This window comes from Eleutherodactylus coqui, chromosome 6 (assembly GCF_035609145.1).
Source record: "Eleutherodactylus coqui strain aEleCoq1 chromosome 6, aEleCoq1.hap1, whole genome shotgun sequence".
Lineage (NCBI taxonomy): Eukaryota > Metazoa > Chordata > Amphibia > Anura > Eleutherodactylidae > Eleutherodactylus > Eleutherodactylus coqui.
Genome location: NC_089842.1, coordinates 244,534,739 through 244,606,827, shown reverse-complemented (window position 1 = coordinate 244,606,827; position 72,089 = coordinate 244,534,739). Strand labels below are relative to the sequence as shown.

The window sequence follows — 72,089 nt, the reverse complement described above, 5'->3', positions numbered from 1 at the left end:
ACATTTACAGAAATATCTCTTTGTATGAGATTCAAGACGGAAAAAGATGCCTTTTTTTCACTGTTTTCTTTGGCCACGAATAAACATCATAATTCATTTTTTATAGCAGTAAAAAAAAAATTGTTTTACCTATGGATATATACAAAACTACGTATTCCCCTGGTAAAGCTGTTTGACAGAGACTGGATAGGCCTGTGCGTCAGCTGGACCTCTAACACTGGAGATGTAAAGCTGTGGATCCATGGGGACCTTTATAAAGAGGAAAATTTCCAGAAAGGAAATAAAATTTCTGGTGTGCCTTTTATTATTATAGGAGAGGAGCAAGATTCCTACGGGGGAGGTTTTAATAAATCGCAGTCCTTCATTGGTGACATTGCCGATGTTAACCTGTGGGACAAGGCTCTGACCGAAGAGGAAGTCATGGAGTTTATTTATCATGATAACATAAGGGGCAACGTGATTACATGGAGGAGCCTGAGGTTTAACATAACAGGAAAGGTCACCAGGAATACTGCCCCCTGTCTGTCTATTGGTTAAAGGGAAACTCCCAGAATTCATAAACATGCTATATTAAGCCTTAAACCCCGTGCTTATAGCGGCTTCTACCCCTTATTTCTCAATTCTGCATGTTCCACTCCGTTACCATGGCGGGACACATTACACATATAGTCTGCGTTATTTCATAGGGATGACAAATTACACCATATCGGGCACAGTGTGATGTCATCAGAGGTGGAATACCAGCCCCCCTCATGCCCTACTTCAGCCATAGATGCACATGGCCTTCTCCACTTACAGAACTTCTTAGAGACATTTACTTTGATGGTTTATCTTCAAGTAAATGGGACGAGGTGCAGTATCAAGTACACACAGCCGTATAGATTAACCAGTGCATCTGTGTATATATAGTGTGTGGGGGGGGGGGGGGGATTACGACTCCCTTTATTTCCCCCATGGTATAAGGATTGTACATTATGTTCTGTTTGCAATATTTTATTTTTAAGAGCGTGTTCCTTTAAGAGGGACCTGGCCTGATGATAACATGCTGCTGAGGATCAGAATGGGACCTAAGGTCCTAGTGTGTTCGCAGTAGTCTGGCGGTAGTAGCGTGGTGAGGAGCGTCCTAGCAAAAGCCGAATTCGCAGGTACATGTGCGACTAAGGAAAAGGAACAGACCCTCTCATCCAAGACTGTGTTTCCTATGGGAGTCCTGAGGTTACTGTGACATAAATCTTTCCTATGAGCAGTAAGTGACTGTGGGAGGAGAAAGGAGTCGAATTCTGTGACATCGGAACTGAGCCAGTTGGGCACTCCACCAGGTCACGTGTATCTTGTTATTCCTTTTAATGTTATCAAATAAAGACAAGTCATTGTATAGCATCCGTGTGGTCATCACATTCATTGACTAGAATGCTGTATAACTTGAGAGTACATTGTACCCCAGGCCGGACAGCTTGTGGTTCTACACATATCTACTGCTTGGATCCCAGCCTAGAGCCAATCCTCCTGGGCCCTCCAAGCAAGCCTGGCCTGAGCATCAGTATGCCTGACATGGTCAGTCAAGTAGATGCTGTGGGTGAATGCTTCGGAGGACCTATTCAATGCACCTGTGGAGAAAATTATATATACAAGGTTGGACCCCGAGGTGTCAACATTGGTGGTCTATTCTAAAGATAGGTGATTGAAGTTAAAGAGACTCTGTCACCTATTTTTAGTCCTATAAGCTTGTTATGAGCTGAGAGTAGGTGACCTGCTAAGTCCAGGGATATAAGTGCTACCCCCCCCCCCCCTCCATCACTTCCAAGTATGGACACTGGAAGCAACTGCTGCAGTGTATTGAGTGGTGCTAGTAATTAATCCGCTCATTATACAATTAGAATGGGTGGACTACTTAGAAGCACAGCTCAATGCACCAATGCACCCTCAACTACAGCTTTCAGCGGTAAAAGAGGGTGGAACTACAGGGAAGATAAATGTTAGGTCTGCTACCTGTGTCTGCCCTTCCTTGCTATTCCGGGCAGATGCAGGCATCACTCTGCCTCTTCTGTTTAAATGTACTTTTTGTTCTATTTTCTACCAATAATGAGGGAGTTAACCCCTTTCAGTGCTCACTGCCCAGCTGCAGCTTAAATAGCAATTACCTACCTATTTAAGTGAGCTGGGACCATTCCTCATTGCCTCAGAATTGATGTGTGTTTGCTTTAGATACCCAGCACATCTAGGTCGCCTGTGTCACGATTGTTCTGTCTTTTCAGTTGATATCTGTTTATTCTGTATGCTCTTTGCCTTATGCTTTAGCCAGTTTGCGTCTGTCCATTTCTGTCCAGTCTGTGCATCATTTCTGTTTTTCTGGTAGTCAGTCCTGTTCTGTGCTTTGTGTACACTGTCCCTGCTTCCTGTCAAGGATAGTCGGCCCCACGGTTCCAGTGTGGGACCGTTCTTATCAAGACGCCTACAATGCTTATAGGCAGGGATCTTCCCATCTTCAGGCTTAGCTAAGGGCAAGTTACCCATCTGTGATTTCCCTGCTTCAGTACCTCTAACCACTGGGGTCAGCTGCCAAGCATAGGAGGTCTGGTCTAAAAGCCAGGTTTGGTTGGTTAATACAGTAGGTCCACGCCCTGAGCCCTAATAATAAGTATAAGGGCTCTTACCCACTGGCGATAGGTTTTCTAGAGTCAGTGAAAATGCATGATTACGAAACCAATGATTTTCAATGGTTTCATTCTCATCTGCGATGTGTTCAATCAAGCCTCGCTGGGATATGAAAAAGCTGTCATATCACTCATTGTATTCAATCGGGCTGGAGCCCCAGTGATATCAATGGGAGAAGATTGCGCCACAGCCTTGGAATCCCCCCATAACAAGGAGAGAGAGGGGGTGGAGCTACAGGGGATCTCTTACATATCTCCCCATATTTGGAAAGATAGGGGGTGTGGCTAAAGGGCTTTCCCGGGTTTCCTAGAGAGCAGGGACAAAGGGGTGGGGGTAGAGAGGGGCGGGGCTATATGGATTCTCATAGTGATTCAATCTCTTGGCCAAGAGAGGGGGCGGGGCTAGCAGGATCCACATGCTAGCCCCACCCCCTCTTATTGCTAGCGATTAATACTATATTAAAATGCAACTTCAAATCTCAGCTTCATAAAAGAATTTGGGAGTACAAGTTTATAACCGTCTTTGACACCTTTAAGATAGGCCTAAATTTTTCAAGAGAGACTCAGGAGGGCAAACATGTGCAACCCCTAAACATGCAGGTAGCAAAGTGACACGGCGTGTGAGCTCATGTATTTTGGCCAAAATCCAACTAATACCTTGCATTTATTATGTATTATTCACATGCAGCGTGGCTTTTAAATGCCGGGGGAGTCCAGGGTGGCAGTACCAATGTGGTTCACTTATTGAGGTGCAGGGCAACCCGCCAAACTATTATGGTATCATTAATAGGTTGCTAGTCTGCATGGTGCACTACATGAATCAGGATGGTCTGATACTTTGTATCTACTCTCTGTGGGAGTATACACCAAGCAGCCCTCCCCCTCTATGTTAGGAGATTGTGTGAGTGGCTGTGTCATCGGTGTCCCTCACAGGTGTAATTGGCAGTTTGCTACCTGCATGTTGAGGTGGGGCACATGTTTGCCCTCCTGAGCCAGTAAGTATATGACCATTTGCAGTGATTGTTTGTTTTTATATTTCCCCTTCTGTAACGTATATATTTCTTAAGAGGGTTAATGCGTGAGTGTCGATTATGAGAAGTCTATAGCAGAGATACCACACAGGCCTGGTGATCCCCTAACACTAACTCAGAGACCGTAAAACCTTCACATCCTCTGCTCATCCTGTTCTGGTATTGTTTTAAGCACAAATTAATCTCGCCACATCTGTGCCTTGTCATATGTGTGTGTATATACATGCATGTGTCTTCTGATCTAATCCATTATGCCTGAGGAAGAACCCTGAAAGGTTGGAAAGCTCGATAAAGCATCATATTTATTTGTTAGCCATTAACCCTTTCCAATCCACTGCCTCTCCAGCATGTCCCATACCGCAGTACTGGCTCTAGCCAGCAGATGGCACCATTGTATAATGGCAGAAAGAGAAAGCCCCCTGGGAAGCTCTGAATCCAAAAATTGATTGCAAAGGGTTAAAAGTTATCATATCTACAAGATTACTTGGTTTCTCTTGCTGAAAACAATCATGTTTTGCTATTGTTGTACATTAACACAATTACAAAAAAAATTCTCTTGTGGAGCTGCATTCCAAAAGCCAGAGCTTTATTATTTTTCCTTCGGCTGAACTCTATGGAGGCTTGTTACTTGCAGGATGAACTATATATTATAATATTATAATATTATAATATTTTGATTGCTTTTTATTCCATTTTTTACTAGAGGCAAGATTAACAAAATCAACAATTCTGGCATGCTTTTACCGTGAAGTATAGATAATATGTTACATTAATTATGCCGGTCCGTATGATTGGATCAATACCAAAGTTATATCAGGTTTTGTTTGCAACTTTTTCACACTTTAAAAAATATATATTTTTTAACACTGCATTCAAAAAACCCTGACATTTTTGTCAACAGTGCTTTGTATAGGTTTTTTTTTGTGGAATGAATTTTACATAGAGATGAGCGAGCACACTGGTCTGAGCTTGATGCTCATTCGAGTATTAGGGTACTTGAGACGCTCGTTACTCGAGACGAACACCACGCGGTACTCGAGTCAAATGCATTTCCTTACCCTCATGTTTAGCCCCATTTTCTAGCCAATGAACATGCGGGGAAGGCATTACCACTTCCTGCTGTGACGTGCCAGCCCTATCCCACCCCCCTGCAGTGAGTGGCTGGTGAGATCAGGTGACCACAGAGTACTTAAACTGGTCCCGCCCGTGGCTCGCCTCAGACGCATGCTGGCAGAGGTTAGGGATAGTGCTGCTGCTAATATAGGGAAAGTGTTAGCATAGGATCCTGTCGTCAAGAACCCCAACGGTCCTTCTTAGGGCTACTCTTCATAGTGTGCATTACTGTTATGGCTGGCTGGGAGCAGTAGTGCACCAATTTTTTTTTTATTTTTTAAGCATCTAGGGCTGTGCAGGCCATTTCAGCTATACTGCTCTGTGTGTAGTGCATAAGGCAGAGTGTAGGGATACAGCTACTTACCGACCCGAGTATAAGCCGAGACAATAAGTTTAACCACAAAAAACTGGGGAAACTTATTGACTCAAGTATAAGCCGAGCTTTAGTCGAGTATATGCTAAGTAAAAAAAAAAAACCTCCATACTCACCTCCCAGCCGGTGTCTGTGTCTGTGCGACAAGCTGCTTGAATCCTCCCCGCTGTCATCCCCTGCCGTCCTCTCTGCTTGGCTCTGTCAGTGCTGTGTAAGTAAGCGCTGTGATTGGATTGAGTGCCAGCCAATCACAGCTGGCGCTCGATCCAATCACAGAGCTCACTTCCACAGCACTGATGGCGGGGGATTTGAAAGCCGAGCAGGGAGATGACAGCCAGGAGAATTCTAAAGCAGCTTGATTGGCTGTAAATGATCGAGCGCTGGCTGTGATTGGCTGACGCTCGATCCAATCACAGCTCTTACTTACACAGAGCTGACAGAGGGGAATGAGAAAGCCGAGCAAAGAGAACGACGGGGTATAACAGCAGGGAGAGAATTCAAGCAGCCTGCCGCACCGCCGCCGGAGACACAGAGGCCGACTGGGAGGTGAGAATGGAGGTTTATTTTTAAGCCTTCCCTGACTAGAGTATAAGCCGAGGGGGGCTTTTTCAGCACAAAAAAATGTGCTAAGAAACTAGGCTTATACTCGAATATATACAGTATATAAATAGGAAAGTTATACAGTCCTGCTCCTCCATACAAGAACCCCAACGGCCCTTCTTTGGGCTACATCTGACCGTATGCTTTACAGTTGTGGCTGGCTGGGAGTTGTAGTGCATCAATTTTTGTATTACGCATCTAGACCTGTTCCCAGCCTGTCAGTAATACCGTTCTCAGGCTGCAGTGCCGTACAACCAGCTCTCACCGTGAAACTGCTCTCTAATATTTTCTAGCCTACAGCAAACTACTTCAGTTATACCGTTCTGTGTCTGCAGTGCATTAGACAGCGGTCTCACCGCTAAACAGTACTTTAATATTTTCTGGGCCACTGCAAAGTATTTCAGCTCTGCCGCTGTGCAGAGCATCTCACAATGCCTTTCCTTGGTGGCGTTGACAGCCGACGAACAGTGGTGTGCAACCTGTGTCGCACCAAGATCAGCCGGGGAGCCACCACTACCAGCCTCACCACCACCAGCATGCACAGGCATATGATGGCCAAGCACCCCACAAGGTGGGACGAAGGCCGTTCAACGCCTCCGGGTCACACCACTGCCTCTTCCCTTGTGCCCTAACCTGCCACTCAGATCCAACCCCCCTCACAGGACACAGGCACGAGCGCCTCCCGGCCTCCACTCCATCCAGCAATGTCTGTCAGCTCAGCGTTCAGCTGTCGCTAACACAAGCGTTGCAGCGAAAGCGTAAATACGCCACCACCCACCCGCATGCACAAGCTTTAACGTGCACATTGCCAAATTAATCAGCCTGGAGATGCTGCCGTACAGGCTTGTGGAAACGGAGGCTTTCAAAAACATGATGGCGACGGCGGTCCTGCGCTACTCGGTCCCCAGTCGCCACTATTTTTCCCAGGGTGCCGTCCCCGCCCTACACCACCATGTTTCCCTCAACATAAATCGTGCCCTCACCAACGCGGTTACTTGGAAGGTCCACTTAACCACAGACACGTGGACAAATACATTGGGTAAACTTGGTGGAGGCTGGGACCGAGTCAGAGCCTGGGACCGCTCACGTCCTACCCACACCCAGAATAGCGGGTCCTACCTCGGTGCTGGTATCTGCGGCATTTTATGCCACCTCCTCCAAACCCTCCCCCTCCTCCTCTTTTGCCACCTCTACCTCTCAATTAAGAAGTGTGACCACGTCGCCAGCAGTCGGTATCGCGCGGCACAGCAGCACAGCGGTGGGCAAGCGTCAGTAAGCCGTGCTGAAACTAATCAGCTTAGGTGACAAGAGGCACACAGCCCCCGAGCTACTGCAGGGTCTGACAGAGACCGTCCTCTGGCTTTTGCCGCTGAGCCTCCAACCAAGCATGGTCGTGTGTGACAACGACCGTAACCTGGTGGTGGCTCTGCAGCTCAGCAGCCTCACACAAGTGCCATGCCTGCCCCACGTTTTCAATCTGGTGGTTCAGCGGTTTTTGAAAAACTACCCGCACTTGTCTGACCTGCTCGGCAAGGTGTGCCGTGTCTGCGCACATTTCCACAAGTCCACCACGGACGCTGCCACCCTGAGGACCCTGCAACGTCGCTTTCAGCTGCCAGAGCACCGACTGATGTGCAACGTGCCCACACGCTGGAATTCTATGCTGCACATGTTGGCCAGGCTGTACGAGCAGCGTAGAGCAATAGTGGAATACCAGCTGCAACATGGGCGGCGTAGTGGTAGTAAGCCTCCGCAATTCTTTACCGAGGAGTGGGCATGGATGGCAGATATCTGCCAGGTCCTCGGAAACTTTGAGGAGTCTACCCAGATGGTGAGCGGTGATGCGGCAATCATTAGCGTTACCATCCCGCTGCTTTGCCTGCTGAGAAGTTCACTGCAAAGCATAAAGGCCAACACTTTGCGGTTGGAACAGGAGATGGGGGATGACAGTATGTCACTTAATAGCCTGACCACCCTCATGTCTATATCTCAGCGCGTTTTGGAGGAGGAGGAGTGGAGGAGCAGAAGGAGGAGGGAGAAAAGACAGCTGGGCACACTGCAGAGGGTACCCATGCTTCTTGCCTCCCATCTGTTCAGCGTGTATGGGCTGTGGAGGAGGACGAGGAGGAGGATCCTGAAAGTCATCTTCCTAGTGAGGACAGTGATGTGTTGCATACTGGAACCCTGGCACACATGGCTGACTTCATGTTAGGCTGCCTTTCCCGTGACCCTCACGTTAGATGCATTCTAGCCAACATGGATTACTGGGTGTACACCCTTCTCGACCCATGGTATAAGGAGAACCTTTCCACTCTTATTCCCGAAGAGGAAAGGGGTATGAGAGTGATGCTATACCACAGGGACTTGGTGGACAAACTGATGGTAAACTTCCCATCTGACTGCGCTAGTGGCAGAAGACACAGTTCCAAGGGCCAAGTAGCAGGGGAGGCGTGGAGATCAGGCAGCATGTTCAGCGCAGTCAGGGGAACACTCTCCAAGGCCTTTGCCAGCTTTATGGCTCCCCAGCAAGACTGTTTCACCACTCCCCAGTCAAGGCTGAGTCGGCGGGAGCACTGTAAAAAGATGCTGAGGGAGTACGTAGCCGATCGTACCACCGTCCTCCGTGATGCCTCTGCTCCATACAACTATTGGGTGTCAAAGATGGACACATGGCACAAACTTGCGCTGTACGCCCTTGAGGTTCTGGCCTGCCCTGTCACTAGCGTCTTGTCAGAGAGGGTGTTTAGTGCAGCTGGGGGAATCATCACGGATAAGCGTACCCGCCTGTCAACTGCCAGTGCCGACAGGCTTACACTCATAAAGATGAACAAAGGCTGGATTTCCCCAGACTTCTCTTCTCTACTGGCGGAAAGTAGCGGAATCTAAAGATTCTTTTCGCTGCAACAGGAGAAAAAAGCATTCTCTATCACCAGAAAAATTCACCAGAGGGAATTAGCTTTGTCATCGCTCTCGGATATTATTACTCCTCCTCCTCCTAAAACAGCATGTCATCACGCTGAACTGCCAATTTTTCTGCGGCCCAGAAGGCTCTGTTTAAAAGTTTAAAAGTATTGATACTTTAACTGAAACCAATTTTTTTCACAGTTCTGCCTCCAGGCTCTGTTACAAATTAGGCAACAGCGAGCTGTATCTTTAAAAAATGTTTATGCGTTTCACCTGCCCTCGTGGTTGAGCAATTTTTCAGGGGTGCACTTGTAATCTTGGTACACCAATTTTTCTGGCCCTCGCCTATACTGTTATCTAACTAATTTTTCCGGCCTTCGCCTACACTCATGGTACACCAATGTTTCAGGGGTTCGCCTATACTATTGCTACAGAAATGTTACAGGGGTCCGCCTATACTCTTGCTACAGAAATGTTACTGGGGTCCGCCTATACTTTTGCTACAGAAATGTTACTGGGGTCTGCCTATACCTTTACTACAGAAATGTTACAGGGGTCTGCCTATGCTGTGGGTGCAAAGACTTTCCATATCGGTGTTTTACCTGTCTGGCACAAATACACTGACTGACTGGTGTAAAAATGTGGGCCGAGGTCCTTTGCGGGGTGAAACTCTGCCATAGGCGAGCACAAGGAACTCAAAGACTTCCCATTGCGGTGTTGAGCTATCTGACACCTACACAGAATGAATTGTGTGGGGACACATGGATTTCCCATTGCTATGTAACTAACGACACCTTGGGTCACACAAGATGGAGACTGGGACTGAGCCTGACCCTGGGCCCGCTCACGTGCTTCCCACACATTGCTGCATTGTGGAGATGTGTAGAAGTACTGGCACCTGAGTCCCCTTCATGCCCACGTTAAAGGCGCCTGACAATTTTGTGACGGAGGTGGCACGGGATTGGACTGATGATCGTACGTCAATCTCTCATCAATTCTCAACAGCATTGTGGGCTATCGCCCACACTTTCAAAGGGGGTCGCTGCCTGGCCCTGCCAACCCCCTGCAGTTTGTGCCTCCGGTTCCTCCTCATCCAGTACGCACTTATACATAGACATGAGGGTGGTGTGGATATGAAGCGAGCGTGTGGCATGAGGGCAGCTGAACGCTGCACAGGGGAACTTTTGTGTGCGGCACCTCGGCCCAGTGCAGTGTCAGCAGCCACATTACTGGGACTATCTGTGTGTGCATGAGCTTGTGCATCCCGCAGCAAAGCTGATATCCCAATTGCCGGGGTTAAGCATGAAAACTGGGGTTCTCCAGGTATTGCCATCTCAGCTGGTCTACAGCCAAACCGGTGTGTGGCAAGGTGGATACACATCCATCTGCCGGACACTTTGCTCTGCCAGAAGGGATTATGGCTGCTATCAGTTATAGTTCTTCATACTTGGCGCAGTGTACTTCTAGTGCGGCCTGCTTGGTGATTGCTGGAGTCTGAAGCAACTTTGGTTGATCCTCTGTGGCTAAGCAATAGCCGAAGTCTGATTGTTTCTAGCTAGTGTTATAGATAGGGATGGTTGCATAGTTCAGGCACTAATGGAAGGTTAGGTGACCGGCAGCCCACAGGGAGATTAGTGGTCACACGGATAGGATAGATAGAACTAGGGACCAGTATAGTGTAGTCAGGCTTGTTCCTGGATTCAACTCCTGTGTGGAATCATTGGACCAGAAGAGCTGCTGCACTACTTATCATCATTCCTATCTGGACCTCCATCAGAGCGCTGTTCACACCCAGCAGATTCCTGTATCTATACAGAGGGGCTCCCTGCAACGTGACTCTTCTTTGTCTCTGACTTCTGAGGTATTGTGCATGGGATGCCATGTACATTTACATATACATATACCCTGGTATATAGTGGCTGCGGTTAGATACTATTGGGACTGTTATAATAACTAAAGTATTTGTATAGGTTATCTGTATAGGTTATTCCCAAGAAGAGACCCTTGTTCTATTAATGGATCTATCCTGGGTGGAGGCACTGATCAAAGAAACTCAGTATAATGCCCAGTCTTCCATTAAGTGAAGCGCTAGATACTGTGGTGTAGGGTCATTACTCATACCCTTCCCCAAACAGAGTTACATTTGGAGGCACTGTTGAGATAATCACTGGGTGCTGCAATATTCAGAGAGGCGCAGAGGGGCATCTTCCTCTAGCCCATATGAGGGATTATCCATTCCCTGCTCTATCTCGAGTTTCTGTGATAGAGCAACTGCAGTCGGCTGATTACGCATATAGTGCAGCCGCTGATGGAAGCGCGACTAACGAGAGCGCAATGTGTACTTTAACCAAGTTGACTGAAATGTCAGGTCAGGGTTTGCAAGCCACATATTACAAGAAACTAGAAGTATTCTCTGGTCCTGTACCAGTACCACAAGGAGAGGACAGCTTTGAGATACGGAAAGAACACACTTCTGTGCTTGAGAGAGTGGTCCAGCACTGAAGAGGGTAAGAGACAGCGTATTAGTTAGAGATTGTGGTTTCCTGCTGAATTAATTCACTTGTACAGGGACACTCACGGAGGAGTAAGTGCAAAAGACTATATACAAGTAATGTCTGACCATTTTGAACCGTATTGTCATCCTTGGAACAGATAGTTGCTGATTTTAGGATGACTCGTCAAAAAGAAGGGGAGAAGGTCTCTGTTTTCATTAATCGATGAGAGCTTCTTCTATCACGTCTCGTGTATCATTCAGCTATACCCACTTCAGCTGTGGATGCTATGAGAACTAATCAGTTAGTGAGAGGAATACTACCTCTTCATCCTCTGGCTCCAGTTTTCAAAGTTTTGTTGTCTGACAAAGTTTTACCATTGCATGAGTTAATGAGGTTAATGAGGTTAGTGAAGAAACACGAGGCTTATATTCAGTTTTGTACGGCCAAACCAATGAAAATATTTCACAAGGAAGAGTCTCCACCTAGTTCAAATAAAAGTGAACAAAATGGGCCTTCAGAACCAAAACAGCCTACAGCTCCCCCTCCTGTCTCACGGTGGAAGAAAGATTCCTGAGCGTGTTATAGATGTGGAGAAACGGGCCACTCGGCCAAACACTGTCAGGAGGATGGAGAAGACGCAATGCATAGTAGTCTGTACGGAACTGGAGATTTAAGAAAAGAACAGTTCAGCCAAAGCCCAGGGACAATGTGGTTGGCTCTAGGTCTCTTGTTAAAGTCACCGTAAATTGACACCTTACCCCCGCTCTGTTTGGTACAGTGTCACAAGTTCCCATCATTTATCATTCTTTCTACCAGAAGTATCTAGGGAGCATTCCTCTTCAGCCCACTAGGCAAATGAAATTGTGGAGTTTGAACTCAGAGTCATACCCTGTGGATGGAAGCTTACCAGTGATCATAACCATACCAGATCTGGAGGATCAGAATGCATGTCCTATGAAAATTACCCAGTTTAGACAAATCTAAAATAATAATTTTTATTAGTTATGTTTTAAAACTATTTAGGCGAACTCAGGGCACAACACATAAGCCACTAAGTTGATGGAGATATAGGAGTCTCTTCAGAGACCTAGGTGCCACTTCCTATTACTACTTTCCTCTAAATAACCATCATAACGGGGGGGAAAGGCATATTGTGGGAAGTTGGCAACATACAGTGGCTTTAATCGACGAACAATTAAAAAGAACTCGGACCAAATTCTGTACTGATATCCCTCTCTTGTGCTCTTAGTTCACTATCAAAGTAGTGAACAACTCAGCTACCATTAATAGATAAGCCCAGCAGTGAAGCTGGAATAAGTGACGAGCATAGTATAGTTTTGAACAGAGGGAAGGTAGATTTCTAGAGAGTTATGTTTTGACAAAAGGTGAATGAAATGTATCATGCAATAGTGCAGGTATTCACACTATTGTTCATAAACCTATATGCCTCTCTAGAGACCCTCTTATGCTTAGAATCATACGAGCAAAAGAGAAGAAATGTATATAAGGAAAGAGAAGAAGTTGTGAGCCCAGTATAGATGTCAGTGAGCACGCTTCTTCTCCTTCCAGGGCCTGTATAGCAGTCCTGGATTAATTAGTTCATTAAGATTATTGATGTCGGCATTAATGCACTTGTAGTTAACTCTCTCAGTACTGTATAATCTCTTTCAATTTATTCTCAACGCGTTTCTCCGCTAATAATGGCGGGTCATCAGGAGATCATTGAGTTTAGTACTAAAGGATCAGCTTTGTATGTTTATTAGTACAAATAGTACGAAACATTAGTGCTTGTTCATAATCTATTTCCGAGTTCACTCACAACCAGTATCGGGCATATACTGCCAAATAGCGGTGGTATCTCGTATTCAGATAGAGGGAGACTCTTTAAGGCATTGATATGAGAGTGGCATTAAATTTCAAATGTGGGTGATTAGTGGGTCTTAGAGGACCCTTTTTCCAGAAAATGCCCACTGGCCAGACCAGGATTGTTGTCCAAGATAATCTATGTAACAGCTGGGTCTGATTCAGTATCTCAATGTGCACAGTAGCAATTCTTTAGCTATGCTTGAGAATGGGCAATATAGAACAAATAATGCCTGTAGCGGCAGTTATACTAGAGGAAACCTCTTTTTGAATTTGAGAATAAGCCTTCTTATGCCAACAAATGAGTAAAAGTGACCCCTATCAGATGGTGCAGGGCCCAGGTTTGCCAATAAAAATGGTATAGGCAAAACTTGAGTCTGATCTAATAACTAGATCTGCACAATGGGGTCACTGTAGCAGAGTCTCCATTTCCCTAAATAGGTCTGTATCTGAGATATAGTGATATATAGTATAGGAAGAGTAGAGCAGCGCCTCTGGCCTTGATGGTAGGTCAGGGCGATCTGCTACAGTGACCCCATTGTGCAGATCTAGTTATTAGATCAGACTCAAGTTTTGCCTATACCATTTTTATTGGCAAACCTGGGCCCTGCACCATCTGATAGGGGTCACTTTTACTCATTTGTTGGCATAAGAAGGCTTATTCTCAAATTCAAAAAGAGGTTTCCTCTAGTATAACTGCCGCTACAGGCATTATTTGTTCTATATTGCCCATTCTCAAGCATAGCTAAAGAATTGCTACTGTGCACATTGAGATACTGAATCAGACCCAGCTGTTACATAGATTATCTTGGACAACAATCCTGGTCTGGCCAGTGGGCATTTTCTGGAAAAAGGGTCCTCTAAGACCCACTAATCACCCACATTTGAAATATAATGCCACTCTCATATCAATGCCTTAAAGAGTCTCCCTCTATCTGAATACGAGATACCACCGCTATTTGGCAGTATATGCCCGATACTGGTTGTGAGTGAACTCGGAAATAGATTATGAACAAGCACTAATGTTTCGTACTATTTGTACTAATAAACATACAAAGCTGATCCTTTAGTACTAAACTCAATGATCTCCTGATGACCCGCCATTATTAGCGGAGAAACGCGTTGAGAATAAATTGAAAGAGATTATACAGTACTGAGAGAGTTAACTACAAGTGCATTAATGCCGACATCAATAATCTTAATGAACTAATTAATCCAGGACTGCTATACAGGCCCTGGAAGGAGAAGAAGCGTGCTCACTGACATCTATACTGGGCTCACAACTTCTTCTCTTTCCTTATATACATTTCTTCTCTTTTGCTCGTATGATTCTAAGCATAAGAGGGTCTCTAGAGAGGCATATAGGTTTATGAACAATAGTGTGAATACCTGCACTATTGCATGATACATTTCATTCACCTTTTGTCAAAACATAACTCTCTAGAAATCTACCTTCCCTCTGTTCAAAACTATACTATGCTCGTCACTTATTCCAGCTTCACTGCTGGGCTTATCTATTAATGGTAGCTGAGTTGTTCACTACTTTGATAGTGAACTAAGAGCACAAGAGAGGGATATCAGTACAGAATTTGGTCCGAGTTCTTTTTAATTGTTCGTCGATTAAAGCCACTGTATGTTGCCAACTTCCCACAATATGCCTTTCCCCCCCGTTATGATGGTTATTTAGAGGAAAGTAGTAATAGGAAGTGGCACCTAGGTCTCTGAAGAGACTCCTATATCTCCATCAACTTAGTGGCTTATGTGTTGTGCCCTGAGTTCGCCTAAATAGTTTTAAAACATAACTAATAAAAATTATTATTTTAGATTTGTCTAAACTGTGAAAGGGCTTGATTATTGTTTATTTAGACGCTATTCTGCTTCTGTTACAGCATCCTATGAAAATTACAGCTCTGATCTAGCCTGACACAGCGGACTCTACTGCTACGCCGGTGGTATTCAATACTAATTGTTCTGCAGTCCACTGTGCTTTCCAGAAGTTTGTCCACTAGTTACTGGCATGGAATAGCATACCTTGTAGGTGAGAGACCTGTAGAAGTTCCACCAGGAGGAGAATGAGTTTTATCAAACCTGATCTATTACAAGATGGGAGTTACGTTCTCATGGAAACACCAGGAGATGATCAACAAGAACACAAAATATTACAGAGCTGCGCTCATTCTTGGGACTTTGTGGATATTACTGTCGTTTCATAGAGGGGTACTCAAGAATCGCTTGAGTCCTACTTGATCTTCTGAAGAAAAATGAAAGTGAGCATGGGCAGGAGACAGGGTCATCCAGGAGCCTCTTTGCAGATTAGTGGACTTCTGACTGTGAAGATGCCTTCAAGCTATTGAAGAAGAGATTAACAGAGGCCACTGTACTAGCTTATGCCAATGCACAGGAACTGTAAGTGCTCCATGCGGATGCATGCCTTGAAGGATTAGGTGGCATGTTGCATCAGAAAACCCAGCTGGGTTACGACCCATAACTTTCATCAGTTGAAGCCTTGCTTCCAGTAAGAGAAACTATCTCGTTCATAAGTTAGATTTCCTGGCCCTTAAATGGGCTATCGTTGACAAGTTGCATGACTACTTGTATGGAGCGACGTTTGAAGTGAGAACAGATAACAATCCCTTGACATACATTTTGACTTCAGCTAAACTCAATGCTACGTTGGTTGGCAGCCTTATCCAAATATCAGTTCACATTTCAATATAAGCCAGGACGAAGAATATGGGGGCAGACGCTCTCTCCAGATGACCAGGATAACGAGTAGCACGTTCTCTTTCAGAACTCTCTTACTGTAGAAGTGATAATAATCCAGTTTATCAGCTGTTAGTACGACACGACCACAAAGGGTCAACAAACCATTGCAGATCATTACTCAAAGCAAATTCTACTTCTGCAATTGCACATTTCCAGCTAACGAGGACTCATCGGCTCTTCTGACATATCTCTTTTGGCAAATACTTTCTGTCCCCATAGTATTTCTGGTCGATCTTTTTATAGAGATCTCCTTAGCACTGTTCCTCTTTTGGTGGACAGGAGTGGCGCTGTTGTTAGAAGAAAGCAACAAGGTTTTTCCAATTGTGTACAAACCCTTTAAGTTACCAATTACATGTGACCATAGACAGTGTCTGACCAGGCTCTTCCTCCTCTGTGGATGGCTCCCTCCTCCTGTACCCAGAGCTGGGCTACAAGATAGGCAGGCACCAGCCAGTGGGATGAAGTGTGGCTCAATCAGAAGTTCCTTTGGCACACATGCGCAGTGCAGAAAATTGAAAATAACCGAACTGATCTACTAGGATTTTTCCCATTAGAGCCATCGCCTAATCGACCCTTGATCCAAACTGTGTCTGATATTGCAGCCAAGTCCCCTTCAAGTGAAAGTTTGCCTGGCTGGGTATTATAGGAAAAGTTCCCATTGAAGTGAATGTCTTGTAATACCAAGCCTGGCCACTGCAGAGGAAGGGGAGCTGTCTATTTCATGCAGAAATCAGCTCAGAGCAGGAGCACATCAGTGCAGTGAACAGCTAATTAGTGGGGATTCCAGAAGAGAGCCCCCCACCGATGTACTACTGATGACCTGACTCGCCACTAATTCTCTAACTTCCCAGTGTTGTACAAACTTGACATTTGGCGCAACCATTCTTTAAGTACTAAATAAGAAAAGTAAAATGGTCACAACTTATTTATTCAATGCTAAATGTGAAAGTAAATGACCCCCTATGATATGTACCTAATGTAATTTTCTAACTTCCTGGTGTCGTACAAACTTGACATTTGGCACGACCATTCTTTAGGTTCTAAATAGGAAAAGTAAAGGGGTGGCAACTTGATTATTCAATTCTAATCACAAAGGTAAGTGACCCCCTATGTTGTGTACTCAATCTAATTCTCTAACTTCCCAATGTTGTACAAACATGAAATTTGGCACGACTATTCTATAGGTGCTAAATAGGAAAAGGAAAGGAGTCGCAACTTAATTACGGAATTCTAAACACAAAAGTAACTGACCTTCTTACTAATGACACTCATCTGTACCTCACCGAAGGGACAAAAGGTTTCAATAATAACTTATGAAAAACCATATAAACCCTCCATGTAGCTAGCAAATCAAGTTCATAAGCAAGCAGATTTACTACCCGCGTGATGACAAAGGGACACACATAACACGGTGCCAGTTTCAAAGACGGAACCTTTAATTTGAGATTTCAAGAAGACAAATATACCTTCTGTCCCATCCTGTAAGGTCCAGATACTAACAGACTCCTCCCACTACGCAACTGCATGCGAACCCCTGGTGCTTCCAGGCTCTTCTGTACTTCTTTCCATACCCCCTGCAGCACGCCTGTGGTGACATCAGCTGCATGACAGGCCAACGGAGTAGAAATAGCTGTAAGGAAATGAAGATGCTGACCATATACGCAAAGTAATGGAGACACCCCAGTGGAAGAACAAGTACGGTTGTATAGTGCAAACTCTGCCAACGGCAGGAACTCTGCCCACTGACGAGCCTTCTCGCTAGCAAACAACCGTAAATATTGCACTAATTCCTGGTTCTTCCACTCAGTCTGACCATTAGTTTACGGTTGGAATGCTTATGAGAAGGAAAGCGACGCTCCCAGGTTTCTACAGAAGGCACGCCAAAATTGCCAACAAACTGAACCCCGCGATCAGATACAATGTTCTCGGGAACCCCATGTAGACGAGTGATTTCTTTTACAAAAATCTTGGAAAATTCTATCGCAGTAGGTAGCTTCTTTAACACCACGAAATGTGCCATCTTTGAGAAACAGTCTACAACAACTAGGATAGTGGTGAACTTCTGAGATTCAGGCAGGTCGGTGATAAAATCTACCGATAAATGCGACCACAGATGAAAAGGCACCAGTAACGGTCTCAGAGGCCCCTCCGGACGCCGACTTTTGCCGCGTGCACAGACAGAGCATCCCTTAACAAAGTCCCAGATCTCCTGAGACATGCCTGGCCACCAGTAGTGTCTAGTACAAAGATACAGAGTCCCCTGAGCCCCCGGATAGCCTGCGAGAACAGATGAGTGAGACTCTTCAATGACTATAAGAAGCAAGTTCTCTGGCACAAACCATCTGCTCTCCGGCATCCCCAAGGGAGCGTCCTGTTGACAATTTTGTAGATGAGGAACGAGATTAGAATCTACAGCTGCCACCACCACCACCCAAGGTGCCAAGATATTCTCGGGAGCCACTGTCTAACTTTCCAACGAACCGAAACTCCGTGAGAAGGCATCTGCCTTCACGTTCTTCTCCCCTGGAATATATGTGACAAGGTTAAACTTGGCGAAAAACAATGCCCACCTGGCCTGACGAGCCGTGAGTCTCTTAGCATTGGCAAGATATACCAAGCTTTTATGATCAGCATACACGGTAAAGGAATGCCTTACCCCCTCAAGATGGTGACGCCACTCTTCTAGAGACCACTTAATCACCAATAACTCACGATTACCCACGTTGTAGTTACGTTCCGCCGAACTGAACTTCGGTGAGAAAAATGCACATGGACTATACCCAGGTCTCCCGCTGACTTACTGACAATACAGCCCCCATCCCCACCTCAGACGCATCGACCTCAATGAAGAACGGTCGCCCCGTGTCAGGCTGTACTAGCACCGGGGCAGCAGTAAATGCCCTCTTGAGACGACTAAAAGCCTCTAGTGCCTCTGGCGACCATCTTACCAAGTCGGCCCCCTTCTTGCTCAGATCGGTCAGGGGTTGAGCAATAACAGAATAATTCTTAATGAATCTACGGTAGAAATTTGCGAAGCCTAAAAACTGCTGGAGAGCTTTCAGGTTATCTGGTCTGACCCATTGGGAGATTGCTGCCACTTTATCAGACTCCATCTGAATCTTCGTGGGTGAAATCACATAACCAAGGAAAGACAGTTGTTTAGTACCAAAAATGCATTTCTCCAACTTGATAAAAAGTTGGTACTCACACAAACGGGTCAGAACCAGCCTCAGGTGCCGCACATGTGAGTCCCAGTCTGGGGAATACACCCGAATGTCATCGAGATATATGACCAAAAATACACCCAGGAAGTTGTGGAAGACCAGGTTCATAAATCCCTGGAACACAGCAGGGGCGTTACAAAGTCCGAAGGGCATGACCAGACATTCAAAATGTCGGAACGAGGTGTTGAACGTGGTCTTCCACTCATCTCCCTTTCGGATGCAAATTAAATTGTAAGCCCCCCTTAAGTACAATTTGGAAAACCAGTGGGCCCCTACCAGCTGATTCAATAAGTCAGGAATCAGGGGCAAGGAGCACTGGTTCTTCACTGTAATTTTATTTATATTATATATTTATAATCCACACAAGGCCTCAATGTCCTATCCTTCTTCTCTACAAAGAAGAGACCTGCCCCGGCAGGGGAACTGGATGGCCTGATATATCGTTTGGCTAGAGACTCTGAGATATAAGACTTAAGGGCTTCATGCTCACGCCCAGACAAATTTAAAATGACTCCCTTATGGATGGGACTGTCGGGGATCAAATCAATATCACAGTCCCACTCACTTTGGGGAAAATATATCATGAAAATTGGACAAATACTCAGGAATAAGTATGGTATCTGCTGAACACATGGATATAGTAGCTAAGTGACTATGACAGGACAACCCCCAATGTGTCAATTCCTGAGTGGACCAATCGAATCGGGGGTTGTGCAGTGCCAACCAGAGCATACTAAGCACTACATCAACAGACATCCTTTCCATTACCAAGAATGACAGATTCTCAGAATGGAGAACACCCATAGTGAACTGTAACATGGGAGTCCTCCACTGGACAACACCTGCAGACAGAGGGGTAGAAGCAATACTAGTGAAGTGTATGGGAATTTTTAACGTCGAGAATTCAGTCATCAAAGGTCTGACAAAACTTAAACTAATCAAATTGGCGGCCGCCCCCGAATCAATAAAAGCTTGACCGGACCGAGTGAAATTCCGGAAGCCAATCTGACAAGGCACCAACAACTTAGGGAGTACCTGTGATCCTAGGCGATCCTCCCAAAGATCGCCTAGGATCTGAAGTTTTCCGCCGGTTCAGACTGATGTTTTAGACGCTTCTGAGGACAGGTCTCAACATGATGTCTGGCTTTCCCACAATAGAGGCAGAGGCGATGAGTCATTCGGAACCGTAGCCATTCCTCAGGACTTAGCTGATCCACTTTCATAGCCTAGGCACCAGAAGTTGGCATGGGAGAAGGGGGAGCGGGTCTGCCGGATTCCCTAGCCTTACAGGCCTGACGTTCCTCTTTTCTAGATCTCAGCCTGCTCTCAGCTTTGACCGCCAATTCCATCGCACCATTAAGTGTCACGGGAGTGGGATGAGAAATGAGTAGATCCTTGACAGCATCAGAAAGACCCAACAAGAATACATCTTTAAGGGCGCTATCGTTCCAAGAGGTTTCACCTTCATACAGTCTAAATTTAGAGCAATAGTCCTCTACCCACTGCTGCCCCTGACGTAGAGACATGAAATGAGATACCGCCAACCCTGCACGGTCCGGCTCATCAAAAATACCTCCAAGTTCCCGAAAAACAAATCAACGGACTGCAGGCAAGCCAAACTCTCGGGCAAGGCATAGGCCCATGTCTGGGGGGGGGGGGGGGGGGGACCACAAAGTAAGGACATAATTAATTCAACTTACTGGGATTCTAAGCTGGAGGAGAGGGGCTGCATATGAAAATGCAATCTACATGCCTGCTGAAAAACAAAAAACTTGCTCCTCTCCCCTGAAAATACCTCAGGAAGAGGACACTTTGGCTTGGGAATAGAAGGGGCTGTAGAAACATGAACTAACTCCCGCTGCTCCTGGGCCACCATACGAACGGACAGGTCTTGGATCACAACCACTAAATCCTGCAATTGACTTGTGAGGGTACTCATGGCCTCCATTGGAGAGCAATTTTAAGGGCCAGTTATTATGTTACAGTATACTACTCTTGATACGCCAGGCCGGGGCCCTAGATTTCATCCGCAACCCCTGTTCCTGCCTGCTTGCCTCCACTCCTTGCTAACCCTAGGCGGGCAACTGGGTGGCAGTCCCTACTCTCACTAGGAACTGAAAAGGGACGCTGGCATACCTTGATGGAAAGGGAAGAACACCGACAGGAAAGACAGATGTAAATAACAAGCACAACTAAGCAAAACTGAGGCAGATGGAAAAACCTGGTGGACAATAGCAGACACGATGACTGAGGCAGGAGACCAACAGAGGCACACTAGCTAGCACACTGAGAGAAACCAATAATTGGCAGTGATTGCAAGTCTCTGCCCAACCTTTAAACAAAAGCCTCCGTCCAGGGGCAGAGAGAGGGAGACAGCCAACTCCCAACAGAACATAATAAAAGGGAGCTCGTGCACGGCAGCTGCATTCACAGGTGCACGGGCGCACTGCGTCGCGCGTCACCAGCACCACGCCTGCCGGGCACCCGTGCCCCCGGCAGCCATACAACAAGCCGGGGGAACGCGCTGCGGGACCCCGCACACCCCCACCCCGGGAGGACCAGCAACGGCCGCATGGTAACACAAGGAGGATTAGCCTTAAAGGGTAAAAAGTGAGGAGTGACACATTCAGCAGATGGACATCGGTACATGCAGTCTGAGGAGAATCTAATGCTCCACTATGAATATATATATTTTATTCCTCGGTTCCTCTGAAGTAACCACAACTTTATAAAATGTTCAGTGCGAACAACAGGGAAACACCTGTAACAAATTTATGCAAATAAGGAAGATGGAATAATGCCTCTGCAGCACCATCTATTCCTTCAAATCAAAGTTAGACCCTTTATACAGGTCTAACTAAAATGTGTTGAGACACCTAAGGGGTGTGCGGGTCAGGGGATGGCATTGTATTTTCCCAAGGTGAGCACCCAGAAGAGGTGTGAAAAGACACCTAAAAAGTGAGTAAGGAGATGGCGATGCACGCTCCTCTGGGTAATTTATGCAAATAAGGAAGATGCAATAATACCTCTGCAGTGCCACCTATTGGATGGCAGCATTCCTGCAAATCAATGTCTGACCTTTTATACAGGTCTTTATAACAATTATTGGGAATAGGAAACCAAAGCCTGAATCCATGCACAGGCAGCTGTTTCAGGGTTTTTGCCCCTCATCAGTGTGCAGTAGGTTTCTGGCTTAGCTGGTGAGAGGCCTGTAACATGGGTCAAGAGGAGTGTTGTCTCTGCTACATGCATATGTCACACTCCTCTGCTCCTCCATCTCACACACGCACAGCTCTGCTCCTCCGTCTCTCACATGCACGGCTCTGCTCCTCTATCTCTCACATGCACAGCTCTGCTCCTCTGTCTCCCACAGGCACGGCTCTGCTCCTACATCTCTCACACACACAGCTTTGCTCCTCTGTCTCTCACATGCATGGCTCTGCTACTCCGTCTCTCACACACACAGCTCTGCTCCTCTGTTTCTCACATCCACGGCTCTGCTCTTCTGTCTCACACACACATGGCTCTGCTCCTCTGCCTCACACACACGGTGCTGCTCCTCTGTCTCATACGCATGGCTCTGCTCCTCTGTTTCTCACATGCACGGTTCTGCTCTTCCATCTCCGACACACTTGGCTTTGCTCTATACAGTCTCTAAATACATCCTGATTGGATGCATAAACTGCAGGTTACAGAGAAGAGTCCTGCATACACTGAAGGGAGAGACCTGGTCATGCGACCCCAGACTCCTTCCATACAGGTTACTGATCACAGGATGGCGACATCATCACAAGTCCCGTAAGCACATGGCTGCTGTCTGGCTCTGCAGCTTTTAAATAAAGTTAAGGACCCGTGATGACGTTATGTGATCGGGGCGGAGGTCAGAGCTAAGGTGACTGATCACATAACGTGACATCATCACAGGTCCTGTGAGCACATGGGTGCTGTTAGGCTCTGCATGTTTTATGCTTTAGGACCTGTGATGACGTCACCTTAATGTAATCGGGGCAGAGTATGTAACGCACTCACACACGGACTCACAGACATGGGGTCATCAGTACTTTGATTACTACATCTGTACCCGGGACTCCTAGTGTATCACCGTGTCCAGTGTTGGACTGGTCTGGTACGTCCATCCCAGGACTCACAGAATATTGTAGATCTGGTCACCCATCCAACAACACCTGATTTGATCTGACACTGCAGAATAGTTAGGGGGTTTTGGATGGTCCTGCGCTCTCGACCTGTCACACTCAGTCTAATCACACAGTTTTAACCACTTAATGACTAAGAGCGGTAAGTTTATGGCGCTTGGTCCTATGGTTTAATCCCAGCCGACCAGGTTATCACATGACCACCAAGTGTCCTATGTCACAGAAAAGCTGCAGGGTCCTAACAGACCCTCATCAGCTCTATTAGTGACTACTGTCACTACAGGGGGATGTTGTCCTGTGTAACTGGAGCTCCTATGGATGCCCATCTACAATGGAAAAGCATGAGAAACCCATCCCCGTACTTTATTTCCATGTAAATATACTAATTTAAAAATTGACAAATGACAAAAAATTTAAAGAAAATCATTTTTTAAGCCAACAAAACTAAAAATTTGTGAAAAAAGATATAAAAAATAGTCCTATATTCATGGGAAGAAAAACGCAGCAAAAATAATTTCGATAGTTGAAAAAAAATGGGGCAATAAAACCACCACATTGGTAAAATCCCTTAAAAGGGCTTGGTCTAGTGATGAGCGAATGTACTCGCTAAGGGCAAATACTCGAGAAAGTATTGCTTTATGCGAGTACCTGCCCGCTCGTCTTAAAAGATTCGGGTGACAGTGGGCACGGCGGGGGAAAGTGGGGAGGAATGGGGGGAAGATCTCTCTCCTCCCCACTCTCCCCCTGCTCACTCCCACAACTCACCGCTCTCCCCCGCCGGTACCCGACTCTTTTGAGACGAGCGGGCAGGTACTCGCAAAAAGCAATACTCGCTCGAGTATTTGCCCTTAGCGAGAACGCTCACTCGTCTTTAGTCTGGTCATTTAGGACCAAAGCACCCTGGTTTTTAAGGGGTTAATAATTATAATGAAGGTATCAGATCTGCACAAAATCAGCCACCTTAACACGGGCGAGAAAATTGGGCGAGATTTGAATGGGGTCATACACATGAGCGATGTTTTCCTGCATGGCAGCGCGATGCAATGCAGGAAGCAAATCGTGGCATGTCCTATCTTTCTGTGTGCTCTTGCATCACAGCGCCTGGCGGCAGCAACGCACCATGTGATAGGTGCACGCAATGCGATGTCTCCCATTGTTCTCAAGTCCAAGATCCTCCGCTGCGGCTGTCAGCTTCCTCCCCGAAATGATGCAAATGCCTCGCTTCTGCATGTTGGCGAGGGATATATTGGGCCATGCTTCATGAGCCAACATAGCCCCCGCCCGTGGGAAGTTAGCCTTAATGGAAAATAAAAACAGGAACCACATGAGATAACCCCCAGATATAATCTACAGTATATATATTTATATATATGATACATGACCGGTCCGCTCCTCACTAATCAGAGAGCTTGCTGCCGCTTCATCAGACGGGAGGTAAGTCATGCTATCTGATATAATAAGGCTTACATTCTGTGATAATTCATGGGCAGCACACAGATGCATTATATCCTAGGGGGCTATATACACTGCCGATGGTCTGTGGGAAAAAACGTATTCCATGTCCTATTGTCCGCATCATGGACTAGAATCAGGACAAGTACATACATGTCAATGTGCGGAGCATCATGCTATTTGAATTGAATTTACATGATTCCTGAATTTTCCATTTTCGTTTTTTCCTACCCATTTTTAAAAAAAATCATAACTCTTATTTATCCATCTGAGGGCTTGTTTTTTGCGGGACGAGTTGTATTTTTCAATGTTACTATGTAATGTACCATATAATGCACTGGAAAACCTTTAAAAAATCCCAAGTGGAGTGAAATGGAAAAAAAAAACCTAAATTCCGTCATTTTCAAGTGCGACTTTCTATGGCGCACAAACTGCAACAAAAGTGACCTGATTACTTTATTCTACGGGTCGGTACGATTGCTATGATACCAAACTTATATAGGTTTTTTTTACTGTACTACTACTTTTTTTTTTCAAAGATTTTTAATTTTTTTTCATTATTTTCGCAATATGACCGCAATAACCTTTTTTTTTTAGTTTTTATAGTTGTGCGAGGGCTCGTTTTGTGCGGGACGTTCAGTAGTTTCCATTGGAATACATACAACTTTTTGATAACTTTTTATTACACTTTTTTCTTGGACACGGGGTGATCAAAAAAGCACAGTTCTGGCATTCTTTTTTTTTTCTGACGATGTTCACCTTGTGGGGTAAATAATATGTTACTTTGATGGATCGGACCTTTACAGACGCAGCGATACCAAATATGTATTTTTCTTTTATTATTTAGATTTTTTATTATAAATATGGCAAAAGGTTTTTTTTTTTAAACTTTTATAACTTTTTATTTTTTTAAATGATTAGAATAACTTTTTTAAAGTTGTTTTTACTTCTTAGTTTAGTCTCCAGAGGGGACAGGAACTTGTGATGGTTTGATCGCTCCTGCAGTATGATATGATACCATACTATTACATTATACCATGATCTGACAATCTATCAAGCCACACCACAGGCATTATGCTATAACAGCCCTGGGGCCTTGGCTGCCATGACACCCACAATCTTATCGAGTGTGGAAGTGCGGGACCCCCGAACATCGGTCGGGGGATTTTAATGCCCCTGATGTCAGCTTTGCAGCTCCGATGCACGGCCTCAATGGAGCTGTTGTGGGCAGGCGCCGGCTGAAAAAAACAGCCGGCACCTACGTTGTATGGAGCAAGATTGCCCCACAATTTCCCTCATGGGGGGTCAAAAAAGAGTAACTAGATTAATAAACGGAACGGGAGGACTGGAATACCCAGAGAGGCACCAAAACTGGGATTATTCACCCCGGAAAAAAGACGGCTAAGGGACGACCAAATAACTATGTATAAATACATGAGGGGACGATACAAGGATCTCTGCCATGATCTGTTTATACCCAGGACCGCGACGGAAACAAGAGGGCATCTGCTACGTCTAGAAGAAAGCATCACCAACACAGAAAAGGGTTCTTTACTGTAAGAGCAGTGAGACTGTGGAACTCTCTGCCTGAGGACGTGGTGATGGCAGGATCCAGAGAGGAGTTCAAGAGGGACTGGATGTCTTTTTATGATATTACAGGATATAGACATTAGGTGACCAGCGGGTTGTTGATCTCAACTGTTGACCCAGGGATTACTCTGGCTGCCACTGTGGAGTCAGGAAGGATTTTTTTCCCCTCCAAATGAGCTAATTTGACTCATTGTTTTTTTTGCCTTTCTCTGGGCCAACAATAGTGGGGGTGGGGTGGGGAGTTGAAACGGGCTGAACTAGATAGACATTGTCTTCATTCAGCCTAACATACTATGTTACTATGTTTTCATACTTTCCCCGAAGCTGCAGGACGTAACTGTACGCCCTGTAGTGTTAACGGGTTAATACTCTTTAGATCCCCCTTTAGCTGGAATCACCTTTTCCAAACATTTTGTGTAGCTGTAAGTTACTCAAATTTGTTTCAAGTCACCCATTTTTTTTGTTTGCTCTTCTTGCTATTAAACATTGCAAATAATGAGTCTGATTACCTCATTCCTGATTGTTTGGCTTTTTACCTACAGATGTGGAAAACATTAACGCAACATTTAATGTGTTATGATAATTTAACTAAAATGTACTAGAATACTGTAAGTTATCACAATGTGGCAGTTATATTAACAATTGCTACATTTGTACCTAGGAGCAGTACGTTCCTTTAAATAAAAATTTCTAGGATGCCTTGCGTGCTCAGCACTCTTCAGGTCATGCCACAAAATTTCAATATGGGAAAATACCCCATTTTTCGGTAAATACTTGGTAAATGCCCTCGAGGAATGCCTTCTTGTCTTCTTTAAATGGGACCTGTTTCGATCCTTAAAGCTGATTGCTTGCTGTACGGCAACATGCAAAGACTGCTTCACTTTTGAGATTGTTTTTGCAGCTCAGTACCATTGTAACGATGTGGGAAAGCACTCAAGAGTCAGACCTCTGCAGATCATATATTGATGGCCATTACATTAAGATCCTCAAAAAACTCCTATCAGAGCAGCGTAAATTTCTTTTGTTATTAAATATTTCTGGAATGCCTTGCATGAACAACTTTCTTCAACTTTCTTCAGGTCATTGCACAGAATTTCAATAGGGTTAAAATTAGGACTCCGAAACACAAATCATCTTTTTCACCTTGGTAGATTCTTGTCTACTTTGGATCATTTTCTTGTTGCGTCACTCAAGGTCTCTTCATCTTGAGGTCCTGGAGGGCTGGCCTTACAGTCTTGTGTTAGATATTTTGATCCACCTTAGAATTCATTGTTTCCTCAATAATCACGAGGTGTTCAGACCCCGATACAATAAAGACGCCCCAAACCTTGATCAGGGTTGCCAACTGTCCACAATTCCTGGACAGTCTGTACAAATACGTACTTTTTTCCAAAGTCTATGGAAAACATAGATGTACCTGTGCTTTTTTGAGGCTGGTGTTTCAGGCAGGTGATTGTGGCTGTAATTATCATCAATTATACGTCTCACAGTGAATGCCGGTAATGAGTTTATATACGTTTCTGACCTATAAACATGTGTCACTTATAGAATCATCATTAGAGATGAGCGAGCCTACTTGACCACGCCCCTTTTTCGCCCGAGCGCCGCGATTTTAGAGTACTTCCGTACTCGGGCGAAAAGATTCAGGGGGCGCCGTGGGTGAGTAGGGGGTTGCAGCGGGGAGTGGGGGGAGAGCGAAAGGGCTCCCCCCTGTTCCCCGCTGCTACCCCCCGCGCTGCCACGCCTCCCCCCGCCCCCCAAATCTTTTCACCTGAGTACTGAAGTACTTGAAAATCGCGGTGCTCGATCGAGTAAATACTCGAAATGAGTAGGTTCGCTCATCTCTAATCATCATTCATTATGGTTTTCCGAAGTGTTTGTAAAAAATATCAGCTGTCCATAATTTTTGAATAAGGCCTCTTAAGGGTGACTACCCACTAGTGTTTTTTCTCCGCTGCGAATTCGCTGCGTTTTTTTTTCCAATTGTCAATGGGACTTTCTAATGTTAAAAACGCAATGCACCAAAAACGCAAGTTGCGTTGCGTAACGTTAACATTAGAAAGTCCCATTGACAATTGGGAAAAAAAAACGCAGTGAATTCGCAGCGGAAAAAAAACGCTAGTGGGTAGTCACCCTAAACGTGGACAAATACAGCATCGATGTGTGTCATATACGCAGTGTTTTCACACACCGAAACTGCGTGTATTTTGTTGCACGTATGTTTTTTTTGCACTCCTACTTACTGCGTCTTTCATGCACGCAAGAAAAACGGAAGGTCTCATTGATCCCTCCAGCCTTCATGTGTAAATATGCAGTGAATACTCATGTAACGTGCGTCTTTACTGAATTTTTGCGCAAAAAAAGATTAATGCAGGTTAGAAGCCCTGACTTTGATGCTCCTGTAAAGGGTTAAACCCTAATTGTTTACATTCGATGCTACATACACTATGCGTATCTATATGCCAAGAGCTTCCCAGAGGTCATATGACTTTGTTCACTCAATTTTTGATGCTATGGAATAACAGGACCTGAGCAGCACACTGATTGGCTGAAGGGCTGGGTATAAATGAGAGGTCCTGTTCCTGGGTCCTGGTCCAGACTCAGTAGGTTCAGTGCAGGAAAGAGAGAGACTCAACTATTGAGAGCTGCAGCAGAGCTGACCTGAAGCTAGCCTTTGAGCATCCAAGAGGGAGAGCCTCAGGTGACTGATACTGTAGCTTTTCAAAGAGCGAGAGAGACCTCAACTAGTGAGTGCTGGCAGTACAGACTACAGGTGTGCTGTTTATGGATGCTAGATGATTCTTAAGGCTAAGCACACAGCAGAAAGAGACATTAGAAGTGGATTTCTGGAATGGAGGCTTTTTGTTCTCACATATTGTGCCTCCCAGGGAATGCAACTTAATTTTTGCCCTAAAAGAGGCACAGGGTCTCTTTTTTTGAGGGTGTCTTATACTCACCTAGCAGGCGCCGTTTGGGTCCTTCCTGCTGGGCTGTAGGGCTCCGGCAGGCTTCAGTGTAGTCCTCAATGCCAATGGAGCATCTCTTACTGGTGACAAGGCTTGAATACTCCGCCTTCAGCAAGCAATTGGTTTGATTGGTTCAGGAGCACTGCCTAAGCTAATCAAATCTGGCACTTGAAGAACCAATCACAGCCATTCAATGATGTTATTCAATGAATGGCTGTAATTGGTTGATCAAGTGCCAGCTCCGAGTACTGCAGGGAAGCCTGCTGGAGCACCACAGCCCAGCAGGAGGGACACCTGGTTGGTGAGTATTGCTTTTTTTTTCACGTAGTGTAGCTAGGGCTTATTTTGGGGGAAACACAGTAGCAGCGGGGTCTGAGCAATTCAATTATACTGCAAAAAACAGGGACAGCTCACAAAGATACAAGACATGTTCTGTGGCCTTTTGTTCCCACATATTGTGCTTCCTAGGGACGCTATGGCAGATTCCACTGATTAGTTTGCATGCTGGCAATTTTTACTCACATATAACTGAGCATAGATGTATATGAAAGACAACACTGTGCCCTGAAGGTGCTGTTGCTACTGGTGGTGTTCTTCTTCATCTGCTTCTACTATATTTCCAAAGTTTAAAAAAAACTGTCAATATGGAAGTATAGCTCTCATGTTTCCACAAGGAGCACATTCTGCCCTCAAGGTGCTGTTGCTGGTGGTGGAACTCTTGCTGCTCTCCTTCTCCCAAAGTTCTAAAGCCCAAGAAGTAGCTATAGCTCTACAGTTGTTCCTTGGAGAAGGTCCGTGCTTGGCTGCTCTGTTCACCTGATAGAATTTGTCCTTTGCAAACTTTATGGCATTGCTTTTATTGCAAGCAGCCCACCTGCTGTCTTGAGTAATGAAATGTTTAGTAGCTCTAACAGCTGTTTCTTGGAGAAGGTCCGTGCTTGAGTGTTGTGTTAACCTTGCAGAATTTCTCCTTTATGACCTTGCTTTTAAAACAAGCAGCACACCTGTGGTCTTTCTTGGAGCAATTTTTGATTAAAGAGACCCTATGTGAGCCTTCTTTTGTTTTCAGTGACATCCCTGCACTATGATTGACCCCTACATCACTGTACATTAATCTGACATGTGGCTGCATTTCCATGCAATTTGGGGTTTTTTGGCTGTGTTAAGAACCTTCTGAAGGGCAAATTAGTGAATCCAATTTTTACTTACATTAACTTCAAAGCGAGACGGAATCAAACATCCTGATTCACAATGATTTTCATTGAATTGTCCCGAACTTGACACAAACCGATTATTCCAGTAAACACTCCTCAGTAATGCAGTCGTTGCATAAGGTTTCAATTGTAGAGTATGTATCAATCCAATTAGTGACTAGACCGTATGTCACATGAAGACACATACGGCTTCTGCAGTGGCCGAGACCAGACCTTTGGCCGGGGGAGAGACAGCAGGAAACACAATGGTGGAAGTTCACAAAGGCACTACCTTCTCTTCCTGTTACCGCCAAACACACAGCCAGCCCATATACATGCAGGGGAATTAGCAATGGTGCTATGGAACTCTTGGTACTTATCTGTTCTTGTGACGCCAGTGCCTCATCTGAGTGATAAATCACCCGAGTTGAATAAATAAGTCCACAGTCAAAGATGTAGTTTTAAACTGAAGGCACACAGTTTCCTTTTACTCAGTCTCCAACTCTGATTTTCCAAGAATAACATACAGCAGACAATGTCAAGTACAACACTGGCAGTTAAACGTTACTCTTCCCTGGTAGTACAGTCATCATCAGTCTCAGCTATATGATGGTAGAACTCTTGAGAGAACACTCTGAACACAAAGGGGAAAACTTATTCTTCATTCAACACTCTCTACATCCCTGAACTTGTCTCTCTAGCAGCATTCTTACTATGCAGTTGCTTACGTAAAACGCATCCTCCGAACTGAACTAATGAAGTTAGTCCCTTCTCTCAACAGTGTAGTTAAGCAGGGGAGTGTGTGATATCTGCCAACTCCTAAACACAGGATACGGTCTCTGAGCTCCAGAGGGGATACTTCCCATAGCAATTTGGAAAAAAGACCCGAGGCTCAGCCCAGGCAGCTGCAGCAGCAGAGCCACCTGCTCACATGTCCTCCTCCACTGACTACTTCTCTAGTCTCTCCCTACTCTACACCACCAGCTCCGCCCCAACCTCTCTAATGACCAATCACACCACTCAAAGCAGGTTTGGGAGACAGACAAATCAACACCAATAAGAATAGGAGGGACGTGGCTAGGCCAGCACAGGGAAAGGATGCAGGGAGAGGGAGCTCCAGAAGTTCACTGGAAAAAAGTTTCAAAACTTCAGAAGTCTAACTTTACTCCAGGAGTCCTGGCTCAAGTATTCCCACCGGAGACCCTCCTGAGCCACTAGAAAGTGAAGAAGGTGGTTTTCCCCACCCCTGGGCGCTTTTGATTACAGCGACCTTCTGGGTATAGTGAAGTATAAAGACCGCGGGCTCAATTTTAGTTCAAACGGTGGGTACGCACCGCAAGCACACGTAGCGACAGACCCCCAACTGCTGTGGCACTAAGAAGAGCTAGGCACACCAAACCATATCCTAGGTCTCAGGCCTGGAACAATGTGAGGAGGTGCGAGAAAGTAGCTGGGAGCAGCACTGTCACGCTGCCAGCGATCCCGGCCACCCAGCCCTACTTGCATAGCCGGAGGGGAGAGAGGCTGTGCTGCCTCAAGGAAATCCCCAGCACACAGCGGTGGCCGCTGCACAGCAGAAGAGGGGGCTGACGGGCAGTGCGGTTCTGAGCTGCGGAGGAGAGAGAGGCAGGAAAGCTCCAGATCAGAGTGCAGTTCCCCCTTTCCCCCCTTCTCTGATCTCGCTCAACCTGACCTGTACAGCAGGAGGGCACAGAGGCTGAGCTGCTTTTGGGGATTTGACAGCCTGCAGCAGTGACCGTTGTATAGCTGGGGAGAGGGCTGGTGTGAAGAATGGGGCTAAGCTACAGTGGAGAGTAAAAGGCAGATAAGCCTTGACACAGCCTGCAGCTCCCCCCATCTCAGCAGGACAAAGTAAAACACAGAGACGCTTCAGTGAGACCTCAAGACTAAATAAAATAAAGGAAACTTACTGCAACACACAAGGCACCTAGAACAACCACTAAAACACTCAAGAGCACATATTTGCAAAGTACCTTGTCCATGTGCAGCTCTAAGGGACACTGTAAAAACTAGAATCTGTCGCCACCTAGTGTCCACATCTGCTCATGCAGTATGCTCTCCTTCCCTAAATAGATTTAAAAGAATATAAATAAGACTATGCAACCTTACTTCGTATGAAGGTTACCCTCTTTTCTGTTATTTGTTGCTCCCCTGTCTAAACCAATGATCCTTATGTAACACTATCATTATGATTTAGAAGCAATCCGTACAGCCGCCGTCTTCACAGCAAGCTCAAACCTTACTATTACTGCGCAATTTGTCATTCTCTCCTCTCTTGGTGTCTTATTAAGGCTTTAAGGTACTAAGACCAGCATGGCAAGGGGCAAGAAAAAAGAAGCTAGCCCACCAAAATTGAAAGCCTCCTTTCTAGGTACTACTCCATCACATCAAGACGGATCAGATACACACGTCTGACTCTCCAAGAACATCAAGGGAGATAGCACCTCAGGAAGGAATGTCTATGTCAGAAACAGTAGCATATCCCTTCTCACAACAAAAGCAGCTTATTCCAAATAACCATCACAATTCTTCCTTGAGCAAATCCTCCACCTCCTTGTCATCCTCTTCTATGTCAGATCCTATATCTACTGGTATGCTGAGATGCATGTTCCAGGATTTGAAAGAATCAATACAAAAAGATATTAGAGATGCCGGCTTAGCTTTACACACTGATATCACAGCAATAGAAGAGCACACAGCTCATCTAAAAGAGACAATGGAGGAGTTTGTAGTGGCTCACAATTCCCTTGTGGATGCCCACAACACAATTGAGGATAATATCACATCCATGAAGCTCAAACTAGCCGATTTGAAGGATAAGTCAAGGAGAAATAACATCAAATTCCAAAACATCCCGGTGGACATCCACGACTCTAAGCTGAGGGAATTTCTCACTGATCTGTTTGTGGCCATTCTTCCTGGATCAACTGAACGAGATCTCTTTATTGTTAGAGCTCATAGAATCCACAAGACAAAAAATTAACTCCAGGATCACCAAGAGACGTGTTGGCCAGATTCCATTTTTACCATTATAAAGAAGCACTCCTTCGGGCATCATCCAAAGCTGCAAAACTACCAGATTACTTCCAATAGATCTCTTTGTTTTCCAACCTATCTTTTGCAACCTTAGCAAGAAGGAGGTAGTTCGTGAGATACACTAGAATACTGAGAGAGGAGAAGATTCCTTATAAATGGGACTTCCCAGTAAAACTACTCATCTTCAAGAACAGAATAACCTATGGCATCGCCTCACCTAGAGATATAGATGCAATTTCCGCCAAATGGTCCCTCTGGATTCCACAGGAAGATACTCCTCACTCATCTACGAAGAATTTTTCTTCAATTAATAATTTCCCAGAAATAAGCCTACATTGTTGCCTACCTAAAACAAAATGGCCCTAGAGGTTCTCTGGAGGAGCTTCTCACAGAACTGTGATTTCAGATTGCCGTTCAACAATTCCATCCACAGCGGCCTTATACTAATATCAATATTAATATTTTTTATCTCAATAACATTTTTGTTACATCTTTGTAACATGTACTCAATTTTTTGCATAATTTTCATGATGTTTTGAAGTACCTTTTTCCTTTTAGGACTGTAGAAGATAGAAATGAATGTTCCACTTTATGCTCTGCGGACCTCATTTGTGGTTCAGCCCCCACCTCAGATGAGTGGCAAAAACTCACTCGAAACATCCTTTTAGGTTAACTTAGAACCTGGACTAATGCCAAGAAATGTATCTGTTGAATTTTGTATTAATATGTTTAGGTTAAATGACTAGATCAAGTCATCGCTAGATACTCTTATTATAGTAGTGTCAGTCTTTATGCATATATGGGAGAGGGTGTGTGAGAGGGCGTTGGAGATCTCTAATTCTGTGCAGTGTAGATTCCTGCAGGTTTCAATCAAAAAATTTGACCATTATACATATGGTATTTAAGATCTGTTCTCTAAATGTTAAAAGTCTAAACAGTCTGATATGTATAATCCATGGGTGTCCATACACTATACTGTCCCTCTATTCCCCAAATCACAAGGAAGCTACTTTTGTTCGTAAAGCACTAGAGCCTTTTAGTAATGTCAGATGAGGGGCTGCTATTATTTGTGGTGACTTTAATATGGTCCCTAACTCGGCTTTAGACATAAATCCCTCTAAGTCATCTGATAAGCCTCAAGATATTCAGGATCTGATTTTTAAGGAGGGGCTGTATGATGTGTGGAGAATCCAAGATGCCAACGAGAGAGATGTTTCTTTCTACTCTAATCCGCACAAGGATAGATGGATAGATGGCTCTTACAAAGACTCAGCTCTTCCCATATTGATCTAATATCCTGGGCAGACCTTGCCCCAGTATCCATTATAATCAAAGAAAAGTTTAATTTTACTCCTTCCCCTTGGAGGCTTAATAATTTTCTCCTTAATGATACCAAGTTTTAATACCACGTTCAAGATACTTTGACAGAATATTTCAAACTAAATGACTCAGAGGAGGTTTCAATCATATCAATTTGAAATGCTCATAAGCCAGTAATTAGAGGTCATTTCCTAAAACAAGCAGCAACAGAGAAACATTAAAGATTATTAGAAATAGACAATCCCCTAAAATCCATCAGAACACTTAAAGCTCAAAACAAAAGAACATTCAGATGAGATCTTATCAGAATTAAAACCACTCCATTTTAAACTCCACTCACTACTACAAAACAAATATGAACTTCACCTCCGCAAAGCTAAGCTAACTCAGTACATCCAAGGTAAGAAAGCTTCTAAATTCCTCGCTAATAGAATTAAAACCCAGAAACTCAGATCTAGAATTTACCTTTTTAGATAAACTCCCAAAATAACATAATTATGACTCATCAATAAATATCAGAAAAAAATGCCAAATATTATAGTTCACTATACAATTTAATGGAAGACCAATCTATCACACATCCGAATCAAACTCTTTTAGATAAATTTTTGGGAGATGTCTCCCTCCCCTCCCTATCTCCCTCGCAACTGGACTTTCTAAATAAAGAATTCTCTACTATAGAAATATTAGACACTATATTATCGTTAAATTTCAACAAATCCCCAGGACCAGACGGCCTCACAAACAAATATTATAAAACATTCTCTACTACTCTAGCTCCCTACCTCCTGAAAACCTTTAATCATGCTATATCACATAACTACTTCCCACCTGAAATGCTCAATGCCCTTATCATAACTATAGTTTGAGTATTAAAGGTCAAGTTATAACTTAAGGCCCATTTACACAGAGCGATGATCACTCAAAAATCGCTAAAAAGCGATCATTAGAGCGATAATCGTTGCGTCTAAACGTGCGCACATCGTGCACTTTGTGCTGATCAATAAATTCAGGCCAACCTAAAAATCATCCTTCAGCCTTATCAGCAGTTCTCCGTGGGTAGTGCTGATAGCATTGTTCCCCGCTGGAGAACAAAAGAACTGAAAGCAGATAAGAGCCCTCTGGCTATTAACTGCATTCAGCTAAGGCTTCATTTGCACACTAAATAGCCATTAAGTAGCTACATAGCTACTTAAAAGTTTATGCAAAATGATCGCTCAAAGCTGTTACTCAAACTGTTGTTTGAGCGATCTTTGAGCAACTATCACTCTGTGTAAATGGGCCTTTATTTGAGAAGTCATTAACATAGAGGTTCACTTACTTTTCCCCTCTTCATGGTTTACGCAATGCGCTCAATAAAATACACGAATGATAAAACTGTCTGGTTGTTATTGTGTTTGCCTAGAATTGTGATTTAGATACAATCGTATCACATTGTATTAGTAATCAATGCAGAAATCCAGGGGTTTGTATGGAGCCCGCTCAGGGGCCAAACCCTCTGCATACATGGCGGGTGTTGGCTGCCTTTGACAGCTGACACCCACTCACAACAGCTGCGATCAGCATTCATTCTGATCATGAGTGTTAACCCTTTAGCTGCTCCTGTCAAATCAGATAGCAGCATTGAAATACCCCGATTGGAGTTCAGGGTCCTGAACAACCTCGAAGAAATGAGATTGTGAAGTGCTGTTTGGTTGTCATGGCAGCCCAGGATCTTCTGAAGGCCTCCATGGCTTCCATGTATTTCTGCCTATTAAGATGGGCATGTGGCCTATCTTAATACAATGCCATCAGAAATACCATGTACTGCAATTATATGGTAAAAGTGATCAAACGATCACTAATTCAAGTCACCTTTGAAAACTAAAAATTTGGAATCACAATGTCCATAAAAGTCAGATAATTTAGAATAGCATATTGATCCCACACGATGAATGTCACCAGAAGAAAACATGCAAGGTCAGAATTGTGCTTTTTTGAAGATTCTGTTTACAAGAAGTAAAATGAAATAAATGATCAAAGAGTTGTGTTTACTCCCAAATGGTCCTAATAAAAACTGCAGTACATGATACAAAACAACACCTATATAAACAGAACAATCAAAAAGTTACGGCGGTCAGAAAATATTTTTTTTTCAAAAATATTTTTGTTTTTAAAAGTGGCACAGAAAAAAAGAACTGCATACATTTGTTAGAATAAAGTCATCATGTAATTTTTGCTGCAGTGTGGACATCGTAAAACAAGACCCCCACAAAAATGGTGGAATTCCTTTTTTTTCCATTTCACTTAACAGAAATTTTAAACGTTGTTCGGCCCATTATATGGTACATTGAAAAGTACAACTTATCTTGCAAGAAACAAGGCCTCAGACATCTATACTGCTGGAAAAATAGGAGAGGGGAGGGAAAAACAAAAATGGCAGAGGGGTGTATTGTCATATCTAATACATTGCAATTTGTTTATATCTTTCCACAGGATATGGAGAAGATGCTGATCTGGGCGATCTTATGTACAATTACATCTGGATCCTTATGCCAGGAAGGTAGAGTGAAATGGGATTTTACTTTTAGTGATTTAAAGTCCAATCTCTTCTATTCTAGCCATATATACTGAGATAAGGGGATCACTGATCAAATATCAGGGCTTCTGACAGGGAGGTCAAATGGGGCACTTGCGCTGGGGCCTCCACCATCTAACTGCCTCCTGTCCCTCCAACAGAACAGCAAGGGGATCAGAAAAGTAAAAATTGTTTCTCTAAGCACAAACATTGTACTATGTGACAGAAAAGGGAATTATACAGCTTTTTCTAGTACTTATTACCAGGGCTTGGAGCTCCCTTCTCCTTTTTGCTCTTGGGGTGGGCTTTATGGAACACGGTGTGCTGGATGACATGTAGAGTACAGGAGGCCCCCCTACTTGCCAGTTGTAGTTCTCGGAATTTTCCAAGTGAATATAACACATATAAATACAATTTTCACATTTACCCAACTTTTTATTACCATCATGCAAAGCCAAGTGATATTTCTAGACAATGTCCGCACAATACAGCTGAAGTAGATTTCTGGTGTAAATTACGTCAGTTTCTGACAAGAATCTTATATGTAAAACACAAAATCTGTTTGCTTGTGTTGTATACAAATCCACGATTTGAGTGCTATTTTACATGAGCGTTCTTCAGCACCGTAATTAAAAATCAAAAACTCACAGACTTCCCCTGTAGTTTGTGTTGCCAAAAGCCACCAATCACAGCGCAGCTTTCATTTCTTATACTGCTGAGGTAAAAGGAAAGCTGCGCTGTGATTGGCTGTTATATAATATACTACGGAGGTAACATGAAAGCAGTGCTGTGATTGAATCATAGAATAATAGAGTTGAAAGGAACCTCTAGGGTCATCAGGTCAAACCTCCTGCTTAGTGCAAGATTCACTAAATCATCCCAGACAGATGTCTGTCCACCCTCTGAAGACTTCCATTGAAGGAGAACTCACCACCTCCCGTGGTAACCTGTCCCACTCATTGATCCCCCTCACTGTCTAATATCTAATCTGTGTCTCCTCCCTTTCAGTTTCATCCCATTGCTTCTAGTCTTTCCTTGTACAGATGAGTATAGGGCTGATCCCTCTGCACTGTGACAGCCCTTCAGATATTTGTAGACGGCTATTAAGTCTCCTCTCAGCCTTCTCTTCTGCTAAACATTCCCAGATCCTTTACCCGTTCCTCATAGGACATGATTTGCAGACTGCTCACCATCTTGGTAACTCTTCTCTGTACTTGCTCCAGTTTGTCTCTGTCTTTTATAAAGTGGGGTGCCCAGAACTGGACACAGTATTCCAGATGAGGTCTGACTAAGGAAGAGTAGAGGGGGATACTTACCTCACGTGATCTAGACTCTATGCTTCTCTTAATACATCCCAGAATTGTGTTTGCCTTTTTGGCTGCTGCATCACATTGTTGACTCATGTTCAGTCTATGATCTATTAGTATACCCAAGTCTTTTTCACATGTGCTGCTGCTTAGCCCAATTCCTCCTATTCTATATGTGCTTTCTTCCATTTTCTTGCCCAGATGCAGGACTTTGCATTTCTCCTTGTTAAATACCATTCTGTTAGTCGCCGCCCACTGTGCAAGCTTTTCTAGATCTTTTTGAATACTCTCTCTCTCTCTCTTGCCTAGTGTTATCTATCCCTCCTAGCTTTGTGTCATCAGTAAATTTGATCAGTTTCCCACAATTCCCTCCTCCAGATGATTTATAACAATGTTGACCAACACTGGGCCTGGGACAGAGCCTTGTGGTCCCCACTTGATACATTCTTCCACTTGGATGTGCAGCCATTTATGACCACTCTTTGAGTACGATCACTCAGCCAGTTGTGAGTCCACCTAACAATTGCCTTGTCAATCCCAGATTTGGTCATTTTTCAATAAGTATGGTATGAGATACTTTGTCAAATGCTTTACTAAAGTCAAGATAAACTATAGCCACTGCATTTTCCAGATCAACCCAGTCGGTGATTCTGTCATAGAAGGAAATTAGATCAGTCTGGCATGACTTGTTTGTTACAAACCCATGCTGGCTCTGGTTAATTACTCCATTCTCATCCAAGTTCTTACATACATGCTGTTTAATGATTTGTTCAAAGATTTGGCTCACAGGCCTGTAGTTTCCTGGATCCACCTTCTTCTCTTTCTTGAAGAAAGGGATAACATTTGCCCTTTTGCAATCTTCTGGGACTTCTTCTGTTCTCCAGGAATTTTCAAAGATTATGGCGAGTGGTTCAGCAATTACCACCGCTGCTTTCTTCAGTATCCTAGAATGTAATTCATCTGGACCTTGAGACTTGAATTAATGTAAGTTAGCTGTGTGCTTCCTCCCCATCTCTCTGCTTACAGATAGCCTGCATTCTTTTATTCCCCCAATAGCACAGGGAAGATCAGTTGATGTTCCATCTACTTTCTGAGAGAAAACAGGTACAAAATAGAAATGTAGAAGTTCGGCCTTCTCAACATCATTCTTAACCAATTCACCATTTTCATTTTGTAAGCATCCAATGGCATCTTTGACTTTTCTTTAGCTTTTGACATACCCCCAAAATTGCTTTTGGCTTCTTTTTGAAAGCCTGAATTCATTATTAGCTTCTTGGATATTTGCCCTACAGTTTCCGCAGACTTTATTATATTCTTCTTTAGATATTCCCCCCCTCTTTCCATTTGATAAACATACTTTTCCTTGTGCTTTGAGAATCTCATTTCACAATATTTCCCAACCTTCTTGGACATTTCTGTCCTTAAGAACATCCAGCCATTGGATTCTTCCTCTTTCTGAGTTCATTAAAATCTGCCTTTCTGAAATCCAACCTTGAGGTCTGAGTCTTCTCAGGTCTTCCTCCCCTTGTTATCCAACATCCAAGGATATTATGATCCCTGCCTCCTAAGGTCCCAGCCACCCTTACTTCCTCAACCATTCCCTCCCTGCTGGTAAGAATTAGGTCCAAAATAGCAGATCCCCTTGTTTTTTCTTCGACCTTCTGGAAGATAAAATTGTCAGCAAGAGCAGATAAGAATCTGTTGGATCCATTACTTTTACCTGAGAGATTCCCAACAAATGTCTGTATGGGTAAAATCTCTCATGATCACTATGTTGGGCTTCTTTGAGAGCTTGGCCATGTGATGTAGATATAGTTCCTCCATATCTTCTGCTTGTCCAGGCGGCCTATAGTAAATGCCTACAATGGTGTCCTTTCTGTTGTTCTCTCCTTGAATTCTTACCCAAACAATTTCTACAGAACTCCCAGCTCTGAAGCTTGAATCTCTGTGGAGATGAATGTTTTCCCAACATACAACACAACACCTCCTCCCCTTTTATTAGGTCTGTTTCTTATGAATACGTTGTATCCTTCAAGCCTTGTATCCAATCATGTGTATCATCCCACCACGTTTCCGTGATGCCTATGACATCATTTCTCTTCCTGTGTTAGGAGCTCCAATTCTCCCTGTTTGTGTCCCATGCTCTGTGCATTTGTGTAGAAACATGTTAGTTTGTGATCGGGGTCTCTTGTTCGTCTATTTTCCTTTAGAATTTTTTGTCTTTGTTTTTTCTTTCCACTTCTAATAGCGAGGGTCTGAAATGTATTAATTAGCTGTATATTTTTACCTGGCCTTTCACTTTGCTTCCCTCTGTTGTTATATATTATACTGCTGAGGTAACATGAAAGCTTCACTGTGATTGGTTACAAAAATCTGTTGGGCCTGGGAGCCATGCCCCTTCCTGACAAGTCGGACCTTCTTTTTTTTAGTGACGTGAGTAATGCAAATATTGGAAAGTTGCACATTTTTTCCCTTAAACTTGCTCCAAATGTTGCTTCTTTTCTATGCCACATTTGCCTAGATAAGTCCCCCCCAGTTGTTTTTTTCAGAGGATTTCAAACCCTTCTTTCTCTTACAGACTTGGTTGATGACGTCTTCACTTTCCCCAACATTTCAGAACTCTCCTACGTTCTCATACGCACTGAAGGGATTGCGGCATTTACAGAAATATCTCTTTGTATGAGATTCAAGACGGAAAAAGATGAGAATTTTACGCTGTTTTCTTTGTACACGGATAGACATGACCATTCATTTGTTGTAGAAGTCAGGGAGAAAAACATGTTCTCCCTCTCTATATATGGAGACCAATGTAAGATCCTGAAGAAGCCGTTTACCAGAGACTGGACGAGCCTGTGCCTCAGCTGGACCTCCGACACTGGAGATGTAAAGCTGTGGATCCATGGGGACTATTATGGAAGAAGCCATTTCCAGAAAGGAGAGAATATTTCTGGTGATTCTATTATTTTTATAGGGGAGAAGCGGCCTTCCTTCAGGGGAGGTTTTGATAAATCGCAGTCTTTCATTGGTGACATTGCCGATGTTAACTTGTGGGACAGGGCTCTGACTGAAGAGGAAGTCATGGAGTTTACTTATCATGATAATATAAGGGGCAATGTGATTACCTGGAGGGCCCTGGGAATATGGAAAATAAGAAATGTCATCATAAATACTGCCCCCTGTCTGCCTATTGGTTAAAGGGAAAGCCCATCAAATTATAAATATCTTAAAATTAGCCCTCAAACCCCGTGCTTATAGCTGCTTTTACCCCTTATTTCTCAGTTATGCATGTTCTGGTCCCTTACCATGGTGAGACATGTAGTGGCCCAGCGGGTCCTACAGAACACGAGCAGCACACTTGTCCTATTACACCTATCTGCTTGCCGTCCATGGGTGCAGAAGGTGATGTCTGTGGGAGAGACCCTGTGTCTCCCCTTCTTCCTTAAGCCTAGAGCTTAACATTGATGTCCGCTGACAGTCAGGTTTAATTCACTGCTGGAGAGCCCCAAGGGCTGGAAACAAACATACAACAGTAGAAGGAGTCCAGTAAGTACAGGTGATAAAAGAGAGTGTCAATGAACAGTTGGGCAGACTCTGCCAGGTGTGAGAGAGGAGAGGTTGCAGTTCAGTTGTCGGAGAGGAGGAGGGAGTTACAGCACGTTAGTCACCCAAGGTAGAGTGAGGTAAAAAACCCACTCCCTTGGCACCGCAGTGGAGGAAAAGGAGAACCTTTCTGAGGTCCATCTTCTACAAACAGAGGGTCCTAACTACCCGGTTAAGTCAAAGCCAGGATTAGCATTACAGCCACTTGTCCCTCTGCTTCATAAATCCTTCACTAAAACTCAAATCAATTCTTCATCCAAATCAACCAGTAGGGAATTTGTCTTACTAAATAATCTAATGGACAGTAAAACGTGGGTAGCGCTCCAGAGATTAGATGTATTAGAGATATAAGGGTGAGAGAAATGGAAAATTGACTCACCCGACGTTACCGGGCCATTTTGTAGGGCACCAGTACGTCACATCCAGGATAGCATGGAACTCCAGATGATCACTGGATAACTCAGGATGGTCCAAGCCTCAATTATGGTTGAAATTAAATTAGGATTGCATTGGTCAATTAGGGCATCCTCAGTAGAGCATCATGGTAGGAGTAAAATATACACCACAGAATGGGAATAAATACCAGAGATAAGTTACCAGCGCTCCAATGCAACCAACGAGGGAGAGACATATAATGGAATAGGGCACTTACTTTGCAGGGGTGCCTTGTCACCTTCACCCCTCAATCCCAGATAGCAGATAATATCACAGCCGTAGTAAAGAGGTAGTGCTTATTGGTCCGTATCATGCAACGCGTTTCGGCTCAATAAAAAGCCTTTCTCAAGCATGCGTACATTTAAAAACATCATGATATTTATATGGAAAGAGGACATCTCATTACTAGAGATGAGCGAGCACCAAAATGCTCGGGTGCTCGTTACTCGGAACGAAATTACCGCGATGCTCGAGGGTTCGTTTCGAGTAACGAACCCCATTGAAGTCAATGGGCGACCCGAGCATTTTTGTATTTCGCCAATGCTCGCTAAGGTTTTCATGTGTGAAAATCTGGGCAATTCAAGAAAGTGATGGGAACGACACAGCAATGGAGAGGGCAGGCGAGGGGCTACATGTTGGGCTGCATCTCAAGTTCACAGGTCCCACTATTAAGCCACAATAGCGGCAAGAGTGGGCCCCCCCCCCCTTCCCAAAAACTTTTACTTCTGAAAAGCCCTCATTAGCATGGCATACCTTTGCTAAGCACCACACTAGCTACAAAAAAAGCACAATCACTGCCTGGATGACACTCCGCTGCCACTTCTCCTGGGTTACATGCTGACCAACCGCCCCCCCCCCCCCCCCCACAGCGCACACCAAAGTGTCCCTGCGCAGCCTTCAGCTGCCCTCATGCCACACCACCCTCATGTCTATTTAGAAGTGCGTCTGCCATGAGGAGGAACCGCAGGCACACACTGCAGAGGGGTTGGCACGGCTAGGCAGCGACCCTCTTTAAAAGGGGTGGGGCGATAGCCCACAATGCTGTTCAGAAGCAATGAGAAATCCAATCCTGTGCCACCGCCATCAGGAGCTGCACACGTGGGCATAGCAATGGGGAACCTATGTGCCACACACTATTCATTCTGTCAAGGTGTCTGCATGCCCCAGTCAGACTGGTAATATGTACCTTAACAGTAACCGCGTTGGTGGTAATGTGGTGGTGACTGCGGACCTAGTAGCGCGGTTTTATTTTGTTGGTTTTCGGAATGTGGCCAGGATTAAGTGGGCCGTGGCGGGGGGATGGTGGGGGGGCTCTCTTGTAGTGTCGGTAAAGGTGAAATTCTTGGACTGCCACCAGACGGACCAATGCAAAGGCATTTGCCAAGAATGTTTTCCCTGTTGGAGGAGGAGGGGGATGTTTTTGAGGCACTACGTGTCCTCTTCACGTGTCCGTGGTTATATGCACCTTTACAGTAACCGCGTTGGTGGGAAATGGCCTCGCCGCCATCATGTCTTTGGGAAGCCTCTGTTTCCACACCCCAGAGACATACCATTAACAGCGGTATAGGCAGAGCCCATAATTAGTAACATTTCAGCCGTAGCATTAGGACAGGCCCCACTAACATATCACTAGCAGCATTATAGCGGGAGCGCAGTCTTCGTTCCATGTCAGCAATAGTAGCACTCAAGACAGGCCCCAGTAACAATTCCGAAGCAGCAGTATAGCGGGAGCGCAGTCTTAGTTCCATTTCAGTAGCTGCAGTATAGCCAAGGCCCAAGTTACATTTATGTAGCTAAAGTGTAGGCCAACCCCACACACCTTTCTGTACCATGAGTGCAGGCGAAGAACATACAAATTGCTATGATTACACTGTAGGTGAGGGCCCCAAAAAATTGGTGTACCAACAGTACTAATGTACCTCAGTAAAAATTGGCCATGCCCAACCAAGATGGCAGGTGAAACCCATTAATCGCTTTGGTTAATGTGGCTTAAGTGGTAACTAGGCCTGGAGGCAGCCCAGTTTAACTAAAAATTGGTTCAAGTTAAAGTTTCAACGCTTTTAAGAGCATTGAAACATATAAAAATTGTTTAGAAAAATTATGAGTGAGCCTTGTGGGCCTAAGAAAAATTGCCCGTTCAGCGTGATTACGTGAGGTTTCAGGAGGAGGAGCAGGAGGAGGAGGAGGAATATTAGACACAGATTGATGAAGCAGAAATGTCCCCGTTTTGGATGGTGAGAGAGAACGTAGCTTCCATCCGCGGGTGCAGCCTACGTATTGCTTACGTATCGCTGCTGTCCGCTGGTAGAGAAGAGAAGTCTGGGGAAATCCAGGCTTTGTTCATCTTGATGAGTGTTAGCCTGTCGGCACTGTCGGTTGACAGGCGGGTACGCTTATCTGTGATGATTCCCCCAGCCGCACTAAACACCCTCTCCGACAAGACGCTAGCCGCAGGACAAGCAAGCACCTCCAGGGCATACAGCGCTAGTTCAGGCCACGTGTCCAGCTTCGACACCCAGTAGTTGTAGGGGGCAGAGGCGTCACCGAGGATGGTCGTGCGATCCGCTACGTACTCCCTCACCATCCTTTTACAGTGCTCCCGCCGACTCAGCCTTGACTGGGGAGCGGTGACACAGTCTTGCTGGGGAGCCATAAAGCTGGCCAGGCCCTTAAAGACTGTTGCACTGCCTGGGCTGTACATGCTGCTCGATCTACGCACCTCCCCTGCTACCTGGCCCTCGGAACTGCGCCTTCTGCCACTACCGCTGTCGGATGGGAATTTTACCATCAGCTTGTCCGCCAGGGTCCTGTGGTATAGCAACACTCTCGAACCCCTTTCCTCTTCGGGAATGAGACTGGGAAGGTTCTCCTTATAGCGTGGGTCGAGCACTGTGTACACCCAGTAATCCGTAGTGGCCAGAATGCGTTGAATGCGAGGGTCACGAGAAAGGCATCCTAACATGAAGTCAGCCATGTGTGCCAGGGTACCTGTACGCAACACATGGCTGTCCGCACTAGGAAGATCACTTTCAGGATCCTCCTCCTCCTCCTCCTCCTCCTCCTCCTCCTCCTCCTCAGGCCATACACGCTGAAATGATGACAGGCAAGCAGCATGGGTACGGTCAGCAGTGGGCCAAGCTGTCTCTTCCCCCTCCTCCTCATCCTCCTCATGCTCCTCCTCCTCCTCCTGAACGCGCTGAGATATAGACAGGAGGGTGCTCTGACTATCCAGCGACATACTGTCTTCCCCCGGCTCGGTTTCCGAGCGCAAAGCGGCTGCCTTTATGGTTTGCAGGGAAGTTCTCAAGATGCATAGCAGAGGAATGGTGACGCTAATGATTGCAGCATCGCCGCTCACCACCTGGGTAGACTGCTCAGAGTTTCGAAGGACCTGGCAGATGTCTGCCAACCAGGCCCACTCTTCTGAAAAGAATTGAGGAGGCTGACTCCCACTGCGCCGCCCATGTTGGAGTTGGTATTCCACTATAGCTCTACGCTGCTCATAGAGCCTAGCCAACATGTGGAGCGTAGAGTTCCACCGTGTGGGCACATCGCACAGCAGTCGATGCACTGGCAGATTAAAGCGATGTTGCAGGGTGCGCAGGGTGGCAGCGTCCGTGTGGGACTTGCGGAAATGTGCGCTGACCCGGCGCACCTTTCCGAGCAGGTCTGACAAGCGAGGGTAGCTTTTCAGAAAGCGCTGAACCACCAAATTAAAGACGTGGGCCAGGCATGGCACGTGCGTGAGGCTGCCGAGCTGCAGAGCCGCCACCAGGTTACGGCCGTTGTCACACACGACCATGCCCGGTTGGAGGCTCAGCGGCGCAAGCCAACGGTCGGTCTGCTCTGTCAGACCCTGCAGCAGTTCGTGGGCTGTGTGCCTCCTATCTCCTAAGCTGAGTAGTTTCAGCACGGCCTGCTGACGCTTGCCCACCGCTGTGCTGCCACGACGCGCGACACCGACTGCTGGCGACGTCCTGCTGCTGCTGACACATCTAGATTGCGAGACAGAGGTTGAGGAGGAGGAGGAGGAGGAGGGTGGTTTAGTGGAGGAAGCATACACCGCCGCAGATACCACCACCGAGCTGGGGCCCGCAATTCTGGGGGTGGGTAGGACGTGAGCGGTCCCAGGCTCTGACTCTGTCCCAGCCTCCACTAAATTCACCCAATGTGCCGTCAGGGAGATGTAGTGGCCCTGCCCGCCTGTGCTTGTCGACGTGTCCGTAGTTAAGTGGACCTTGCCACTAACCGCATTGGTGAGGGCGCGTACAATGTTGTGGGAGACGTGGTCGTGCAGGGCTGGGACGGCACATCGGGAAAAGTAGTGGCGACTGGGAACTGAGTAGCGCGGGGCCGCCGCCATCATAGCTTTGAAGGACTCCGTTTCCACAACCCTATACGGCAGCATCTCAAGGCTGATAAATTTGGCTATGTGGACGGTTAACGATTGAGCGTGCGGGTGCGTGGCGGCGTACTTGCGCTTCCGCTCAAAGACTTGCACTAGCGACGGCTGGACGGTGCGGTGCGAGACATTGCTGGATTGGGCCGAGGACAGCGGAGGTGAGGGTGTGGGTGCAGGCCATGAGAAGGTCGTGCCTGTGTCCTGAGAGGGGGGTTGTATCTCAGTGGCAGGTTGGGGCACAGGGGGAGAGGCAGCGGTGCAAACCGGAGGCGGTGAACGGCCTTCGTCCCACCTTGTGGGGTGCTTGGCCATCATATGTCTGCGCATGCTGGTGGTGGTGAGGCTGTTGGTGGTGGCTCCCCGGCTGATCTTGGCGCGACAAAGGTTGCACACCACTGTTCGTCGGTCATCAGGCGTCTCGGTGAAAAACTGCCAGACCTTAGAGCACCTCGGCCTCTGCAGGGTGGCATGGCGCGAGGGTGCGCTTTGGGAAACAGTTGGTGGATTATTCGGTCTGGCCCTGCCTCTACCCCTGGCCACCGCACTGCCTCTTGCAACCTGCCCTGCTGCTGCCCGTGCCTCCCCCTCTGAAGACCTGTCCTGTGTAGGCGTTGCACACCAGGTGGGGTCAGTCACCTCATCGTCCTGCTGCTCTTCCTCCGAATCCTCTGTGCGCTGCTCCCTCGGACTTACTGCCCTTACTACTACCTCACTGCAAGACAACTGTGTCTCATCGTCATCGTCCTCCTCACCCACTGAAAGGTCTTGAGACAGTTGCCGGAAGTCCCCAGCCTCATCCCCCGGACCCCGGGAACTTTCCAATGGTTGTGCATCAGTGACGATAAACTCCTCTGGTGGTAGAGGAACCACTGCTGCCCAATCTGAGCAGGGACCCGAGAAAAGTTCCTGGGAGTGTTCCCGCTCCTGAGCATGTGTCATTGTAGTGGAGTGAGGAGGCTGGGAGGAAGGAGGAGCAGCAGACAGAGGATTCGGATTTGCAGCAGTGGACAGCGCAGAACTCTGGGTGGATGATAGCTTGCTCGAAGCACTTTCTGCCATCCAGGACAGGACCTGCTCACACTGCTCATTTTCTAATAAAGGTCTCCCGCGTGGACCCATTAATTGGGCGATGAATGTGGGGACGCCAGAAACGTGCCTCTCTCCTAATCACGCAGCAGTCGGCTGCGACACACCAGGATCAGGAGCTCGGCCTGTGCCCACACCCTCACTTGGCCCTCCGCGTCCTCGGCCGCGTCCACGTCCTCTAGGCCTACCCCTACCCCTCAGCATGCTGTATTACCAGTGATTTGATTTCCCAGGCAGGAAATAAATTGGCGCAAGCCTGCAGGCCAAATATAATTAATTCGCTTTTTTGCAAAGGGAGGGCCCCACTGCGGATATTCAATGAACAATACGTTTAATAACTGTGGTGTGGCCCTGAAAAAGTGTCACACAACTTTAGTGTAGCAGAGTTATTAACTCTGGCAGAGCAGGTATTTGCCAGTCAGGAAAGACAATGGCGCAAGCCTGCAGTAAACCGTAGCTGGTTGCGTTTGATTTTTGTACGTTCTCCACGCAGCACACACGTACACGGAGACCTTAGGACTGACACAGGCAGGCCAAATATAATTTTTTCCCTGCTTTTTTGCAAAGGGAGGGCCCCACTGCGGATATTCAATGAACAATAACTGTGTTGTGGCCCTGCCTACACAATTCTTTCCCTGTAGTATCAATGGAGGGTGCAATGCTCTGCACAGACGATTTTTTGAAAAAAAAAAAAAATGCAACACTGCTAACAGCAGCCTGCACAGTACTGCACACGGTTAAATTTGGCCCTAGAAAGGACCGTTGAGGTTCTTGAAGGCTACACTCACTCCTAACACTCTCCCTGCCTAAGCACCACTTCTGTCCCTAATACCGGGTGCAATGCTCTGCACTGCCGATTTTGAGAAAAAAAAAAAAAAATTCCACTGCTAACAGCAGCCTGCACACACGTAGATGTGGCCCTAAGAAGGACCGTTGGGGTTCTTGAAGGCTACACTCACTCCTAACACTCTCCCTGCCTATGCACCACTTCTGTCCCTAATACCGGGTGCAATGCTCTGCACTGCCGATTTTGAGAAGAAAAAAAAAAAAATTTCCACTGCTAACAGCAGCCTGCACACAGGTAGATGTGGCCCTAAGAAGGATCGTTGGGGTTCTTGAAGCCTACACTCACTACAAACACTCTCCCTACAGCAACTCCAATAGAACAGCACTTTCCCTCACTAACTCACACGGCATCTGAGCCGAGCCGCCGGAGGGGCCGACTTTTATACTCGGGTGACATCAGATCTCCCCAGCCACTCACAGCAGGGGGGTGGTATAGGGCTTGAACGTCACAGGGGGAAGTTGTAATGCCTTCCCTGTCTTTCAATTGGCTAGAAAAGCGCGCTAACGTCTCAGAGAGGAAACTGAAAGTAACCGGAACACCGCGTGGTACTCGTTACGAGTAACGAGCATCCCGAACACCGTAATATTCGCACGAATATCAAGCTCGGACGAGTACGTTCGCTCATCTCTACTCATTACCTTACTCGCGCCTTCCCTGTGCCGTCCGCTGGCGCCATTCCACCCCTTCAGATGCATACCTGCTGAACGTGATCCGTGGGACGCAGCGCCACGCTCCACCGTTATGTCACATGACAGCGGTCGTTCATCAGTGGGAGGGGGAGTGTTTTGTGAGATGCATCGGTGGTGGAGCGCACACAGTATGTGCATCGTCTGCACACAGTATGTTCTGCTGACATGATTGCAGATATATATTGATTGGAAGCATTTCAGGGAGGACATCTGTATAAATACAACTGCTCAACAATAGATAGCTACAATGAACAAGCTAGCATTTTATGCCATCGGTTCCGTAAAAAGAAATATCTGAAGAATTTGATACAAACCTTCTAATAAGAAGGCGCTACAAGAAGAAAGATCCATGCCAATACTCGAAAGAAGAGCAACAATAACAAAACCGAAAGATAATGAAAATAAATGTGGACCATGCTTCACTACACGATAGAATTCGAAACAGAAAGAACTTAAAGACATCATTAAGAACAGATGGGACATTCTGAGAGGGGATCCTTTTTTGATAGAAACTCGATCACCATGCCCGAATATCATCTTTAGGAGGAGTAAAACTCTAGGCAACCTTTTAGCTCCATTAAGTCCCCATAAACACACTAAGATGATCATGAATTTAAAATCATCTGTTCCTGCTTTACTAGGTGCATATAAATGGAGAGTTAATTTGCTACTGGTGTTTATCTGGTGTTCACACGGAAAATCTTATGAAGTCGTCGTTACTTTAGAGATACCGGAAAAACATATGTTCACCATTTTGCATAGTTCTTTGCGTTACCCAGAAAACACCACGTGAGGTAACCATGCGACGTTTCCTTTATATAAAATGACATCGGGAAGTGAGAGAATTAGATTATGCACATAAAATTTGGACGCTGATTCTTTTGCGCTTAGAATTGAATAATCGAGTTGGGACCCGGTAACTTTTCCTATTTATGACATAATCAATGCTCGTACCAAATTTCATGTTTCTATGACATCGGGAAGTGAGAGAATTAGATTCCGTACGTAAAATTTGGACGCTAATTCTTTTGCACTTAGAATTGAATAATCGAGTTGGGACCCAATTACTTTTCCTATTTTGGAGATAATCTATGCTTTTGCCAAATTTCATGTTTCTACGACATCAGGAAGTTGAAGAATTAGTGGCGAGTCAGTGAGTCAGTAAGTCAGTGAGTGAGTCAGTGAGGGCTTTCGTCTTTATATATATAGATGCCCGTGTAAGTTGCGCTATATCGGCTGCACAATTAATTCTTTACGGAATCGCATTAATCACCATAGATACAACATCAAACGCGTTTTTTTGACACATCGCCTCTCTAGACACTTCCTTTTGCATCACAGCTCAGACCCTGCCCATATGAATATTACCCCAATTGAAAAAATCTCTAAAGACGAATTTGCGAGGTTAAAGACAAAGAAATGTTTTACATACTTCATTTTAATACCTTGATTCAATATGGTTTAAATGAAATTCTTGAAAAACATGTAATTCAATTATTTTTCTTTCCATTCGCACATATATTTTATTGAATCCAATTTATATCTACCAATTTTTAATTTGTTAATTTAAATGAGCTTATAATTTTATTAATTATTGATGAATATTTATTGACGAATTATATTCTTTATATGATTGGCAATGGATTTATACAGATGTCCTCCCCGAAATGCTTCCAATCTATATATATAAAGACGAAAGCCCTCACTCACTCACTGACTGACTCGCCAAAAGTTCTCCAATTTCCCGATGTCGTAGAAACATGAATTTTGGCACAAGCATAGATTATCTCCAAAATAGGAAAAGTAATTGGGTCCCAACTCGATTATTCAATTCTAGCGCAAAAGAATTGGCGTCAAAATTTTACGTACGGAATCTAATTTTCTCACTTTCCGGTGTCATAGAAACGTGAAATTTGGCAGGAGCATTGATTATGTCATAAATAGGAAAAGTTAATGGGTCCCAACTCGATTATTCAATTCTATGCGCAAAAGAATTAGCGTCCAAATTTTACATACGGAATGTATTTTTCTCACTTTCCAGTGTCATAGAAATGTGAAATTTGGCACGAGCATTGATTATGTCATAAATAGGAAAAGCTAATAGGTCCCAACTCGATTATTCAATTCTATGCGCAAAAGAATTAGCGTCCAAATTTTACGTAAATAATCTAAATCTCTCACTTCCCAATGTCATAGAAACATGAAATTTGCCATAAGCATTGAATATGTCATAAATAGGAAAAGCTAATGGGTCCCAACTCGATTATTCAATTCTAGCGCAAAAGAACTAGCGTCCAAATTTTACGTACGGAATCTAATTCTCTCACATCTTGGTGTCATAGAAACATGAAATTTGGCGCAAGCATTGATTATGTCATAAATAGGAAAATTTAATGGGTCCCAACTCCATTATTCAATTCTAAGTGCAAAAGAATTAGCGTCCAAATTTTACGTATGGAACCTAATTCTCTCACTTCCTGATGTCATTTTATATAAAGGAAACGTCGCATGGTTACCTCCATATGGTGTTTTCTGGGTAACGCAAAGAACTATGCAAAATGGTGAACATATGCTTTTCCGGTATCTCTAAAGTAACCACGACTTCATAAGATTTTCCGTGTGAACACCAGATAAACACCAGTACCAAATTAACTCGGGCGAAGCCGGGTATATCAGCTAGTCAATATATATATCTGCAATCATGTCAGCAGAACATACTGTGTGCAGACGATACAATACGGCATATTATCATATGCGCCCGGGTGTACGCTATGGCTGATGCGCTCCACCACCGATACTTCTCACAAAACACTCCCCCTCCCACTGATGAACGAGCGCTGTCATGTGACATAACGGTGGAGCGCGGCGCTGCGTCCCACGGATCACGTTCAGCAGTTATGCATCTGAAGGGGTGGAATGGCGCCAGCGAATGGCGCAGGGAAGGCACGAGTAAGTAATGAGATGTCCTCTGTCCGATATAAATATCATGATGTTTTTAAATGTACGCATGCTTGAGAAAGGCTTTTTATTGAGCCGAAACGCGTCGCATGGTACGGACCAATAAGCACTACCTCTTTACTACGCCTGTCATATTATCTGCTATCTGGGATTCAGGGGTGCCGGTGACAAGGCACACCTGCACAGTAAGTGCCCTATTCCATTATACTTCTCTCCCTCGTTGGTTGCATTGGAGCGCTGGTAACTTTTTCTTATCTCTGGTAAAGCATCTACAGGAAAGGAAGTGACAGAGTGTTGAAGTCGGAGTATCTTCCATTCAATACCGCTGTATCTTCTTGCTGTACTCACATTGCCTGCTTAGTGCTGCATTGTGGTGTACCTGCTACAAATACTGAGAACTGGGTATTCAAGCTGTTATTGCTAATTTAAAAGTTAGTAAATCTTCGCACTTTCAGATTCTAAACTATTGCTGGACTTGACTCTGTTATTTCTGCGGCATACCACCCCGAGGGTCCAGATAGAGTGCTGGCATCACGTTACACGGACTAGGCCTCCGGGCATATGTACAGTAAGTTCAGTGGGGCATTACAACCCCCAAATCTTGGCGTCCTACTAACAAGATAGTTCCTTCTGTGCCTTTCAACTATAAAATTGAGATGTTGGTTGTGGGTGGAGATGAGCGACCATATTCGCTATGGGCAATTACTTGAGTGAGTATTGTCCTTAGCGAGTACCTGCCCACTCAACTCTAAAGATTCGGGCGCCGGCGGGGAGGCGGGGAGAAGCGGAGGGGAGTGCTGGGAACAGAGGGGAGATCTCTCTCTCCCTCTCTCCCCCCCGCTCCCTCCTGCTCACTCCCGCAACTCACCGCTCACCCGCGCCGGCACCCGAATCTTTTCTTAGGTACTCGCTAAGGGCAATACTCGCTCGAATAATTGCCCTTGGTGAGTATCCTCGCTCATCTCTAGTTGTGGGAAATAATCCTGCTGGCAACCAGCCAGCCATCGATGACCAGGCAAATGCTGCTGCATCAGTCAATGCACATGCAGCTACCAGCCCCTCTAGCTTTGCGCCAGTAACCATGTCCTACTGCCTAGGAGCGCCATGGCTACCCAAGTATAGTGGCGAGTACCATACTCTTAGAGTATTTAATGGGAAAATAGGAACAATGTTCCGGTTGTTTTCATTAGCCATGGAACAGAAAGTAGAAATTCTCATTGGCCAACTAGAAGATCCCGCTGCCAAAGAAGTTAAAACATGGCCGCATGAGCACAAAAAGACAGTAGAAGATACAATGGATAGGCTGCAAACTATCTGTGACAAACACACTATGTCAGAGATAAAGGATTATTAAAGGATAGAGAGTTGGGGAGACTCTAAGGAAACATGCACTGTCCCTGCCAGAGGACATGAAGGCTGTAATAAGGGCCGACCCTACGGAGCTGCTGGTGCCGACCAGGCTCTTAGGCAATAGTTAATAGGGGGCTCATTAACAGAGACTCTCAGGAGCTGAAGATGCTGTCGGTGCAGCACCCCGATAGCACATTTGTACAATTCAAAGAACTGGCCATTACTATTCTGGGTACAAAGCCCCAGACCACTGAGGGGGAGGTGCCCCAGACCACTGAGGGGGAGGAGCCCCAGACCGCTGAGAAGAGGAGCCCAAAACCGCTGTTGGGGAGGAGCCCCAGACCACTGTGGGGGAGGAGCCCCAGACCGCTGAGAAGAGGAACCCCAGACCGCTGTGGGGGAGGAGCCCCAGACCGCTGAGGGGGAGGAGCCTAAGACAGGGATGAATGTGTTGAGTGACATGAGCTTGTCCTGTCCCCGCAAGAATGACGTGTACAAACAGGCGGAACAATCTAGCAGTGATATGTCTGCTCCACTGCTGGAAATGCAGAAACAAATGACGGAGCTGACTCGCAGTGTTGCCGCGCTGTGTCAGAAAGTCAGCGAGCTACAGAGCCCACGTCCAATGCCTCAGCCACTACTACCCGAGCCCCGATTACCACCGGGTCCGTTCTGGCCAGCCGAAGGTTATCCAAGCCCTTTACGGTTATTTTGTGAAAATTGCCACCAAAGCAGAAATGATATCAATACATGCTACAGTTTAAATGGGCAAACCCTGGGCAGAAGGGCCGCACCCCAGGAGGACAAACAATAGGTCCACACGCCAAAAAAGGCATTGCTAAATATGTAGGCTCCCATCCAGACATTATGCTGTATGTGGACGGTATGCCCCTGCCTGCGCTCATTGATACCGGGTCACAAGTCACCACCATCCGTAAACGTTACTTTGAGAAGTGCTGGTCCCCGGAAGTCCTCATCTGTCTGCCTAAACAGTTATTTAATGTTGTGGTGAGCAACGGCCTGCCCGTACCTATAGAGGGGTACTGGGAACCAACCGTTATAGCTGGGGAAGGGGAGCTACACCAGCAAGGGATACTGGTGACTGGTGGTAGATGTACCAGATAAGAAGACACCAATCATCATGCTGGGCATGAATATCCTCAAAATTTGTTATGCCGAAATGCTGGAAGCGCTGCAGAGTAATGTGCCCGCAGCGTCCCAGGCCCAGCGAGCTGTACTAAAAGCCACTATAAAAGTCCTTGCCGATCCGCTGGGCCATGTGGGAAGAGCTTGCGTGAACGTCATCAGACCGGTTGTAGTCTCGCAAGAGTCTGAATTTGTCTTCTGGTGCCAGACATGTCCAGGTCTACATGGTTGTGCTTATGAGCCGATAGTAGAGCCCATTCCCATAGATGGTCACCCACACAGATGCTAGCTTTAACCCCTTCCCGCTCCAGGACGTACATTTAGGTCCTGTAGTGTCAGGGAATGTATGAAGAGAGATAGCGGTGCAGTGCGGGCGTCAGCTGTTTATTACAGCTGACACCCACGGGCAATAGCTGCAATCGGCCATGTGGCTGATCGCAGCTATTAACTCTTTAAATGCCGCTGTCAATTCTGACAGTGACATTTAAATCCCCCGAATGATGTTCGGGGGTCCCGTACGACCCCCCCTCCTCCCACGTGAGATCACAGGTGTAGAGATGAGCGAGCACCAAAATGCTCGGGTGCTCGTTACTCGAGACGAATTTTTCGCGATGCTCGAGGGTTCGTTTCGAGTAACGAACCCCATTGAAGTCAATGGGCGACCCGAGCATTTTTGTATATCGCCGGTGCTCGCTAAGGTTTTCATTTGTGAAAATCGTGGCAATTCAAGAAAGTGATGGGAACGACAGAGCAACGGATAGGGCAGGCGAGGGGCTACATGTTGGGCTGCATCTCAAGTTCACAGGTCCCACTATTAAGCCACAATAGCGGCAAGAGTGGCCCCCCCTCCAACAACTTTTACTTCTGAAAAGCCCTCATTAGCAATGCATACCTTAGCTAAGCACCACACTACCTCCAACAAAGCACAATCACTGCCTGCATGACACTCCGCTGCCACTTCTCCTGGGTTACATGCTGCCAATTCTCCCCCCCCCCCCACGACCCAGTGTCCACAGCGCACACCAAACTGTCCCTGCCCAGCCGTCAGCTGCCCTCATGCCACGCCACCCTCATGTCTATTTATAAGTGCGTCTGCCACAGGAAAAGCAGGCACACACTGCAGAGGGTTGGCACGGCTAGGCAGCGACCCTCTTTAAAAGGGGCGGGGCGATAGCCCACAATGCTGTACAGAAGCAATGAGAAATCCAATCCTGTGCCACCTCCATCTGGAGCTGCACACGTGGGCATAGCAATGGGGAACCTATGTGCCACACACTATTCATTCTGTCAAGGTGTCTGCATGCCCCAGTCAGACCGCGGTTTTTTATATATAGTCACAGGCAGGTACAACTCCGCAATGGGAATTCCGTGTGCACCCACAGCATGGGTGGCTCCCTGGAACCCACCGGCGGTACATAAAAATATCCAATTGCATTGCCCATCACAGCTGAGGTAGTAATGTCATGTTTAATGCAGGTGGGCTTCGGCCCACACTGCATGCCCCAGTCAGACTGGGGTTCTTTAGAAGTGGAAACAGATGCATTTACAACTCCGTGTGGACCCACGGCATGGGTGGCTCCCTGGAACCCACCGGCGGTACATAAAAATACCCCATTGCATTGCCCAACATAGCGGATGTAACGTCAGCTGTAATGCAGGTGGGCTAAAAATTCATTTGATTACACTGTAGGTGAGGGCCCACAAAAATTGGTGTACCAACAGTACTAATGTACATCCAAAAAATTGGCCATGGCCAGCCAAGAGGGCAGGTGAAACCCATTAATCGCTTTGGTTAATGTGGCTTAATTGGTAACTAGGCCTGGAGGCAGCCCAGTTAAAATAAAAATTGGTTCAAGTTAAAGTTCCAACGCTTTAATGAGCATTGAAACATATAAAAATTGTTTAGAAAAATTAGATGAGTGAGCCTTGTGGGCCTAAGGAAAATTGCCCGTTCGGCGTGATTACGTGAGGTTTCAGGAGGAGGAGCAGGAGGAGGAGGAGGAGGAATATTATACACAGATTGATGAAGCTAAAAGGTCCCCGTTTTGGATGGTGATAGAGAACGATGCTTCCATCCGCGGGTGCAGCCTACGTATTGCTTAGGTATCGCTGCTGTCCGCTGGTGAAGAAGAGAAGTCTGGGGAAATCCAGGCTTTGTTCATCTTGATGAGTGTTAGCCTGTCGGCACTGTCAGTTGACAGGCGGGTACGCTTCTCCGTGATGATTCCCTCAGCTGCACTAAACACCCTCTCCGACAAGACGCTAGCCGCAGGACAAGCAAGCACCTCCAGGGCATACAGCGCGAGTTCAGGCCACGTGTCCAGCTTCGACACCCAGTAGTTGTAGGGGGCAGAGGCGTCACGGAGGACGGTCGTGCGATCGGCTACGTACTCCCTCACCATCCTTTTACAGTGCTCCCGCCGACTCAGCCTTGACTGGGGAGCGGTGACACAGTCTTGCTGGGGAGCCATATCTATATTAAAAAAAGTCTAAATCCTAAAAGAAAAATACATATTTGGTATCACCGTGTCCATAAAGTAGCGCATTATTAAACTCATACGGTGAACGCCATCCGAAAAAAATAAATAAAGAACGCCAGTAATGCAGTTTTTTAGCCACCCCGTCTCCCCCAAAAAATGCAATAAAAAGCGACCAAAAAGTCATATGTATTCTTAATTGGTACTAATGTAAACTACAAGACATCCTGCAAAAAATGAGCCCTTGCTCAACTACATCGACAGAAAATAAAAAAGTTATTACGCACTGAAGATGGCGGCAGAACATAATTTGAAAAAAAATGAAATGTCTTTGAAAAAACAAACAAAAGTACAGCAAGAAAAAAAAACTAAAACCTATTCAAGTTTGGTATCGCAGTTATCGTACTGGCCCATGGAATAAAGTTATCAGGTCGTTTTTGTTGCCGTTTGTGCGCCGTAGAAACAAGACGCGCTGAAAGATGGTGGAGTGTCGTTTTTTTTTTTCCATTTTACTCCACTTAGAATTTTTTTATGTTTTTCAGTACATTATACGGTACGTTTAATAGCACCATTAAAAAATACAACTCGTCCCACAAAAAACAACAAGCCCTCATATAGCGACGGCGATGGATAAATAAAGGAGTTATGATTTTTTTTAAAAGTAGAAAGAAAAAACGAAAATTGAAAAAGAGGGGCGGAGTCATCAAAGGGGTTGTCCTATCTCCAGTCACTGGGGAAGAAACACGCTCCCTGGGTGAGCCCTGTTGCTCTATGAGCATCTTCTTGTGGAGCCTGTGTGGACGGAACGCTCATGGGGACTCCTGTGCTCTACCTGCATGACGTCAGCTCCTCTCCACTCCTGTCCTTCTCTCTGTCCAGTGAGGTGTCCGTCTGTACGCTCAGCTGCACAGCTATTCCTTCTGCTACTGTGCATGCTGGTCTGTGAACGGCTGCATGGTCTGCCTGCGCCATGATAAGATTTGTGAGCCTGCAGTGGAGGCTGGAGCGCTCTGCATATAATGTCTCAGAGGCGTTTCTGTTGTCACTGCTCCAGCTCCTCTCTTCTTCCCCCTCTATTAGAGGGGACTACATTGGCTTTAGAAGCCTGTAGTCCTGTCTGTATGTCAGCATGGGTCCAGAGCTCTCCTTCTTAGCTTCCTCTCAGCACCATGCCGTAACCACACCCCCTCCGCCCAGCCATATTGTTATTACATTTTGATAAATAGTCCCAGTCTAACCAATAACCTGTAAGAACACAGTTCATTAATTACAACTTAGGCCCAATGCACACGGACATATTTGCACTGTGGGATCTGGAGCCCCGGATCCCACAGCCAATACAGCCCATAGACCATGCATTGAAAAAAGCATATCCATGCCCACGAGCGGAAATCAACTGCCATATTTCACTCATGGGGTTGAAATGAAGCATGTCCTATTCCATGTCATCGCCAGCCCGCCAGCTGTGCACTGCGCGTTTGTGGCTGTGCGCCAGCCAGAACGTCCGCAGAGCAGGGAAAAGACGCAGGACAGGTAAGCTGGGGTCACTGCTCGGGCACGGGGTCGCATCCCGCTGTGAGGATCTCGGAGTCGGAATCCGACCCGGCCGTCTGCATTCGGCCTTACTGGTGGATGATCCACAGCATTTCCGCCATGTGGAAACATATCCTATGTGTTACATAAACCTACCCTTATAGTGTTCAGCCAGCACGGTGTGTAACAGCAATTGTGAAATAGTTACTAAGCGAGGTTAATGGCGAGCCGCCTGGATTAATTGCATCGGCATATTTCCAAAAACAACGGCAGGTGGATTACCTTATTAATCAGAACTGGAAAACCTTACATGGGAGAAATTCAGCGCACGAAAGTTACTATTAGCCGCCTATCTACTTATCGGTTACAGGAAATGTGCTGCACAGTGTTATTATTAACAGATATATATATATATATATATATATATATATATATATATATATATATATATATATTCTTTTTTTTCTCTCCTTCCCTCCTAAAAATAACTCCTGCCTGTAAAAATTCCTAACTTCTCATATTTTGGTTTTACGCGGGCATATGAGGGCTTGCGTTTTGAGGGACAAGCTGTATTTTCTAATGACATCATTTTTGGGTACATCTAATCTATTTTGTAACTTTTTAAAAAAAATTTGGGGAAGGATTGAGAAAAAGAGCAATTCCACCTTTATTTTTTTATATTACTTTTATGGTGTTCAGTATGCAAACTTAAAAAGTGGGATAATATTATTCCCATGGCGAGCACATTGATGGAGCTCTATGAGGGCTACTATTCATTTATCCAATTTTGGGGGACATTATGATTGCTTTCTATTCCCGTTTTTTATTCAGAGGACCTGTCGGACCCCCGGACCTGTTACACTCAGTCTATTCACATAGCTTTTAACCCCTTCCGGCTCCAGGGCGCAAGTTTACGTCCTGGCAGCGCGGTACTTCCCGCAACAGGGCGTAAACTTACGTTCTAGGGATAACATAGTATGTAAGGCCGAATGAAGACATTGTCCATCTAGTCCAGCCTGTCTATCCTACTGTGTTGATCCAGAGGAAGGCAAAAAAACCCCAAGGCCAGAAGCCAATTAGCCCTTTTGGGAGAAAAATTCCTTCCCGACTCCCTAATGGCAATCAGACTGTTCCCTGGATCAACCCCTAATAGTTCCTACCTGCCTATATACCCGGATTGACAATTAACCTAATATTTATATCCTGTAATATCCTTCCTCTCCAGAAAGACATCAAGTCCCCTTTTAAACTCCTCTATGGATCCTGCCATCACCATGTCCTCAGGCAGAGAGTTCCACAGTCTAACTGCTCTTACAGTAAAGAACCCCTTTCTGTGTTGGTGATGAAACCTACTTTCCTCTAATCGTAGCGGATGTCCTCTTGTTACCGCCGCAGTCCTGGGTGTAAACAGAACGCGGGAGAGATCCTTGTATCGTCCCCTCATGTATTTATACATAGTTATTTGGTCGCCTCTTAACCTTCTTTTTTCTAGAGTAAATAGTCCCAATTTGGATAGCCTCTCTGGGTATTCCAGTCCCGTCATTCCATGTATTAGTTTGGTTGCCCTTCTTTGAACCCCCTCCAGCACTGTAACATCCCTCCTGAGCACCGGTGTCCAGAATTGTACGCAGTATTCCATGTGAGGCCTGACAAGTGCCTTATATAATGGAAGGATAATGTTGTTGTCCCTCGCCCCTATACCTCTTTTGATGCACCCCAAGACTTTATTTGCCTTTGCAGCAGCTGACTGGCATTGGTTACTCCAGTTTAGTCTACAGCCCACTAGTACCCCAGGTCTTTTCCCTAGAAGTACCCCATTTAGTGTATATTGGTGACATCCGTTTCTCCTGCCCATGTGCATAGTCTTACATTTTTCAACATTGAACTTCATTTGCCATTTTTCTGCCCAAGATCTGCCCATAAGTGATCTTGTGCTATCCCGCAGTAGGAACCGGCTATCAGTGATAGCAGGCCTTCTGCTGTTAACCCCTTCCCTGCTGCGATCTATGTAGATCGCGGCATGGGAAGGGTTCACAGAGGGAGTGCGCTCCCTCTGTAAAGTTGCCGGGCTCTTGCAATATAATCACAGAGAGCTCGGCTGGTTGCCAATAGCAGCAGGACGCCAGATATCAGTGTCCTGTATTGCCAGTGCCTGTGATCGCTGTAACAAGTGATAAGGCATTGCAGGATAGTAGTCCTGCAATGCCATATCACAGCGATCATCAGTGCTGTGCTGTAAGTCCCCCAGAGGGATGCAAATGGTGTAAAAAAAGTATAAAAATAATGTAAAAAAAATTAAAAAATTTAAAAAAAAAGTTAAAAAAAAACCTTGTCAGGTGCTTTTTCTCATATTAACATAAGAAAAGGTAAACAACAATTTAAATCCCACATGTTTGGTATCATTGCATCCAAAATGACGTGTGCAATAAGTTGCACATGCTTTTTATCCTGCACAGCAAGAACTGAGGCAAAATGCTAATGCTAATTTTCAGCATTTTGCCTCCAAAAAAACCGCAATAAAAGTGATCAAAAAAGCCATATGTACCCCAAAATGAAACCCATTAAAAGACTACAGCTCGTCTCATAAAAAATAAGCCCTCACATGGCTCCGTCGATAGAAAACTAAAAAAGTTACAGGACTTTGAATGCAGCAATTTAGAAAAAAAAAATTTCCAAAGAAAGTGTTATTTTATTGCAGAAAAGTGGAAAAACCTAAAAAAAAAAATTATTTTGGTCTCGTTGTAACCGTACCGACCCACAGAAAAATGAATTGTGTATTTATGCTGCATGATTAACGCTGTAAAACAAAATCTATGGCAAAATTGATGCGTTTTCTCTCTCTGCTATTATAAAAAAAATAAAAGTTTTCCAATGTAGTCTACGGACGCAAAAATGGTGCCGATAAAAACTACAGTTCGCCACGCAAAAAACAAGCCCTTATACGGCCGCGTCGGCGGAAAAGTAAAAAAGTTATGGCTTTTGAAAATGGAGATGAAAATCCGCCAAAAATCGTTGCGTCCTTAAGCCCAAAATAGGCCGTGTCATTAAGGGGTTAACAGGTAACGGAAAATAAAAACAGGAACCACATGAGATAACCTCCAGATATGATCTCCAGTATATTTATATATATCATACATGACCGCTCCGCTCCTCACTGATCAGAGAGCTTTCTGCTGCTTCATCAGACGGGAGGTAAGTCGTGGTACCCCATATAATAAGGCTTACATTCTGTGATAATTCATGGTAAGCACACAGCCCATTATATCCTAGGGGGCTATATACACTGCCGATGGTCTGCATGAAAAACCCATCCCATGCCCTATTCCTGTCCGTATCATGGACTAGAATTAGGAAATGCAATTGCTTGTCAATGTGCAGAGCGTCCGTATATATCGGGCAGCACATGGGCAGGTGGTCGTATGGTGCCCAATGTGAGTTGTGCCCAAACTTCTCAGGTGTAACACAATAAGTGTGTGGCAGGCCTTACTTAAATACCAGAGGATTGCCTCTATAGCAGTTTCCTTGTACTCATCTACCATGTATTAGTAGATACATTTGCAGGATAAAAGTAAGTGAACCCTTTGGAATCCCCTCTATTTCTGCATTTATTGCTAATAGCATCTGGCTGATTGTCATCCATGTCACAACTATAGTAAACACATCTAACAATACACAGACAGATGTTACTGCTCTTGTCTTTTATTGTGTACATTGAATACTCATGCACATGTAAGATAAGTGAATTCTTGAGTGTCAGGACTCGGGGTCCGGGAAATTGAAGGTCCCTGAAAATACCCGCAACCCCTGTCCCTACCTACTTGCCCCCCTGGGCTAGGCTCCAGGGCAACAACTGGGCGACGGTCCCTATACTCATTAGAGAAGGGGGGCACCAGGACTAACAAACGGACAGACACTGGAACAAACAACAGCAAGGAGAGTCAGAAAATCCGGGTCGGCAACGAGAGGGTACGCGGTACAAGAGGGTCAGGCAAAGGCAACGTCAGGTCAAAAAGCAGAGAGTCAATATCAGGAGTCAAAAACACAAAGTACGCGGGTGTAGCAGGAAGACCAAACTAACACTGGCACTGCAATGCAGACACCAGCAGGTTTAAATGCTGTCAGACCTCCCGTCCCAGCAGCTGACTTGGGTGGGGAGCCTGACAGCAGCTGAGTGCACCCAGCAACACTGGGGAACCCCCAACAGCCCTGCAGGAGGCAGAGAAGGAGACACATGCCAGGTAGCCATGGTACCGAGGACGCAGCGCGAGGCAACACCCACCGCGTCCCTAGCAAGCCGGCGGCGAGGAGGAGCTCGGCAGCCAGGGGAGGTGACGACCGGGGCTCCCCTGTGCCGCACGGCAGCAGCCCATGTGACAGGACCAGCGGTGAGGGCACTAGGGAACCGCTAGCCGCCGGTGCTGATATTGAGTTTACCATTTACACAGGCCGATGATCACTCAAAGATCGCTCAAATGACAGATTGAGTGATGGCTTTAAGCGATCATTTTGCATAAAAATTAAATGGTATTTAAGTAGCTACTCAGCTACATAAATACCAATTATGTATGCAAATGAAGCCTTCACTGAACACAGCTAGTAGCCCCAGGCTATTATCTGTAGGCAGATCCTTTGCTCTCCATGGGGAAACAATGCTATCAGCACTCCCCGTGGAGAACTGCTGATTAAAGTGAGGGAGGATTTTTAGGTTAGCTTGATTTTAATGATCAGCTAACAGTGCCCTAAAAGCGAGTGCCCCGCGCCCATTTACATGCACCGATTATCGCTAAAACGATCGCTGATTAGCGCTAATCGTCCAGTGTAAATGGGCACTAAATGAACCCTTGAGTTTAATACTCTTTAGATCCCCCTTTAGCTGCAATCACCTCCTCCAAGCATTCCCTGGAGCTGTAAATTAGGTAAATGTGTTTCAAGTCACCCATTTTTCTTTGGTTTGCTCTTCTTTATTTTATATATTGCAAATAATGAGTCTGATTACCTCATTCCTGATTCTTTGGATTTTCACCTACAGATGTGGAAAACATTACCTTGACATTTAATGCATTATGATAACTTAATTGCAATGTAATACATTACTGTAAGTTATCACAATGTGACAGTCATGTTAACCCCTTAGTGACGGAGCCAAATTTTGGAAATCTGATATGCGTCGTTCAACGTAGCATAACTCCGTAAAGGTTTTGCATCTCCCAGTGATTCTGACATTGTTTTTTCGCCACACGTTGTACTTCATTTTGGTTGTAAAAAAAGACCAATATAATTTGTGTATATTTATTAAAAGCGCCAAAATTGGGAAAATTTTGAAAAAAAACATTTTTTCACATTTTCAACTGTAATATCTCAAATATGTCCAAACATACTGTACAAATTTTTGATAAGATATATATTTCCATCTGTTTACTTTATTCTGAATGCACACTTGAAAAACTTTTGTGTTTTTTTAACCATTTAGATGACGTACAAATTTAGCATTACTTTTCAGCATTTTGAGGAACACTTTGTTTTCCGGCACCAAGCCAAGTTTGCAAAGGTTCATTCTTTTTGCAAATATGTCATTTTAAAGACATATGTTTTTCCTATAGTGCCCATGAAAATGAGGATTTACACTCCAAAATGGATACCCCCGTTTCTCCCGTGTTCAGAAACATACCCATTGTGGCCCTAATCTTATGTCTGGATACACAACGAGGCCTAAAATGAAAAGAGCAGTTGGTGTCTTTAAGAACATAAATTTTGCTTGAAGGTGTTTCAGGCCCCATAGCACTTTTGTAGAGCTCTTGAGCGGCCAAAACCATAGAACCCCCACAAATGACCCCATTTTGAAAACTAGACCCCTTATCGAATTTATCTAGGGGTGTACTGCCCATTTTGACCCCACAGTTTTTGAATGAATTCTAGCAAAGCAAAAGGAAAAAAATGTGATTTTTGTTTTTTTGTCAATTCTGTCATTTTAAAAACAGCTTTTTTTGTACAGCACACACATGGATGAAGCCTTGCACCCCAAAATGGATACCCCCGTTACTCCCGTGTTCAGAGACATACCCATTGTGGCCCTAATTTTATGTCTGGATGCACAATGGGGCCCAAAATGAAAGATGTAGTCGGTGTCTTTCAGAACATAATTTTTGCTTGAAGGCGTTTTAGGCCCCATAGCACTTTTGTAGAGCTCTTGAGCGGCCAAAACCAAAGAGAACCCCCACAAGGGACCCCATTTTGAAAACTAGACCCCTTAACGAATTTATCTAGGATTATACTGCGTATTTTGACACCACAGTTTTTGAATGAATTCAAGCAAAACAAAAGGAAAAAATTGTAATTTTCGTTTTTTTGGCAATTCTGTCATATTAAAAACTGCTTTTCTTGTACAGCACACACATGAATGAAGACTTACAGCCAAAAATGGATACCCCTGTTTCTCCCATGTTCAGAGACATACCCATTGTGGCCCTAATCTTTTTTCTGGATGCACAACGGGGCCCAAAATGTAAGGAGTAGTCGGTGGCTTTCAGAACTGAAATTTAGCATGAAGGGGATTTTGGCCCCATTGCCCACCTGTAGAGCCCTTGAGCGGCCAAAACCGTAGAGAACCCCCACAAATGATCCCATTTTGAAAACTAGACCCCTTAAGGAATTCATCTAGGGGTGTACTGTGTATTTTTACCCTACAATTTTTGAATAAATCTAAGCAAAGCAGTAGGAAAAAATTACAATTTTCATTTTTTTGGCAGTTGTATCAATTTAAAAACAGTTTTTTTTGTACAGTGTACATAGGAATGAAGACCTTCACCCCAAAATGGATACCCCCGTTTGTCCCGTGTTCAAAAACAGACCCATTGTGGCCCTAATCTACTTACAGGACACATGGCTAGGCCTATAATGGAGGGAACACCCGTTGGTTTTCAGGGTACAACTGAATAAATTCCAGGCCCCATTGCCCACTTGTACGGAATAAAAATTGACACCTTAAAAAAATCCTCCCGCCCACACACACACTCCGCACCCTTTTCGGCTTTCCCCAAATCTTAGATAACAGTAATAACGTGAACTGTGTGGTATTTTCGAAGACAGGGGTAATTACGGAGGCTGGTTGGGATGGGTACATGGGGCAATAAAACCGGGTATCCCCCCTCCTCTCATCCTTTTTGGGGGTCATATCTTGACCTCAGTGGCGGGTATGGGGTGTAAAAAGTGGCGCTCTGTGAGTCTCCATAATCTTGCTGAGGTGCGGTGGTCTCACACAGAAGACACTCAACAAGCTGCTATTGGAACTGCAGGAAGACGAACGTTCCCGGGGCTTCTTGTAAATTGCGTATTACAGGTAGCAGTCTGAATAACGCCGGGTTCACACGGCCGGATGTGGAATCTGCTTGCGGAGGCCCACAGCGAATCCCAGCTGTGAGCCTGGCTGTGACCCTGCGTACGGCCGCGTAATGTACTCCGCATAACTGCCTACTCACACCGTTGGTCGCTGGGAGTAAGGAGATTTTAAATTTCCTGGGCTCCCCGACTCCTGCGCATGCGTCCGGTGTTTTGCCGGCGGTCGCATGTGCAGAATCCGGGAAAGTTCACGGAAGAAGATCGCGTCAGGGGGCAAATATGGAGGCCTCCGGTGAACAGATTCATCTCCTCTCACCAATCGCATCAGTGAGGGGAGATGAATCATCAGCTTTTTTTTACTTTTACGTGATCGCCATTATCCATTGGATAACGGCAAGCACATGATCAGGAACCGCTCACCGTGGATCTCCGTGAACTCTCCAGGCTCTTGGCTAAGTTTTGTAGCCAGGAGCAGGGAGATTTTAAATTACGCTGGCAATCCACAGTTTTTGCGCATGCGTCAGGCGACAGGCACGTGCGCAGAAGCTGGGGTAAGGTCCGCGGATAAATCCGCGGGCCTTAGGTACGTCATTTCATCCTCCCTCACGGATATGATCCATGGGGGGGTGATGAGACGTAAGATTTTTTAACTTTATTTTTACTTTTTTAAACTTTTTTTTTTACTTTTTACACTTTTTTTTTTAACTTTACATGATCACTGTTATCCATTGGATGACAGTGATCATGTCTCCAGTGACATCCCTTTGCTCTGGGCTACACATGGCAGCCAGGAGCAGAGGGATTTTAAATTTCACGAGGCTCAAGCCCCTCTGTGCACGCGCCCGATGATTGACATCGGGCGCGCATACGCAGACGGGGACTTCGGGTCCGGGGACATCGGGGAGGACTTAGGTGAGTATTTTCACCTCTCCTCATGGATCCGATCCATGAGGGAAGGTGAAACTGACACTTTTTTAAAACTTTTTAAACTTTTTCGCGATTGCCGCTATCCAATGGATAGCAGCGATCGCAGGCCCGGGGACTGCTCACCGCGGTCCCCGGTAACACCTCCTGGCTCACGGCTACCTTCAGGAGCCGGGAGCCAGGAGATTTTAAATTTGCCGGGGGCTCCCGGGCTTCTGCGCATGCGCGTGATGTCATCGTCTGGCACGCATGCTCAGAAGACCGCCGGCGGGTCTGGGAGGACCAGATTCTTCGGGGGCAGCGCGGAGAAGGCAGGTGAGTATTTACTTTTTTCCACTGCTTTATTTACTTTATTGCGATCGGCGCTATCCATTGGATAGAGCCGATTGCAATGCCGGGGGGGGGGGGGGGGGGGACTACCCGCATCATGGGATGACAGCTCCATGCTGTCGGCTACCTGCGGGCACCGACAGCATGGAGCTGTCACGTCCTCAGGCAAGTGGGCATTAATCCAAAGAGGACGCATAAAACTATGTCCTCTAGGATTAAAGCCCACTTACTGAGGACGTAGTTTCCCGATGGGGCCGTCGTTAAGGGGTTAATGATTGCTACATTTGTGCCTAGGAGCAGTACACGTTTCCTTAATTAAACATTTCTGAGATGCCTTGTGTGCTCAGCCCTCTTCAGGCCAGGCCACAAAATGGCTGTAATCGGTTTATCAAGCGCTGTCTCTGATTGGTTTTGGAGCACCATTGCTCAGCCAATCACAGCCAGCGCTTTCTGGAGGTGGGGATTTTGAATCTGCAAACCAGGAACCCCTGAGAGATTACTTCAAGCAAATCTGCTGGAGTTTCAGAGAAGATGAGCGGCAAAAGAGTGCTACAAAGTTGCGCGACGTTTTAGCGACACAAGATCGCGACATCGCTGTGAGAAAATGCAGTGATATCTCACAAAGCACAGATGCGATATTGCTGCGATTTTCTCACGGCGATATCGCGTTACCCGTGTGGAAGCGGCCTGAAAGTCAGATAATTTAAAATAACACATTTATCCCATGTGACGAAAGTCACCAGAAGTAAATATGCGTGGTCAGGATTGCGCTTTTTTGAAGACTGTGTTTACAAGAAGTAAAATGTAATAAATTATCAAAAAGTTGTATTTACTCCCAAATGGTACCAATAAGAACTACAGGACAAAAACTGCTAAACAACAGTATATAGACAGAACAATCAAAACGTTACGGCGGTCAGAAAAGATTTTAGTTTTTAAAAGACACAGAAAAAAAAGAACTGTATAAATTTGTTACCCGCAGAATAAAGTTATGTAGTTTTTTCTGCACTGTGAACACCGTAAAAACAAGACCCCCAAAAATGGTGGAATTCCTGTTTTTTCTTTTCATTTCACTTCACTTAGAATTTTTTAAACGTTTTTCGGCCCATTATATGGTACAATGAAAAGTACAACTTATCCTGCAAGAAACACATTCTCAAACATCTACACTGCTGGACAAATAAGAGCGGGAGGAAAAAACAAAAATGGAAAAAATGTTAATTTGAAATAATCATTGCACTGTTAAGCTTCCCATCTAATACATTGTATTCTGTTTGTATCTTTCTGCAGGATATGGAGAAGATGCTGATCTGGGCGATCTTATGTACAATTATATCGAGATCCTTCTGCCAGACAGGTAGAGTGAAATGGGATTTTACTTCAAGTGATTCCAAGTAAAAGCTCTTCAGACCTGGCCATACATACCGAGACAATATATACATACATACTGAGAGGCACGTCCTTCTCCCCTGTCCCCCTGCCACATACAGGACCTCTGGCACACCCAAAACACCTTTGGTCCACATCCTGTTGTGTCCAATCCAGCCAAACTGATGAAGGGGTTCGTCCCCGAAACGCGTTTTCAATTGCTGGTTTTTAGCCTGTGAAATAATAAAAAACAAGGTCCTTCACATCACATATTGGACCTTTCATCTTCTAGTAGCTTAGAGGGTTGCACCCGCACACCAGTCTTTTTCCACATTCTTTCCATTGAAAGCAATGGCCTGCCGACAGCCCCTGCGGTGATTTTCGAGGAAGAGCTTTAAATGTAAGCCCTTCCCTGAAAATCATCCCTAGCTGTAGTAAAAAATATATACTCCCCTGTCCGCCGCTGCCGGGGCTCAGGCCTGTCTAGCCACTGCTTGTTCTCCCTGCATTTTTAATCCCTGCCTGCTGAAAAGCTTCAGAGCGGAGCAGGGAGAACAAGTGGTGGCTAGATGCACCTGAACAGTGAGTGAGTGAGTATATATATACAGAAAAGTGAGTATATATTATTCTACTACAGCTAGGGAAGATTGTCAGGGAAGGTCTTATATTTAAAGCCCTTGCCCAAAAATCACTGTGGGGGTGCTGGCGTCCTATTGCTTTCAATGGGGCAACGCCATCCCCATTGAACTCCTCATTCTTGTGGCCCACTGTGTATATTCCATGACTGCTACTCATAAAATCTTTTTCAAAGCCCAATTTTCAATAGCCAAATCCTGTGTTTTTCATAAAATCATAGAATCATACATTGGTAGAGTTGGAAGGGACCTCCGGAGTCATCGAGTCCTCTGGGGTCATCAGGTCGTCCGGGGTCATCGGGTCCAACCCCCTGCTCAGTGCAGGACTTAGTAAATCATCCCAGACAGATGTCTGTCCGGCCTCTGAGGACTTCCATTGAAGGAGAACTCCCCACCTCCTGTGGCAACCTGTTCCACTCATTGATCCCTCTCATATCAATAGCTTATAGCGCCGCAAAATGCACGGGTGTATCACCTAGTTATATATAAATCTGTTGGGCCTGGGAGCCACGCCCCTCCTGACAAGTCACACCTACTTTTTTTAGTGGCGTGAGTAATGCAAATATTGAAAAGTTGCATATTTTTTCTCAAACTTGCTCCAAATTTTGTTTCTTTTCTCTGCCAGTTTTGGCTAATATTAGTCCCACTTATGTGTTTTCTGGAGGATTTCAAACCCTTCTTTCTCTTACAGACTTGGGTGACGATGTCTTCACTTTCCCGAACACCTCAGAACTCACCTACGCTCTCATACACACTGAAAGACGTGTCACATTTACAGAAATGTCTCTTTGTATGAGATTCAAGACGGAAAAAGATGAGAATTTTACGCTGTTTTCTCTGTCCACCAGTAGATATGACAATGCATTTGAAGTAGAAGGAAGGGAGAAAAACCTGTTCTCCCTCTCAATATATGGAGACCAATGTAAGATCCTGAAGAAGCCGTTTACCAGAGACTGGACGAGCCTGTGCCTCAGCTGGACCTCCGACACTGGAGACGTAAAGCTGTGGATCCATGGGGACTATTATGGAAGAAGCCATTTCCAGAAAGGAAAAAATTTTCCTGGTGTGACTTTTATGTATATAGGGAAGAAGTTGGATTCCTTCAGTGGAGGTTTTGATAAATCGCAGTCCTTCATTGGTGACATTGCTGATATTAACCTGTGGGAGAAGGCTCTGACCGAAGAGGAAGTCATGGAGTTTATTTATCACGATAACATAAGGGGGAATGTTATTACCTGGAGGAACCTGAGGTTTAGTATCCAAAGAAAGGTCACCAGGAATACTGCCCCCTGTCTGCCTATTGGTTGAAGGGAAACTCCATCAAATTATAAATATATTATATTGAGCCTCAAGCCCCGTGCTTATAGCGGCTTCTACCCCTTATTTCTCAGTTCTGCATGTTCCGGTCCGTTACCATGGCGGGACACATTACACATATAGTCTGTATTATTTTATGGGGATGACAAATTGCACCATACCGGGCACAGTGTAATGTCATCAGAGGTGGAATACCAGCCCCCCTCATGCCCTACTTCAGCCATGGATGCACATGACCTTCTCCACTTACAGAACTTCTCGGAGACTTTCACATTGATGGTTTAGTAACTGGTACGAGATGCAGTATCAAGAACAGACAGCCCTATAGATGAACCAGTGCTTTTGTGTATATATAGTGGGGTGGGGGGAGGACTCCCTTTATTTCCCCCATGGTATAAGGATTGTGCATTATGTTCTGTTTGCAACGCTTTATTTCTCAAGAATGTGTGCCTTTAAGAGGGACCTGGCCTGGTGATAGCGCCCTGGTGAGGATGAGATGATGAGGGTGGGACCTGAGGTCCTGGGGTGTGCACAGTAATCTGGCGGTAGCAGTGTGGCGAGGAGCGCCCTAGTGAGAGATGGATTTGCCAGTGTGCATGCGACTGAGAAAAAGGGACAGTCCCTATTGTCAAAGAAAGTAGTCCCTACAAGAGTCCTAAATCTGTCCTACGGGGAGTAAATAACTGTGGGAGGAGAAAGGAGTTAATCTCTGTGACATCGGTACCGCGCCAGTTGTGCATTTCACCGTGCCGCCCCCTCTTGGAGAACGAGACTAACGTGTACCTTTGTTTTTGTTCTACTGCTTTCAAGTAAAGACAAGCCGTTGTTCAGCCATCAGGTGGTCCTCACATTCATTGACTTGGGAGCTGCAGGGCTTGAGACTACGTTGTACCCCCGGCCGGATGGCCTATGAGCCTACAGCCGTCTCATGCATGGATCCCAGCCTGGGGCGGATCCTGATTGGCCCTCCCAGGAAATGTCTTAGTATCAGTATGCCTGACATGGCTACAGAGGTCCTCCGGCTGGATGCCTCCGAGG

At 45.4% G+C, this 72,089-nt stretch overlaps 2 protein-coding genes and 1 long non-coding RNA gene across 3 annotated transcripts in view; all 3 read left to right on the top strand.

The window, feature by feature from the left end:
* Positions 1–887, top strand: part of LOC136631673 (uncharacterized) — a 7,432-nt gene extending 6,545 nt beyond the window's left edge. Inside the window, exon 3 of the long non-coding RNA XR_010793082.1 lies at positions 1–887. This exon is cut by the window's left edge and continues 77 nt beyond it. This is a non-coding gene — a long non-coding RNA (uncharacterized lncRNA).
* A 32,228-nt stretch (positions 888–33,115) lies between these two features.
* LOC136571962 (mucosal pentraxin-like) lies at positions 33,116–41,814 on the top strand. Its single transcript, XM_066572580.1, has 3 exons — positions 33,116–33,346; positions 37,231–37,297; positions 41,198–41,814. The coding sequence occupies exons 1-3, from the start codon at positions 33,116–33,118 to the stop codon at positions 41,812–41,814; spliced, it is 915 nt and encodes a 304-aa protein (XP_066428677.1).
* Positions 41,815–69,025: 27,211 nt separating this feature from the next.
* LOC136631672 (C-reactive protein-like) lies at positions 69,026–71,879 on the top strand. Its single transcript, XM_066605961.1, has 2 exons — positions 69,026–69,088; positions 70,426–71,879. Exons 1-2 carry the CDS (start codon positions 69,034–69,036, stop codon positions 71,040–71,042), a joined length of 672 nt encoding a protein of 223 aa, XP_066462058.1. The 5' UTR covers positions 69,026–69,033; the 3' UTR covers positions 71,043–71,879.
* Positions 71,880–72,089: the final 210 nt, after the last annotated feature.

Coding starts and splice junctions, on each gene's coding strand:
- LOC136571962 (XM_066572580.1), top strand. CDS start 33,116: ATGGAGGAGTTTGTAGTGGCTCACAATTCCCTTGTGGATGCCCACAAC. Junction 33,347..37,230: donor CTGAACGAGATCTCTTTATT/GTTAGAGCTCAT, acceptor ATCTTTCCACAG/GATATGGAGAAGATGCTGAT. Junction 37,298..41,197: donor TGGATCCTTATGCCAGGAAG/GTAGAGTGAAAT, acceptor TTTCTCTTACAG/ACTTGGTTGATGACGTCTTC.
- LOC136631672 (XM_066605961.1), top strand. CDS start 69,034: ATGCTGATCTGGGCGATCTTATGTACAATTATATCGAGATCCTTCTGC. Junction 69,089..70,425: donor GAGATCCTTCTGCCAGACAG/GTAGAGTGAAAT, acceptor TTTCTCTTACAG/ACTTGGGTGACGATGTCTTC.